This window comes from Hibiscus syriacus, unplaced genomic scaffold, assembly GCF_006381635.1.
Source record: "Hibiscus syriacus cultivar Baekdansim isolate YM2019G1 unplaced genomic scaffold, ASM638163v2 tig00110384_pilon, whole genome shotgun sequence".
Classification (NCBI taxonomy): Eukaryota; Viridiplantae; Streptophyta; class Magnoliopsida; order Malvales; family Malvaceae; genus Hibiscus; species Hibiscus syriacus.
This window is the reverse complement of record NW_024062715.1, coordinates 6,367,902-6,439,990: the sequence shown is the minus strand read 5'-3', so window position 1 is coordinate 6,439,990 and position 72,089 is coordinate 6,367,902. Positions and strand designations below refer to the sequence as shown.

General features: G+C 34.7%; 1 protein-coding gene, 1 long non-coding RNA gene and 3 pseudogenes across 2 annotated transcripts; 4 read left to right on the top strand and 1 right to left on the bottom strand.

Moving 5' to 3' along the window:
• Nucleotides 1-2,785: 2,785 nt before the first annotated feature.
• On the top strand, nucleotides 2,786-4,176 carry LOC120121993. Its single transcript, XM_039141255.1, has 4 exons — nucleotides 2,786-3,396; nucleotides 3,479-3,649; nucleotides 3,880-3,968; nucleotides 4,061-4,176. The coding sequence occupies exons 1-4, from the start codon at nucleotides 3,288-3,290 to the stop codon at nucleotides 4,166-4,168; spliced, it is 477 nt and encodes a 158-aa protein (XP_038997186.1). The 5' UTR covers nucleotides 2,786-3,287; the 3' UTR covers nucleotides 4,169-4,176.
• Nucleotides 4,177-15,898: 11,722 nt separating this feature from the next.
• Nucleotides 15,899-39,584, top strand: LOC120122245 (annotated as a pseudogene).
• Nucleotides 39,585-42,275: 2,691 nt separating this feature from the next.
• LOC120121994 lies at nucleotides 42,276-42,509 on the top strand. Its single transcript, XR_005516032.1, has 2 exons — nucleotides 42,276-42,307; nucleotides 42,448-42,509. It is a non-coding gene; the product is annotated as an uncharacterized LOC120121994 (long non-coding RNA).
• Nucleotides 42,510-42,803: 294 nt separating this feature from the next.
• LOC120122244 lies at nucleotides 42,804-43,802 on the top strand (annotated as a pseudogene).
• Nucleotides 43,803-60,437: 16,635 nt separating this feature from the next.
• Nucleotides 60,438-63,147, bottom strand: LOC120122243 (annotated as a pseudogene).
• Between the last annotated feature and the right edge of the window lie 8,942 nt (nucleotides 63,148-72,089).

Genomic DNA, 72,089 nt, shown 5'->3' with positions numbered 1-72,089 from the left:
AGGCATCGCCTATCAACTGTTACCTCACTGTCTTTATTTAGCCATGACAACTTGTATGGCTTAGGATGACGGTCCGTCTTCAACTGCAATTTCTGGACAACCTCCTCGGACACTACATTCTCACAACTGCCGCTGTCAATGATCATTTTGCAGACTTTATCTGCAACTGTGCAAGTCGTGTGGAAAATATTGGTTCTCAACCAATCGTCCCCTGAATCGCCCTTGGGGGTAAGTAGACTCTTGCGAACGACCAGAGTCTCATGACCATCTCCATACAGCACATCATCAGTCTCATCATCGTCATACACGGGTTCGCCAATCTCCTCAGTCTCGTCTTCCACGTTTTCCTCAATCAACAAATTTTTGCCCTTTTGACTAGCAGGCTTCCTGCAATCAGTCGCCCTATGCCCTTGTTCACCACAACGAAAACATCTAATAGTAGGGTTAGAATTACCCTACGGTGGCTGCTGAGCAGGACGAGACTCTTGAGGGCGAACTGGTCGACTGTTGTGATCGCTCCTGATCACTGGTCTCCTGTTTTACTGTTTTTCAATAGCAAGTGCACGCTGGTATGCTTCCGAAACACTCCACAATGAATGAAGGCTGAGGACATCTTGTAAGGGCTGGCGTAAACCCCCCAAATATCGCGCCACCATCTGCTCCTCCGTCTCAGATAAATCATTCCGGGCGACCAATTGGTAAAACTCCTCCGTGTAATCATCGACTGATCGCGCGCCCTGCCTCAACGCATGAAGTCGCTGAAATAAGGTTTGCGTGTAGCCGAAGGGAAGGAAGTGGCCCTTCATCTTCTTTTTCATCTTCTCCCAATCAGTGTTCTTGGCTTTGCCCTGTCTTTCTCGTGAACGTCGTAACTGTTCCCACCACGCAGATGCTCTGCCCTTGAGTTTGATGGCGATCAGTTTCACTTTCACACGATCGGGGACTTCCTTATATTCAAAAATACGCTCCACTTCATTAATCCAATCCACGAATCCCTCGGCCTGTAACGTACTAGAAAACTCAGGGAGATCGACCAGAAAACCGAGGTCTTCATGACGCTCCTCCCGACCACGGTGCTCCCGGAATCCTGCGCCCCGGAATCCTACGCGATTGTGATATGGGTTTTCGAAAGTGGAATTGGTATCGTGATCAGAGGCTTCACGATCCTCGAAATCCTACGCCGCCAGGCGCTGGGTTAATTCTGCGACTTGCCTCTACAAATCCGCAATCATCACATCCTGAACGCTGCGATCACGGCGTTGGGCTTCCTCATTCGGAACCTGCTCACGACGACCACGACCACGACCTCCAGCCATTGAAACTGGTGAAATTTCCCAAGAAGATGTTGAAGCTCTGACACCAACTGACGCCAGACAGAATAGTGATTATCCTGTAGGCTAGCTCCGACAGACGATTTACAAGAGAAAATTCGCCCAAAAAACCAGAGAAAAAAAAGTCTCTAGGGTTTAATAAAATATTATAAAATCAAAAACCATCCAAAAAGCAGTCCACAAGCCGGACTGTTATAGCAAAAAAATCGTCTTTATTCGAATTTTGCCAAAAATAGCAAAATCCCAAAAATCACTCTAAATTGAAATTCGAAATAAAATAAGCAATCTCCCAAAAATCCAGCCTAAATCGGATTTAAATTGACTTCCTAATTAACAATCGAAATATTACCATAAATAGTAAAAAATAACTAAATCTAGTGATTCGGAGGGGAAAACGGCAGAATTTGAGGTTGAAAAAAGGCTGAATGGAGCATGGCTCAATGTGGAGAGCGTGCGCGTCGAAAAAGAGCTTTCCGGATTGGGGTCTTATGCGCGATTCTGACACCTGTAGCCAAAGTTATGGCCAAAAGATTGAAACATACTCAAAACGACCCCAATGAGGAACATGTCACAATCAATTCCCGCCTTTGCGCTGATCTGCCAACTCATGGTATCTCAGCGCCATCAACGTGCAATCTGATAGCTCAGCATCATCTGTCTCGGATCCCCCTGCATCACCAATCTACAACGTCGAAGTACATGGTCTAAGTTCTCAACACCTCCACGACAAATCTTGCAGTCCTCCATGGTGGTTAAGCGTCGCATGCATCGCTCCGAGTTAATGAGCAAACGATCATGCAAAGCTAGCCAAATGAAAACCTGCACACGTTGAGGAACTTCCAGCTTCCAAGCTAAATTCCATCTCTTATGTTCACCATCTTCATCATTATGAGTTAAAAACCCATAGGCTGTCTTTGTAGTAAAACTGCGATTTGACTCCCATCTCCAAACTGGGACATCCGGTCCCAAATGAGGTTGAGGTGGTCTAACAGCAGCAATCGCTGCAAAATAAGTTCCGACAAGACCCCAGAAAGTAACGACCAATTCCACGATCCTGAAGAAAGAGTCATTTCACTAACTGGCAAAGGACTCGGGCTATCAGAACCAATATATAAAAACACTAGCCGATGTCCATCTCCCAACCAATGATCATATCAATGAAATATAATTTTAAATGATATATTAATATATTTATCATATTATTTCTTAAATTCATAATAAAATAATATTTTTTTAGGATTAAAATTTAGGGTTAAAGATTTAAAGGTTAATTTAACTCATATTAAAATTTATGATATATTTTAATATTTCAAGACACTCCAAGAAGCGATTTTTTTTTATAAAATATTAAATTGTATTGTCTAGTCTACAATCGCGAGCAGACATTATTGTTTAGGTTACTATTCCGATATATATTCTTTTAGGGTTTTTTATTTAATATCGCCGAGCCAGAAGTTATCGTTTGGTAGGAAAAATAAAGGAAAACCATGGCGCTTCCAAAGAGAAACAGAGGTGCTCAAGGGTTGAGACAAGTGAAGTGTGCAGGGCAGCAGCTGAGCCCGAGAGCAAGGCGTCGACCCCAAAGCTCACATCCGAAGCTTGCTGTTGATGTTGATACCGATGCTGCTTGCTTCATCGTCCTTTTTTTCTCTTCGGCCCCCTAATTTTGTTAACCGGAGGATGGGCCCAGCCACCGCATTTCCATCGTCCCTCTTCTTCTCCTCCGAGGCTCCATCCTTTCTTACTCTCCGTGGCAGCGGCCTCTCCTTCTTTACATCTCCGACTTCATTTGTCTGCTATCCCAAATCCTCCAACTCCCAAATTCTCCGTATCTCCGCTTCTCTTCTTCACACAGACGTTGACATTTCTTGGTTCCCTCCCGACTAAAACAAAGAAAAAAGGTTTCTTTCTTTCTTGAAGATTTGTTCTTTGTACCAGAATTGGGTCGAATCAGAAATGCGTTCTTGCTGTTCTGCAGGATTTTCTTCTATTTTTTTAGGGAGTGTTATTGGGTCTTCACTGGCTACTGCAATTGCAGTTGCGTACTTTTTATTCTACAGAAAAGGTGTGTATTTTTATTTCCAAGAATGAACACAATCGGCATTTTTAAACTCAAGTTTTAGTGCATTTTGCATTGTGATTTGCAGGGTTTATGTTTGACTTTAGGAGTCCATTGAATGCTTTTAACGTGGTCTTTAGCTCCAGGGAGGTGAAAATTGATCAAACTGAAGCTAGGGACTATCTTGAATCTGATGAACCGGCTGCTGAGGCAATACCCGACTATGTACCTCTAGCTGTTCCTGAAATTGTTCCTTCAGGTATGGCGATCAATCATACACCCCTTTTAATTCTGTGTTTTTCCTTTTGTTTGAACATTTAGATTGCATTTGTTGACAGGTGGAACAAGTTAAATTATCATAACGGAGGTTTCTAATTTTAATGTGTTCTTTTGAGGACACGGTTTCGAACAATTGTATAATGTTCAATCTATTTGATTTATTCACCGAATTATTTTGGAAATTTTATTGTTTTTCTTTGAAACTTTCAGCACCTAGTCATAAGCGTGAGCTCATTGTTGTACCTGTTGCTGTGGATTCTGCTCAGCAGGAAGCTTTGTTGGTTCTAAAGAAGCTTAGGGTTTGTTTCTTGAAGCTTCTTTTATATGAAATCATCTCAGATCCTTTTCAAATGAACTGCATATGATTGTATAAAAACATTAAGGCTTGCAGATCATTGAAGATGATGTACGACCTGATGAATTATGCACAAGAAGGGAATATGCTAGATGGCTTGTTCACTACTGTTCATCAAAACATTTTTGTTATATCGAAACATAATTCAACAATCTCCCCTTTTTTATATAACAAAACATTTAATAAATTTTAAGATTTTCTTTGAAAGTCATTTTTGAAATCAATTTTAAATAATTACTCCCCTTACTATATTCTTCTTATTTTGGTTAAATCAAAAAGACTATAAATGTTTTTAAACAAGATTTTTTTTAAAAAATAGCCAATTGATTTAAAATTTAAATATAGTTTAAGCTGTTAAGATCACAATTAAGAGAAAGGCTAGCCATTAGTTCCATAATTCAATATTCATAAACAATGTGTAATGGTAAATTGGTCATATTTATCTAAAATGTAAATGATGCAAAAATTAATAAACAAATATAAATTCAACCAAATCAAATATATAAATATTCAAGTTCAACGTCAAACATAAATATCAAATTATCCAAAATATGTCAATCCACAAACATCTAAAATATTTTAACAATAGGTTATAAGTTTAATCCAAGAAAACTAAGGAATGCAAGGTCTAATCATCTATAGGAGGATCGAGAGGAGGAAGATAATGTGCTCGCAACTCGAGTGTGAGTGCATCTAAACATTCGCGCATCTAAATGTTCGCGCATCTCCCGTTAAAATTCTAATTATTGAGCCCCCATAGCAGTTAGATGAGACTCTATGGATGCAAACCTTAGATCAAATGATTCTACAAACGATCGAAAGTATGGAGGCATTTGTTCCTCTTGCTGTACCGGCTCGTTTTTGGGTACATGATTTTCGATATCTTGAAATAACTCTTGAAGCTCTGGATCTCATCCGCTGCCGGTGGAGGTGGAGCTCGTGAAGAACTAGCTCCCGGTGTTTTCGTAGTGTTTCGAACCCATTGATAACATTCCTTTTTTTCATCTCGATTTCTTTAAAGATGTGAGATTTATTTGGTTATGTAGAGGGATGAGTATATCAAGCGAAACCTTAAGCCCGAGTTTGATAAACAAATTACTAAGGAGAAAACCGTAAACTAAAGTTTCTACATTTTTGGATGAAACAATGTTTACGGTATCTACTAGCTCACCAAAAATAATCTGTGGCAAATTTATTTTCTTTTTATGTTGGATGCAATGTATCTATCATAAATCTATGACTCTAAGAGAGAAGTACCTACATCCGGATGGTTTAAACTACCAGGAGATGATTAAGTGAAGGAATCGCTTGTGATGAGTTCTTAAGGTACTTACACTACCCTTAGATTGATAAGGAGTAGCCACAATATCTTTTTCATTATCTAGACTCACGTTATCTAAACCAAAGACATTAACGATAGTGTCCGAGTCGATATAAATGAATTCAGGTAAGAGATAGGATCGAATTCCTATGATTGCGGTTTGACGCTCATTTTGGACACAGATCGTATTGGAGTAGAAAATGTGGACTAATTGGTGATAAACTATGGGCTTAATTTGGAACAGTTTATCAAACTTCCAGGAACGAAGGATAGGAAGATATTTGAAGTTCATATCGATCATTGCTTGAATGGAAGGGATACGTTCTTCCCGGATTTTGTAGGATTGGAAAGAATTAACGAACCTATGATAGAGTTTTTCTCGACGACGACCAGGTTGGTTGAAGCAAGAATTAAGAATGGTCATTTCGGGTTCGTTTGGATTTTGAGATGGATGAGGAATGAGAGGTCGGTTTTGACTCGAACGACTAGAGGATGGCCTAGGGCGTTTAGGATTAGACATGGTTCAAGAAATCAAAATAAAATAGATACCTGCAATTTTAAAAATATATGTATGCAATATAATCAATTCCAAAACTCAATAAGAGTCTGCAATATTCAAGGTTCTCTAAACTGGATCTTAATGGGCAATTTTGAAAACAATTTTTGAAAATCAATATTTAATTTTTAAAACAACATAATTAAATTAAAAATATCAAATTTTAAAAATAATTTTTGAATTTTTTTATCTTTTTCGAAAATTCCAAATTTTTTTGAAAAATTGTGTGTTTTTGATAAAATTAATTGTAAAATCTAGTTTCTAAACATTATTTAATCAATGTTCGATATTTAGTTTAACCTAGAATGAATTAAAACTAGTCATATGTTCAAAAATCAATAAAACAGGAGTTTTTGAAATATTACCTTGAAAATTCGAATTTTGTGGGAATGTGATGATTTTTGCACGAGTTGGATGATTCCAACAAGTTTAGAAGTTGAAGAACTATTAGATTCCGACTATAGATCGAAGGTTTTGAACAAATGGAGATTTGGGTTTGAGAGAGAATGGTAGTGTAAGTACCTTAAAAACTCATTACAAGCGATTTTCTTCACTTGATAATCTGCTGGTGATTTAGACCATCCGGAGGTAGGTATTCCTCTCTTAGAGTCATAGATTTATGGTGGATGTATTGTATCCAACATAAAAAGAAAATAAATTTGCCACAGATTATTTTTTGTGAGCTAGTACATATCTTAAACGTTGTTTCATCAAAAAATGTAGAAACTTTAGTTTACGGTTGTCTCTTAAGTAATCTGTTTATCAAACTTGGGCTTAAGGTTTCGCTTGATATTTCATCCCTCTCCAGAACCAAATAAATCTCACATCTTTAAAGAAATCGGGATAAAAAAAGAAAGGTGATCAATGGGTTCGAACCACTGAGAAAACACCGGGAGCTAGTTCTTCACGAGCTCCACCGGCAGCGGATGATGATCCAGAGCTTCAAGAGCTATTTTAAGAGGAACAAATGCCTCCATACTTTCGATCGTTTGTGGAGTCATTTGATCTAAGGTTTCATCCATAGAGTCTCATCTAACTGCTATGAGGCTCAACAATTAGAATTTCAACGGGAGATGCGCGAACGTTTAGATGCACTCACACTCGAGATGCGAGCACATTATCCTCATCCTCCCGATCCTCCTATGGATGATTAGACCTTACCTTCCTTAGTTTTCTTGGATTAAACTTAGGATCTATTGTTAAAACATTTTAGATGTTTGTGGATTGACATATTTTGGATGATTTCGGTATTTGAAGTTGAACTTGAATGATTATATATTTGGTTTGGTTGAATTTATATTAGTTTATTAATTTTTGCATCATTTACATTTTAGATAAATATGACCAATTTATCATTACACATTGTTTATGAATTATGGAACTAATGGTTAATCTTTCTCTTGATTGTGATCTTAGTAACTCAAACTATATTTAAATTTTAAATCAATTGGCTATTTTTTTAAAAAAAAAATCTTGTTTAAAAATGTTTATAGAGTCTTTTTGATTTAACAAAAAAAGGGAGAATATAGTAAGGGAAGTAAATTTTTAAAATTGATTTCAAAGAAAATTTTAAAATTTCTTAAATGTTTTGTTATATCAAAAAGGGGAGATTGTTGAATTATGTTTTGATATAATAAAAATGTTTTGATGAACAGTATCGATACCGTGTGAACAGTATCGATGCTAAAAAACATCGAATGTAAAAGGTATATCAATACACTGCTACAGTGTCCCGATGCACTCACTGTTCACACAGTCTAATGGTCATAAAATTTGAATTTAATGAATGGTATCGATGCACCTTGATATTATACTGATGCACCTTAATATTATACCGATACACTGTTTTGGTCAGTCTATTTTTGTAGAAAAACAATCTCCAAACGGATCCAACCCCAACGGTTATATACGACTTCAAAATCATTCCAAACTATAAATCAAGCTAAGGACACTTGAAGAAGCAAGAGAACAACTATTCAAGTAATCAAATACAAGAGAAGAGTTTTTTTTTATTGGAAGAGTAGGCCTCATTAAAAAAAACTCTCATGATTAATGGAGCACCAATTAGTGTTTTTTAATCGGCAGAGGGAGGAAAAGAGTGCCTCAAAATTCATTAATACTAAAAGATTACATAACGTTTAAAAACTAACAAACCCCTTACAATAATAATCTGAAACATACCAAAAAAAACACCCAGTAAACATTTTTAATTCTGCCCAAGCTAATGCTTATGCCACCCACGTGAAGGTGGCAGATGCCCATACCATGTTACTGCTCCCCAATAGCCCAGCATCCTTGCATCCCACATGCAGTTTGATTCCCCATCACCCATGCCCTTCAAGAACAGAAAAAACTCCCCTCGATGCACCTTCCTCTGAGTCCTCTTGCTTCGACTTTAACGAGCCTTCCTTTGGTGAGTCGAAAATTTTTCTTGAAAAATTCGGAGAGAACTAAATATAGCATTCCTCTCCTCCAAAGCTTAAGTTTCTGACGCCCTTCCAAAATGGGGAAATCAATTAAAAATCCTTAGATCTATTGATTACACACTTATTTGTGAGGCCCACATTAAACTCATCCTCCACCACCTTTGAATCTACACGTCCATCCAACATGGGGAAATGAATAGAAAAATCCTTTTTTCCCCTTAAAAACACGTGCAGTCTCACAACTTTTCCTGCTGTCTTCTTTTGCCCCACTCTTTTTGTGAACCACCACGTCCATGCAAGGCACAATGCCCTTATTCGACAACCCTTCTTTAGGCACGTTTGGGACAGCATGTGCGTTGACAGCGCACACCCCCACCTCAGATCCCACGTTCTCCCTACACAAGACTTTTCCACTTGAATCAATGGAAATATTCCTCTCTTTATTTAAAGCCACAATACCCATACTCACGTCACTAGCCTTGGTCTTTGGGCCCTCAATACACAAAATAGACTTATTGTGTGCATTACTATCGAGAGCAGCACAACCCTCCAACACATTATGCACAAGAACTTCGATAGCAGCAGAACACTCCAACTCGGGAACCACGTGCTCCCTACAATCAACGAGGCTTCCTTTGGTGAGCCAACAATTTTTCTTGAAAAATTCGGAGAGAACTAAATATAGCATTCCTCTCCTCCAAAACTTAAGTTTTTGACCCTACAATCAACGAGGCTTCCTTTGGTGAGCCAACAATTTTTCTTGAAAAATTCGGAGAGAACTAAATATAGCATTCCTCTCCTCCAAAGCTTAAGTTTCTGACGCCCTTCCAAAATGGGGAAATCAATTAAAAAAAACCCTTAGATCTATTGATTACACACTTATTGTGAGGCCCACATTAAAAACTCATCCTCCACCACCTTTGAATCTACACGTCCATCCAACATGGGGAAATGAATAGAAAAATCCTTTTTTCTCTTAAAAACACGTGCAGGCTCACAGCTTTTCTTGCTGTCTTCTTCTACCCCACTCTTTTCGTGAACCACCACGTCCATGCAAGACATAATGCCCTTATTCGACAACCCTTCTTTAGGCACGTTTGGGACAGCATGTGTGTTGACAGCACACCCCCCACCTCAGATCCCACGTTCTCCCTACACAAGACTTTTCCACTTGAATCAATGGAAATATTCCTCTCTTTATTTAAAGCCACAATACCCATACTCACGTCACTAGCCTTGGTCTTTGGGCCCTCAATACACAAAATAGACTTATTGTGCTCATTACTATCGAGAGCAGCACAACCCTCCAACACATTATGCGCAAGAACTTCGATAGCAGCAGAACACTCCAACTTGGGAACCACGTGCTCCCTACAATCAACCTCCAAAACATTCAAAGTGCCATTCCTCGGACAAATTGTAGCATGCGCTGCTACTCCATTACAAGCTGTCTGGGGACCAATTCCAACATCTCGGACCTCTCGACCATCAACAAAGGAGTCGTCTAAGACCGCTCGAGCCTTTTCATGAACATCCTCCCTTTGAGTGGAGACAACAATTAACTCTCTCATCGTAGAAAACGGGGAAGCACCCACCATTTCCATCGAATACGGCTCTTCCCAAACAGATTCTGGGCTGAAGCATGGTTCAAACTCTGAAACATGAACTGTAAAAAACCAATTCCCAACTTTCAAATCGAAGGATTCATCCACTCGAGCTTTGCAGTTCGTGGTGATCTAAAATAAAGCCTTGTCAAAAGATCCGGGATTTAAAGTCCCTTCCTCAATGGAAATAAGCTCTCCCCATTTTCCTGCAATATTCCTGAAGGTGGAATTACTCCACGCAAACGGAGGGATCCCTTTGCACGATAACCAAGCCCGACGACTACTGCACTGAAGCTGTTCCGACCATACTTCCATTTTGTCGAAGCATTTTTTCAATGCCCCAATCTGATTGTTAAGAGTATAATCCCTACTCTCTTCATCTTCAAATATAATTAAAATTGCTAGCCCGTTTAACCTCATAATTTTCTGTCCTAAGATGCCTTCCTTGTGCATAAAATCAACCAATTCTTCCATTTTCATGAATTTTCTGCACCAACCGACCATGCTATCTCTAAGAGTTAGAAGCTTATCCTCATCAACAATAGGATCCTCTGCCTGACTATCATCCTCCATTCTACTCTTATTCTCAGCTTCTTCCTCTAGAAGGTTACACGAGGTAGAAATCTCGCCATGTAAACTCTAATTTTACTACCATGAATCTAGGATCTATCAGCACCGATGATAGCCTTCCTCGCGTCCTCCAATCTGGAAAAACGAACAAAGCCAAACCTACTACCTCCCTTGCTTCTTTTGTGGGGGATGAAGGAATCAACCACCTTGTCATATTTATCGAAAAATAACCAAAGACCTTGGTAATGAAAACTCTCTAGAATGTTGAAAATGATCACTGTGAAACAATTTTTCCCAACAGGAACTCTCACCTTACGGCATCAAAGAGAAATGAAAAGGAATAAAGACAGAAAAACTTATCAAAAACACCTAATTTTTAGAGAGGAGGAGCTTCTCTCACTAACACCTAAATTGTTTTTTTTTTCAAGATCAAGGAAACTAACAATTGCTCAAATCTTTTTCTGGCACATTGAGTTCCTGATTATTGATAGCTCAAGGAGTTAAATGATATATTATAAATAAATAAAAACCCTTGGCTTATAATATAAAAGAAAGGTCCCAATTCTTATTTTCATCTCTCTTGTAAATATTTGTTCTTGTGAGCTTAAATTTTGTAAACACCTACCTTAGAGAGGTTTTCTTTTTTACATTTCATTTCCTTTTGTAAAGGGGTTTTGGTTCTAGCTGAGCCTGTTAAAAGCTAAGGATCGGTTCTAGTTTAGCCATTGAAAAATTAGGGAGTTGTATAGGTTATCTCTTTGTCATTGAAATTGAAAGAAGAAATTAGTGAATTTGTTGGAAAATCCTTAATGAGGAGCTAAGGTAGTGGATGTAGACTTGGTTGAGAAGTTGAACCACTATAAATCGTTGTGCAAATTTTCTATCTTTCAATCTCCTTACTTCCTAAACACAAAAACCATGCCGACCCCTCTTGGCGAACATTTTCGGTTGTCGATTCGAGTGTTCGCAAAATCCCAACACTATTATCTTGTAGGAACCCTAAGCACAAGATTGTTCCATCTATTGCACTCTCTGGGTCCGAAACTGCAGCCTTTGATGATGTTGGTGCTGATGACCAAGATTTTGAGTCCATTCAAGGTAAAACTCAATTTGACATTTTCCATGTAATTTCAGGTTTGTAGGATCCCTCAATCACACACACAAAAAATAGGGGGATGACGATTAATAGTTTTTCTCCTTGGAACTTTGGATTTAGCTTTGGCAGAGGCAGGTATCATTCCTAGCAAGCTTTCAAACAGGAACACTGCTTCTGATGGTTCAAAAGGAGGAACCAACTTCTTTCCTGACCGGTAAAGCTGCACAGTCATTAAAAAATTTCATCAATTCTTGAAAAGTACTTTTTGACTCAGCAAAATATACCTGGTGTTCTAGATTCATTTCTCGAGAGGAACTTATAAACTGGAAAGCCTTGGCAGAGTATGACTTTGAGCCAGGAGTAATAGAACAGGTAAAATAAATCTACCCGACCATCTGCTAAATTTTCTTTTTCTTTTCTTCAGAACTATTAGACTGATGCTTCACCAGTCTTCTCATAGCTTTTAAAACCTAACTTGTGTACAGTCCAGATATCAAGGAAAAAGGTAGATTTTATGGATTTGAAGGATATCAGTCCAGATTCGTCACCTGGACTTTTTATAGACATGTTGGCTGGGGAAAAGAGCATACTCAGAAAAGTTTTTGGTACAATTCTTATCATGGTTTGTTTGTTACTCGCATTCGTGTCCCCTTCCACTTTTCTTTTTCCCACTGCTTTATTTTCCTTTCCTTTCAAGTAAATATTTAATATGTAAATGATAGGGATACTCGACATAAAATTTAGGAAATCATGAATGGTTTTGGCCAGGAAAGTGTGAAGAACTAGTGCTAAACTAACGCAAAAATAAGAATGAGTAGAATGCATAGAGTTATTCTTGTGATACTGTCATTAATGCAAATAAGGTGTTGTGCCAAATTAACTCAAAGATTTGAATGAGTAGAATGTGCAGAGTTATTCTTGTTATACTTCCAATAATGTAAATAAGATACTGTGCTAAGTTGCTTCTTTTTTATGGATTTAAAAAAGAAAATCTTTGTGCTCTTCTTTCTAAGGTGGCAAATCAAGCACTGCATTTTCACACTGTGCTTTGTACAAATCTATTCCTTAATTTTGTAGGACAAAGCAAGCGTTCTCAACCAAATAAACCTTCATCAAATGCACAAGCAGCAGTGGCTTTGACAAGTGGCAGGATGGTAGAAGCAATTTCCAATGAGTTGTAGCTGGAAATGGAGAGTTCTTCAAAAAGAGCTGAAATGAAAGAAATCAAGTCTGAGTTGCTTGGAGAAATACAGAGGTTTTTGAATGAAAAGCTAGATGAAGAAAGAGCCCGAGGTTCTGAGGTGGAGGAGCTTTACTTTTTGGCAGTTGAGGAACTGGAACAGGAGAAAATTGTCCAGGAGAAATGTGCTGCGAGTCTTTGAAGGAAAAGGCAGCAATGGACTGCCAGAGGCAACTGGTTTCTAGTCTGAAGAAGAGATGCTGAGATGTCCGAAAGGCTTGCATCTGAGAGGACCATGTATGTTACCGAGCGGAATAAAATGCAAGAATGCTCTGTGGTTTACATTCCAAACTAGAAGGAATACTTGATGCAAAATCCATTCTGGAAGCTGAGATTGAAGCAATCAAGATTCTCAAGTAAGTGCTGAATTTGCATACCCTCCACTTTTCCATACCATATGATAATTACTGCTCGCGTCGCAAAAGCTAGTCGACACAACTCACTAGGCTTTATCCTATATTGCTACCTTGCATTGTAGGATGAAGTGATACATTGTTGTAATTAAGAGAAACGATGAATTTGATTGCAGATCCTGGGTAGAGGACGAAGCAAGAAAAAACCAAGCCCGAGCTAAGGTCCTTGAGGAGGTGGGACGAAGATGGAAATGGAATGATGAAGCTTGATTGTCGAATGTAGATTCGAAACTGACAGCTTGAAAATGTTGAACATCGGGAGATTAAATAAGAACTTCCAAGGACATGAAGAAGTGCAGTATGAGAATGCTTGTTTTGTTGTGCATTGCTCAAGAATGTTGATTTTTTAATTTTTCATGGTCTGACCTTTTCATATTGGTTAACTGTTGACAACTAAAAGGGATGAAAGAATTCGGGAATCATCATCTTTCATGTGTCATTCATTGTATCCTGTTTTTTTTTCCCCATTTATCATTTGCTTTTGTACGAAATTAAAGAACTCTTAAATTGATCGAGCACAAGGTGTCATATACTAATTCTCAATGGTCTTGATATTTTGAAGGTTATGTGCTTAATATGTATAATATCAACTTACATAGGTTTAGAACTATTGGATGATTCAAAGCATATTATTGAAATTACTCTCTTTTTTTCTTCCGAGTGAATATCTAATCATTTTTATTGTTAATATTAATGTTATTTTTATTCGTTCAATGATCCTAAATCTATGTAAAACAAGAAAAATTATACTATATAAGTATATCTTATCATATATAATATAATATAAATATTAAATAACTAGTTTCGAACGAAAATAAATTATAATCAAATTTTGAAAAAAAAATTAACCATTCTTCAATCAAAACTAATTTCAATGGTTTGATTGAATAAATTCAATTTTATCAATTGATTCGATTAAAACAAAACGATAAACGTACCTAATTATTTGCAAGAACAAGTACTATTATAATCTATATTCGAGTAACTAGAATCAAAATTAATATATAATCAAACTATAAGATTGGCCATTTTAGTTTGAGTTTTGCAAACTTTTTCTCATTAATTTCATAAATCATAATATTTGATCACTTTCGTTTTTATTTAGCTAAGATATGATCACTGAAAGCTAATTGACGTTAAACCTTTAACGGATTGCAAATATGACATGTTAAAAGAATAATTTATTTTTTATTAACATATCATGTCAATAATCCGTTATAGGTCTAATAACAGTTAACTTTAGTTATCATATTTTAATTAAATAGCAATGAAAGTGATCACATATTAATATGTTTTTTGAAATCAACGAAGAAAAATTTACAAAACTAAAACAAAAGTAATCAATTAGGTAATCTACCTTGTAATAAAATATTTTTCTTTTATCTTTTTTAAATTCATACTATGCTAAGCGGGAGAGTGTTCAAAACGTTATACCGCCCAACCCAACCATTGGACGAACTTAAAAACTTTCCCTTCTTCATTGGGCAGTTTCTTTTTCTCTACTATGTTCTGTTCTGTACAGTTCATTGCTTGTTTGTTCAGTAACAGATTAGAGGCAGGTACGTTAATGTTAGTGATGCTCTTTATGCTTTCACTATTCAATATTATTGGAGTACGAGACTGCTGTAAAATCTTGAGTTTATTTGCATTCATATTACTGGAAAGCAAAATCACAATTATAGAGCCGTGAAGAGTCATGAGGGAGCTATGAGCCACCGGCTGTATTGGATAATATATTGTCTGCTACTCCCCACTTGATCCACTCAAATTTCACCATGAAAATGACTTGCTTCAGTGTTTGTTTCTAAAATTTCCTCTTTTATTCTTTCCTTTTCATCCTCCCCAAGAAATTTGGCATTGATAAGTTTGGCTGGAAAAAAAAAGGAATCTTCTGGGTTATATTTATCCATTCCCATATATCAAATTGTCTGCTCTTTTATTTCCCATTATCACCATTATCACATTATTAGCAAAATGCTACTTTAATTTTTAGCTCTACGAATTTCAGCAAAGCCCCACCATTGGTTGACAAAATTTTGGATATTTAGTCTGGTATAATTAAGACATACTTTGATGTATATTATCCCTACATTATTACTGCTGCAGATAATTTAATTTTTATGGCCCAGAAATAGAGACTGATGATGTCTTCCATTTCGTCGAATAAAACCCGCCAAAGCCTAAAGAAAAAGCCAAAAATTCCAATCATGTCAACCACCAAAAAGTTGGGTTTATACTGGTTTTTGCTTGGAATCACCTCTGCATTCGCTTCGTTCCATTAAGCAAACGGCTGGGAATCAAGTTTCAGCCTTTACCATGGCTCGGGTCCATAAAGATTTCTTTCCCTTTAATCTGTCAACAGCCTGATACTTGTGATTTAATTGGACAAACACCTATAAATTAGTTGGAAAAGCAACATTGGATTAAATGCTTTCCCTTGGTTCTTGCCCATATCTTATCTTGTTAATAAAACAGATACGTAGTCCTTAGACCAAAAGGCAAGATTTTTCTAGCAAGCTTGCCATTTTGTTCAATTTACAGTTTCTGTGTTTCTTTCACCTTTGGTTTGGTCCTGTTTTTCACTGTAAATCACTTTCCTCAGGAAACCGTAAGGTTTTAGTCCTACCCTTGAGTAATTTTCGTTCTTTTCGGAAACAAAAACTGGCCACTTGTTATTGATGTTGCTGTAGCTCTTAGCATGACAGGAGTTTTGGATTCTACTTAGCAAGGGAATTTGTGTGTGCTAGAAAAGTTTTTCATTGGAAGGTCGACAAATCTGATAACATGATACTGCTAATGGATTATTCTATCTGGATATGGCTATTAAGTTCAACCATATTTCAACTCTAAAACTAGGGTTCTTCTTGAATTTGCAACAGGATCTCATTTACAAAAGTTGCTGTATTTGCATTTAAAGGGTCTAATGGTTTAAGAGAATACTGATGGGAGAGAGAGGAAGTGGACTAGGGGTGTCTATGGGATATTTTTTTCCTGTAGATGAGTGGAGGAGGAGTGTTTTTATACACACAGAGCCTACATGCTAGTCAGAGTTCTTCTTGCTGCTTCAATTGCAGCTCTTGCAGTTAAGCGACTCAATGTCAAAAGCTCAAAGTCATCAAACCTTCAGGTACCCAACTTTTTAATTTTTTATCATTTTTAGAATCCCAGGACTAGGTATCAAATAGCTGTAGACCCTAATTTTTCCATTTTAAAAATTATTATTATTATAATTATTATTATAATAATAATTAAAAAAAATATATTATAGGCCCATTTACAAATTACAACTAGAGGGTCCATAAACAAATACAACAGGCCCAGATCCAAGTGGACCCAACCAGAACCGGCCCAACAATAACCCTAAATCCATTTAGGGTTTCTATTAGGGTTTCTACACCCTATCTACGTTGTCGTCGCCTTAGATCGAGGAAGCATTCCGCCGCTGATGCCAGGTGTTCCAACCAACCGCTGCCGACGCTCCAGTGCCACGCCAATGCCTCTCCGAAGGCCAGTTGCCCCTCCACGTCGCGTGCTCTAGAGTGAGTGACCACCATAGTTGGTTGACTCACCGAGGCTTTCACCCTTTAACCGGACCGAAGGGGACTTCGTGGTGGCCTATAATTATGGCCACCAAACCTGCAAAAGCAATAACACCAACGACAGCCACCAAGAACAACAAACAACAGGAGAAGAAAAAAAAACCTACAACAGCCAAATAAAGAAAGAGAGAGAAAAAGAGACTTACCATATCATCGGAGCCCCTACAAGTCACCGGAGAACCAAAACGTCGAAGGGAACAATCCTAGATCTACGACGTTTGGTAAGTTTTTAGGCTAAAACAACCTTAGATCGAACTTTAGAGTAAACAGAGCTTCGATTTGGGGGTAATTTGTAAATTCCGTCCACTGTTGATCGCCACCGAAGTACGATGGTCGGCGGCTGCCGAATTCCCTCCGGCGAGGGAAATATAGAGAGAGACGAGAGAGTGATATTTCTCTCGTTTTAGAGAGAAGAAGAACAAAGGAAGAAATGAGAAAAATGGCTCCAAAGGGTCGGTTAAAAGAGTATTTAAACCCCTCCCCAAACGACGTCGTTTTGGGGAGAGTACCTGTGTAATTTCCTGCATGGGAAAACCTCGTCCGCAGTCACTCCAAGTTTGTATTCTTTACAAATTAGTCACTGCAATCAACTTCTAATTATTTCAATTTAATTTACATTTTATTTATTTATAATTAGTCATTACATGTATTTTATATATATTTAGGGTAAAATAATATATTTAGTCCCTATGGTTTTTATAATTTTTATTTTACCCGAATTAATATTTATGGTAAAATTACATTGTTAATACTTATATTCTATAATATTTTGAATTATGTCCATTAATTTAGATATTTTACATTTTAATCCTATAGTTTAATTTTATTTTTTTAGTCCCTGTTTAATTGTATTTTAATATAATTTATTTTTTATTATCCTTTTAATTCAATATGTTCAAATTATTAATTATTATTTATTTGTATATATATTTGATTGAATAATAATGTTTATTTATTTTTAAATATTAAGAAAGGGCGGTCTTAAAATAACTAGACGTCCTATTCTGATATTTTAAAAAATAAATAATATCTTATTTATATATATATATATATATATTTACTTCATTTTTATTATTTTTAAGAAAAATTATATATTCTTCTTAATATTTATTTATTTTTAATATCAAAGAAATAGGTTGTCTTAAAGCAACTAGATGTCATTTCTAATATTTTTAATAAAATATTATATTTAATTTAGTTTATTTAAATTATTTTTCTTATCATATTTTTTAATATTTATTTATTTTAAGAAAGGGATTGTCTTAAAATAATTAGATGTCATTTTCTGATATTTTTAAATAAATAAATGTCCTATTTACAAAATCCTAAATATATGTATATGTATATATATTTAATATTTTTCCTTAAAAATATCAGATTGAATTTGAAATAGAGGATCAAATAAATTTATATTCGAATTCTTAAATTATATTATTAGAGATAATTTATAATCGACAGGGACCAATCTTGGGCGTTGTGGAGTTCTAATTCTTCCCCAAATGTAACCGACCACGAATCCTTTTTTATTAATAAAAAGAATGAATTTTTTGTTATAAATGCATACTGATTTATCTTTTAAAATAGTTTTTTCTTAAAAACTCTTTTAAAAGATGATTTTTAGGTATTCGACTTACCTTACCCAAAAGGTCGATGGTGACTCCAAAACATTTCATTAAAACTATTCATTTATTCAAAATTATTTTTCTGCCAAGGAAATTTCGTGCCCGGGCGAAAACCGGTTACGACAACAGCGTTCCGAAAACGTGATAGTGGCCGTGATATTGCGGTCGCGCCACCATCCGAAACTGATTTTCATGATTTTTGCGGTAGGTCACGGATTCACACCAATCTCGGTCGATTACGCCCGCAATTTATCGGGAAAAATGACGATTACGCCGATAACGGGACGCAACAACCGTGGGGCAGTTTTTTTTCCAGACAATGATGGGGGAGGAAGAGGGAGGCAAAACCAGAAAGATCAGGAAAGGGAGGAAGAAAGGTCGGGAAGGGGAGATTTATTTCTTTTTTTAATAATTTTTAAAATATAATTTTAAAGGATATTAATTTGAGATCCTTCACTTTTAGAATTTATAATTTAATCCCTAGTTTAAAATGTAAACTTTAATTTTATTTAATTTAGTCTTAATTTCAGTAATCTAAATTTATGCAATTTAAATTTTATAATTTTATTTTAATTATATTTATTTAGTCATTTTAGGGTAAGTTGTGCGACGTTTAAAAATATTCACAGCCGCGATACCCGTAATGACATCCGTTATGTCCGCAACCAGCCGCGATACCGTAATGACATCCGTTATGTCCGCAACCGTAATAAACGCGACGCGATCGAAAACATGACCGCAAACGCAATTTAAAACCCTTCCCAGGACATTATTTCAATTAGCAACACAAAGTGAAAGATTGAATGTTTTTCCGTTGATTGATTTTCCCATTATAGAAATATACTTTTTTCATGTTTTTTCTTCATAATGTTTTGTTAACTGATTCTCTCATGACATTGTAACTCAGAAAATGAGGACAACAAGAAGCAGTTTACATATTCTAACGATGGTCTCAAAGGAAAGGATGTAAGTTTATGTGTAACCTCTTCAATCATAATTACTACACAGAGTTCGCAATCGGGTCATTTCAGGTTAGGATTATATTCGGTTTAGGTTTGGGTCGGGTCGGGTCAGCTCGGGTTAGGGTTTAGCTTGGGTCTATTGAAATTTAATTTGGGTCGGGTATCGGGTCGTGTCAAAATCGGATCGATTGGTTTTCGGAATCAAAATCAGATCGGTTGGTTTTTGAGTCGGGTTAATATAGGATCGGTTGATTTCGAATCGGTTTGTTTCAGTTTGAGTCAATTCGAGTCGGTTTTGGTTCAGCTCAACCTTTAGATTTTCGGGTTAATTCGGGTTGATTTCCGTTTGTTTCAACCGTCATCACTCTTTGTTGTCACAATAATTGATGTTGCTCTTCATTACTTGTAATTCAAAAATTTTATGAAACTATATATTATCACATCCCAAATTCGAGGTTAGAAGTTTAATTTAAAATTTAAATTAATTGAATCAATAAATCTTTAAAATTCAAAATTGAAAATCAAATTATAATATTTGGAAGTATAAGAATAACTTTATAAATCCTAATAAATTTTAGGATTGATTGTAGTATTAACTCTCTATAATTTTTACTTTTATTATAACTATTATCATTTATCATATCTAAAAAAATACATTATATATATATATATATATATTAATTAATTTTTATATTATTATACTAAAACACATTATCTGTTTCCAATTCTCAATTCCAAATTAAAAAATTACGAACCCTAGAATTTTTTATATATTTTATATCTACATTCTAACACACCAAAAATTTCCCAAATTATTTTAATATAATTGAGTGTGACATGCAAAGATAATGAGTTTCACCAACATTGTATCAATATTTGATTTAGTTTGTCCCTTTATATCAGTTTTGAATGAGAAATTTTTATTTGACACTTATGTTCAAAATTTATTTCTTTTAAATTTAATTATAGTCAACTGTCTAAATAATGTGATTTAAAGTTATCACATATTAGAATTTTTGTTTGAATAGTTTTATTTATAATCTTTCATATCAAATAATGTTTTGAAAGATTTAGAAGTTATCGGATATAGAGATGATATTTTAACTGAGGAAAATTATATTGAACTACTAAACTATTACTAGAGGTGGTGATTAACTAGTTGTATAATATAAAATTAGTATAAAATATGTATCATTATACTATTTATTTAATTAATAAAAATAGATAATAATAATAATAATAATAATAATAATAAATAATTCATTCACTTAGACTCAATTATCGGGTTAAAATCGGGTCAAAGTTTGGATAGGATCGAATATGGGTAAATTAAATTCGGGTTGATTTCGGTTCATGTTATTTTTTGTTTAGGTTAATTTCGGTTCGGGTTGACTTCGGTTCGAGTTGACTTCGGTTCGGGTTGACTTCGGTTCAATTATAATTCGGATCGATTAAGATTAAATTCGGATTATTTCGAGTTTTTGATCAATTTTGGGTTATTATATTCGGGTCTATATTGGGTTTCGGGTCAGATAAATTGGTTCGGATAGTCAGGTGCTGGTCAAATTTGCCAGGTTTATTACTGCACAAGATTTGGTCTTTATTAATTATTTTCTACAAATGATTGAGATGTGATACATATTGCAGGGTGAGGTAGAAGAGGAGGTTAAATTGATTAGCAGCATATTTGATCGAGTTAATGCTAATCAATCAGATATTGGTGAAGAAGACTTTCTACTTGAATTTGAATACCTTCTCTCTAGGAAAATCGAATATCCGTTACCTATTAACTAGAATGAGAGGGCAGAGTAGGAAAAAATATATGAAACGGAGATAGCAAACGATACGAGTGAACTGGAAAGGTTGCGTAATTTAGTGAAGGAACTGGAGGAGAGGGAAGTAAATCTCAAGGGTGAATTGCTTGAGTATTATGGTTTAAAAGAGCAGGAATAAGATATTACTGAATTACAAAGGCAGCTCAAGATCAAGACGGTTGAAATCGACATGCTGAATATTACCATAAACTCTTTGCAGGCTGAGAGGAAGAAGCTTCAAGAAGAGACTGCTCATGGAGCTTCTATAAAGAAGGAGCTGGAGGTGGCAAGGAACAAAAAATCAAGGAGCTACAAAGGCAAATTCAGCTTGATGCTAACCAAACAATGTAAAGTCAAAAATTGAGGCTATAGGGGGCATCGTTTTGCATAGGTCAATTTTTTAATTAAAATATTTTTAGGTTAATTATATTTTAGCCACAAAATCATCCCAAAACATTTATTTCTTCCAATATTAAAGAGTTTAGAGAGCTTTCTTGTGAATAGTAAGTGTTTTGTAAACACCTGTAAATTTTCTCTCTTAGTAAAAGATCTGCAACAGTATGGAGACGTAGGCGTAATTGACTGGACTCCGTTATTAATTTCGGATATTATTTTTCCGCTTTTATTTCGCATTCTCACTAATCTGGTTATAGAGAAATTACTCGTTTATTTCCCAATAACTGGTATCAGAGCTTTTGGTTGTGAATTTTGTCAAATTTTTGCGAGGTTACTATTCATTATTATTCACGTCAATAGTAAATTTCGTGAATAGTAAAAATTTTGTCGACGATACGAATTTGTCGATGGAGGCGTTCTAATACACGATGGTTTGCAAGAATTGTCAGAAACGATCTAAACGAAGCCAGATTCGAGGGGGAGCGATGGCTGCAGACGAATGGAATATGAAAATTGAAAAGTTCGATGGTACTGACTTTGGCTTTTGGAAGATGCATATTGAAGATTTTCTATACCAGAAAAATCTATATCAACCTCTCTCATGAAAGCAACCAGAGAGCATGAAGAATGAAGACTGGGCTCTTCTCGACAGACAAGCCCTCGGAGTTATCCGACTGACGTTGTCCCGGAATATTGCTTTTAACATAGCAAAGGAAAAGACCACGGCAGGTCTTATGACGGCTCTCTCCAGTATGTATGAGAAGCCATCAGCCTCAAATAAAGTGCACTTGATGAGGCGATTATTCAATTTGCGGATGGCGGAAGGGGCATCAGTGGCTCAACACCTAAATGAACTCAACACAATCACAACCCAGTAGAGTTTCGTGGAAATTGAATTCGATGATGAAATTTGAGCTTTAATTCTCTTATCATCTCTACCAGACAGTTGGAATGCTACTGTTACAGCAGTCAGCAGCTCATCGGGAAATAGTAAATTGAAATTCGACGATGTTCGGGATCTGGTATTGAATGAAGAAATTCGACGGAGATAATCGGGTGAAGCATCAAGCTCCTCAACCTTGCACATGGAGTCTAGAGGGAGAACTTCAGAAAGAAATTTAAATCGTGACAGATCGAAATCTAGAACGGGAAAATCAAGAACGGGAAAGAAATATTTTACCTATTATAATTGTGGCAAGAAGGGTCACTTTAAAAGAGATTTTCGAGCACTGAAGAAAGATATCGGCGCACAAGAATCTGCCAACATGACAGAGGAGACATGTGATGCCATGATTTTAACCGTCAACAGTCCGATTGAATCGTGGATCTTGGATTCAGGGGCATCTTTCCACTCTACCCCATGCCAATAAATCATGGAGAACTATGTCAGTGGTGATTTTGGGAAGGTTCATCTAGCTGATGATGAAACCTTGAAGATCGTCGGAAAAGGATACATTCGATTAAAGTTGCCAAACCAGACCACCTGGATACTGAAAGGAGTGAGACATATTCCTGGCCTCAAAAGAAATTTGATTTCTATAGGACAACTTGATGGAGAAAGATATAGCACAACCTTTTCAGGCTGTGAATGGAAGATTACCAAAGGAGCACTCGTCATTGCTCGTGATAAGAAGACTGGTATTCTTTATGTAACCTCTAATTTAGAGAATATCATTACAGTAGCAGTAGCAGTAGCAGATGCTGATGGAAAATCAAACCTATGGCACCAAAGGCTTGGCCATATGAGCAAGAAAGGGATGAAGACACTTTTGTCAAAAGGGAAGTTGTCGGATCTAAAAATTGTAGATGTCGGACTATGTAAGGATTGCATCTTTGGAAAACAAAAGAAAGTAAGTTTTACAAAGCTTGACAAGACACCCAAGGCAGAAAAGTTAGAGTTGGTTCATACTGATGTATGGGGACTATCTCCAGTTCCATCCCTTGCAGGCTCACTATATTATGTCGCCTTCATTGATGATTCTACAAGGAAGGTGTGGGTTTATTTTCTGAAGAAGAAATCAGAAGTTTTTGATACCTTCAGAAAATGGAAGCCCATGGTAGAAAATGAGATTGGTTTGAAAGTCAAGCGGTTGAGGTCTGACAATAGAGGAGAGTACAAAAATAGTATATTCAGAGATTTTTGTGCAAACAATGGGATCAAGATGGAGACAACAGTTCCCATGACACCGCAGCAGAATGGCGTAGCAGAGCGTATGAACAAAACTCTGAATGAACTTGCTAGAAGCATGAGGATACATGTCGGATTGCCCAAATTACTATGGGCTGAAGCTATCAACACTGCAACTTACCTGATCAATCGTGGGCCCTCAGTTCCTTTGGATGGTGGAATACCAGAGGAAGTTTAGAGCAAGAAAGAAATAAACCTTTCACACTTAAGAGTGTTTGGTTGTATTTCTTATATACACATAAATTATTCTGAAAGAAGCAAACTTGATGCCAAGTCCAATAAATGCGTCTTTGTTGGTTATGGTGGTGATGAGTTCGGTTACCGGCTTTAGGACTACAAAAATCGAAAGATCATCAGAAGCAGAGATTTCATTTTCAATGAAAATATGATGTACAAAGACAGATCAACCATATAATCAAGTAGCTCCAATACCGAAGCTAAAACAAAGAAATTTACTGAGTTCGAGGAGATTTCTGGAAATGATGTTCAGATCAATCCTGAAGTAGTTCAAGAAGAACCACGCACACCATAACTGAGATGCTCCTCTAGAATTCCTAAACCAACCCAGCGGTATTCGTCTTCTTTGCACTATTTGTTGCTGACTGACAATGGTGAACCAGAGTGCTATGATGAAGCAATGCAGGTAGAGGATTCAGTCAAGTGGGAGTCTTCCATAAAAGATGAGATAGACTCGCTTATGTCAAATCAGACGTGGGAATTAGCTGAATTACCACCAGGTAAGAAAGCGCTCCATAACAAGTGGATTTACAGGATCAAAGAAGAGCACGATGGGAGCAAACGCTACAAAGCAAGATTAATTGTCAAAGGTTTTCAGCAAAAAGAAGGTATTGACTACAATGAAATTTTCTCTCCAGTCGTGAAACTGTCTACAATCCGATTGGTGTTGAAAATTGTAGCTGTAGAGAATCTACATCTTTAGCAGTTAGATGTGAAGACAGCTTTCCTTCATGGTGATTTGGAGGAAGAAATCTATATGAGGCAACCAGAAGGCTTCATAGAGGCAGGCAAGAAAAACCTGGTATGTAGGTTGAAGAAGAGCTTGTATGGTTTAAAACAAGCTCCTAGACAGTGGTACAAGAAGTTCGATAGCTTCATGAGTAACAGTGGTTTTACCATATACCAAGCATATCATTGTTGCTACATCAAAAAGTTCGACAACAACTTCATTATTTTATTGTTGTACGTTGATGACATGCTCGTTGCAGGTTCAGACATGCAAGAGATTATAAACTTGAAGCAAAAATTGTCGAAGCAGTTTGCAATGAAAGATCTGGGCGCTGCAAAGTAGATTCTTGGGATGAGAATTAAGAGAGGCACAAAGTCAGGGACTTTGATGTTATCACAGGTTGAGTACATCAACAAAGTACTCTCCAGGTTCAACATGCAAGATGCTAAACCAGTAAGTACACCTTTAGGTGTTCATTTTAGACTCTCCAAAGAACAATCACCAAAGACGGAAGAAAAAACGTCACATATGGTGAAGGTGTCGTATGCCTCAGCAATTGAAAGTCTGATGTATGCCATGGTTTGTACTAGACCAAATATTGCTCATGCAGTGGGAGCTGTTAGCAGGTACATGAATAATCCAGGTAAGGTACACTGGGAAGCTGTCAAATGGATCCTCAGATTTCTGCGGGGCACCACAAACAAAGTACTTTGTTTTAAAGGTGGAGATACAATACTAACAAGCTATGTAGATGCTGACTTAGCCGAAAATGTTGACATCAGAAGAAGCACTACATGGTATGTCTATACTCTAGGAGGAACCGCAGTGAGTTGGGTTTCTCAACTACAGAAGATAGTTGCTCTCTCCACAACTGAAGTAGAATTTGTCGCTGTTACAGAAGCCAGCAAGGAGATGATTTGGCTCCAAAGTTTCTTGGAAGAGTTAGGCAAGAAACAAGAAAACACTGTCTTGTATTGCGACAGTCAAAGTGTTATCCATCTAGCAAAGAATCCGTCTTTTCATTCCAAGACGAAGCACATACAATTATAATATCATTTTATCCAGTCTCTTCTAGAAGATGAGATTTTGAAACTTGAAAAGATTAGTGGAGCTCAAAATCTGGCAGACATGTTGTTGAGTTAATCGATTGACGAATATGGCCAAGAGGGGGGTGAATTGGCAAATAAAAATTTGGTGGATGCTTTTGCAGAAAATTGAAAGAAATTGCACAGCGATTTAGAGTGGTTTGACTTTATCAACCAAAGTCTACGTCCACTACCTTAGCTATCCACACTAAGGATTTTCCAACAAATTCACTAATTTGTTGTTTCTTTTGAGGCCAAAGAGATAACCTTACAACTCCCTCAAGAATATACCCCAATTCTTGAGAACACTCTTTTCTCAAAGAGAAATACAAATTTGCAAACTTACAAGAAAAACCTCACAAGGCAAATATGTTTGCACAATTCTAGAACAAAGAAAGAACACTCAAGAATAAATACAATTGAGCACAATAAGTGTTCCTGAAAGCAAAATGAATATTGAATGAAAAATAGGCTTGAAATGCTCAAACTTGAGGTTTGATGCTTTCTCTTTGATTCTCTCTTGATTCTAATTGCTTGATGTTTCTAGTTATTGATCAATGGCTTCTAAGCTTGCTTAAATACACCTTGAATCACTTCTGAACGTTGGGGATAATTAGAGAAAATAATATAGCCGTTTTAGTGTGAAAACAATTAATAAAACAGTTTGGAGCGTGTGGGGAATCGGTACCCCCTATGGGGAATCGGTTCCCTAAGTGTAAAATTCAAATATTTCGACCGTTATACAAGGGGGGAATCGGTACCCCCTGGGGGGAATCGGTTCCCTACGAGCATACTGGAATTCTCGGAGCCAAACCATTCAGGGGGGAATCGGTACCCCCTTGGGGGGGAATCGGTTCCCTCTGAGCAATCTGGAATTTTTGGCTTTGAAATGGTTCGAAATACTTTGTAAAATTATTTTGAAATTGTTTTAAGATTAAAACTTAATTTTACACTTTGAGTAAGGATTAAAAATGATCTTTGAAAGATTTGGAGTAATGTTTTGATATTCGAATAATTCTATCGAATATACTTAGAAAATCAATTGGAAAATCTTAAAATTCATTTAACTTAATTTGTTATATCAAAATATCAAAATGTTTTCAACAATCTCCCCCTTTTTGATATAACAAAAACATTTTAGTAATTTTAAGATTTTGAAATCAATCAATCAAGTTTTGAAATTACTCCCCCTTACTTTAACACTTCTCTCATTTATCATTTAGAAACACCTTTAACACTTCTCCCCCTTTTTGTTAAATCAAAAAGACATTTTAAAGAATTTAAACAAGGTTTTGAAATCATTTAGCCAATTGATTATATATAATATAAGCTGCTAAGATGACAAGCAAGAGAAACGTTAGCCATTAGTTTCATAATCAATATTCATAATTAATGTGAAATGGCAAAATTGGTCATATATCTAATCATGAAGTAAATGATGCAATAATGAATAAATTTAATCACACCAAATAGATAATTTCTAACCATTCATGAATCCAAACAAATTCAAAGTCAATCAATCCACAAATTCAAACATTCCAAAATATTCAAAATGCTAAAATAACAAGTTTGGAGTTCAAAGCAAAACATTGAATCACATATCCGGATCAGGAGGAGGAAAACGAGCTCGTATAGCGGCCATTTCGTTAGTGAGGTCATTAATACGTGCATTGGTTGCTTCATTATTTGCACGCATTTCCCGAAGAATTTCTAATTGTTGAGCTCCCATTGTGGATAAATGGGACTCTATAGAAGTAAAGCGCGAATCCATAGTAGCGTATCAAAAATCGAATGTCTCCGTAAAGGATTGGAAATATGGAGGCATTGGATGCGTTTGTTGTGCTTGCTCCTCGGGCTGCTCATGTTCATCTTCGGCTTCATCGATGTCTCGCATTAATTGCTCAAGCTCGAGATCTTCGTCAGCTTCGGGTGGAGCTTGTGAAGAACTAGCTCCCGGAGTATTTGCAGAAGATCGAACCCATTCACCGGTTTCCTTATCCTTAATCCATCCCGCTCTCGTTAAGGAAAGAAGGTTAATTTGTTTCTTAAGAGGAAAACGGCATCTAGACCGACTCTAAGCCCAGCTTTGGAAAACAGATTACTCAAAATACAACCGTAAACAAGAGATGAACAGAGTTTTTTGTTAGGAACAAGATTTACGGTTTCAACAATTTCAACAAAAATAATCTGAGGCAGGTTGATTTTAATATTGTTTTCGAAACAATGTAACCACCAAAGATCTAAGGCTCTAAGAGTAGAATAACGACCTCCGGATGGTCGAAACCACCAAGAAATCATTAGATGAAGAAAACGTTCATGAAGGTCTAGGACACTTGCACTATCCCTTCTTTTATAATGAGATCCTAAAACCTGTTTTTCATTTGAAATCCTATCATTATCTAATCCGAATATATTGGCTATGTAAGCCGAGTCAATATATAAGAATTGTCCTAGAAGGTAGGAACGAATTCCTATGGTTTCGATTTCAGTTTGGTTTTTAACACAAACGGCATTAGAATAGAAAATACGAACAAGTTGATGGTAAACGATGGGTTCAAGGTCAAAGAGTTTATCAAATTTCCACTCTTGTAAAAGAGGAAGATATTTAAAATTGATAGCTAACATAGTTTGACGAGAAGGAATACGTTCTTCCCGGATTTTGTAAGAGTCGAAATATTGATAATACAAAAAACGATGATTTCTAGGATCAGGATGATTGAAACACGAATTTTGGATAGTCAAATTAGGATCAATAGGATTAGGATTAGAAATTGGAATAGATGGAGAATTTGGAGGTGGATTTGGTTGACGGTGTGAACGACTAGATGAAGACCTAGCACGTTTAGGATTGGACATGGTTTAGGAAATCGGAATAGAATTGATAACCTGCAATTTAGAAAACACATGTATGCAATTCAATCAATCCCACAACTCAATTGAGTCCTCAATATTTCAAGGTTCTCTAAATCAATCCTAATGGGCAAAGTTTTTGAAAAACTTTTGAAAAATATGGTTTTGAGAAACAATATATGTATAGTTTTCATAACAACAACATAATTTAATCAAAACACAATAATTTGAAAATTAACATTTTTTTTAATTTCGAAAATTTAAAAAAAAATTGGAAAATTCTTGTGTTTTTGATGAAATTGGTTGTAATATCTAGTTTCTAATCACTAAACAATTAATGCTCGATCTAAAGTTCATCCTAGAACTAATTAAAACAAGTCCTATGTTCAAAATCAATAAAATAAGGAGTTTAGAAAATTTTACCTTGAAGGATGAGATTGAGTGGATTTTGATGTTGTTTACACGATTTTAATGATGATTGCAAGTTTAGGAGATGATATTTAAAGTGAATTTCGATTAAAATCGATGATTTGAGGCAAGAATGGAGATAGGGAGAGAGTTGAGAGGGAACGGCGGAAGAGAGAAAAAGGGTTTTGAACAAAAATAAGGGTTATGCCCGTGTATAACCAAAACCCCAGGGGGTATCGATTCCCCTGTGGGGGGGAATCGGTTCCCCTTCAAAGGGGGAATCGGTTCCCTCAAGGGGGATCGATTCCCTCTGCACCAAAATGCTAAAATCCGATTTTAAACACCCAAAATGCTAAATTAATTTCCTCTAGTGGTATTGACAACTCATATATTGAAAATTAATCATGTTCAAACAATTCAATTAATCTTTTAACGATATTTGAACATAAAATTAATTTTTTTTATCAAGAATCATAAACTCCCCCTAACTAATAGCAATGAATGCAATCAAAAATTACTATTATAAACATTTTTCATTTATTAAAAGTGCTAAAATTATTTTAAACACTCAGTGAAGATAGATTGGTCAAACCTAATTCTCTCCTAAGTGTCCAAAATCGTTCCTTGTCTAAAGGTTTTGTAAAGATATCCGCTAATTGGTGCAAAGTATCAACAAATTCTAGAACTACATCTTCCTTAGTGACATGGTCTCTAATGAAGTGATGTCTTATTTCAATGTGCTTAGTTCTAGAGTGTTGGATGGGATTTTTAGTGAGACAAATAACACTAGTATTGTCACACTTGATAGGAATGGTACCTACTTCAATTCCATAATCAAAAAGTTGTTGTTTCATCCATAAAACTTGTGTACAGCAACTACCAGCTGAAATGTATTCGGCTTCAGTGGTAGATAATGTAACATAATTTTGTTTCTTTGAAAACCAAGAAATTAACATATTTCCAAGGAATTGGCAAGTACCGGAGGTGTTTTTCCTATCTAATTTGCATCTTCCATAATCCGCATCAGAAAAAGCATGCAAGCTAAAGCTAGAGTCTCTAGGATACCAAAGTCCTAAAATAGGAGTGTCCTTAAGGTATCTAAAGATTCTCTTAACAGCTAGTAAATGTGATTCCTTAGGGCATGATTGAAATCTAGCACATAAGCAAACACTAAACATAATGTATGGTCTACTTGCAGTTAGATAAAGTAGAGATCCAATCATTGACCTATATAATTTAACATCTACACATTTACCTCCTTCATCTAAGTCAAGCTTTGTTGAAGAGCTCATTGGAGTGTCATGAGGTTTCCCATTTTCCAGTCCAAACTTCTTGAGCATATCTTTGACATACTTAGCTTGATTGATGAAGATGCCATCTTTTCTTTGCTTGATTTGGAGTCCCAAGAAAAATGAGAGCTCCCCCATCATGCTCATCTCAAACTCACTTTGCATTAGCTTAGAAAATTCTTGGCAAAGAACATCATTAGTAGAACCAAATATTATATCATCAACATAAATTTGAACTACTAATAAATCTTTACCTTTATGCTTCAAAAACAATGTAGTGTCAACCTTCCCTTTTAAAAAAACCTTTTTCAATTAAAAAATTTGACAATCTTTCATACCAAGCTCTAGGAGCTTGCTTTAAACCATAAAGTGCTTTTGTCAATTTTAAAACATGATCCAAAAAATTTGAATCTTCAAAACCTGGAGGTTGTTCCACATACACTTCTTCTTTTATAAAACCATTTAAAAATGCACTTTTAACATCCATTTGATATAATTTAAATTCATTGAAACATGCAAATGCTAATAACATTCTAATTGCTTCCATCCTAGCTACGGGAGCGTATGTTTCATCATAGTCTATGCCCTCTTCTTGAGTATACCCTTGAGCAACAAGTCTAGCCTTGTTTCTCACTATATTATCACTCTCATCAAGCTTATTCCTAAATACCCATCTAGTACCTACATTAGATTTATTACTAGGCCTTTCAACTAATGTCCATACTTTACTTCTCTCAAATTGATTTAACTCTTCTTGCATAGCCATAATCCAATGTTCATCATTTAATGCTTCTTTAATATTCTTAGGCTCTATGCATGAGATAAATGCAACATAATTACAAATATTTCTAAGAGAAGATCGAGTTGTTACCCCTTTTGATGGATCACCTATAATTTCACCATCCTTGACATAGTTGTACTCTCTTGGATAAGATACTTCCCTTTCTTCAATGGTTGGATTCTCAAGAGGATCATGAGTTTCCTCATTTTTTGTTTCTTCCTTTGATGATGGGTCTCCAACGTCATATCTAACATCATTTGTATTTATAACACCTACATCATTATTCACACAAGAATCCTTCCTCGGAAGGGGATTATCATCGAAAACAACATGTATAGACTCTTCTACAACTAAAGTTCTTTATTAAATACACGATAGGCTTAGAATTTAAGGAATAACCCAGAAAAATTCCTTCATCACTTTTAGCATTAAATTTGCCAAGGTTTTCTTTACCGTTGTTTAAAACAAAACATTTACATCCAAAAGGATGAAAATAACTAATGTTAGGCTTTTTATTTTTGAAAATTTCATATGGATTTTTCTTTAAAATTGGCCTAATCATTACTCGATTTACAACATAACAAGCGGTATTTGTGGCTTCCGCCCAAAAATATTTTGGCAAATTATTTTCACAAAGCATGGTTCTAGCCATTTCTTCTAAAGTTCGATTTTTCCTCTCAACAACTCCATTTTGTTGAGGGGTTCTAGGTGCTGAAAAATTATGGCTAATACCGTTAGAGTTAAAACATTCAGTAAATCTAAGATTTTCAAATTCAGTTCCATGATCACTCCTAACACTAGTTATAGAGTAACCTTTTTCATTTTGGATTACTTTTGAAAATGTGATGAATTGTTCTAATGCTTCATCTTTAGTATTTAAAAATAGAACCCAAGTATATCTAGAATAGTCATCTACCAAGACAAATGTATATTGTTTTCCACCCAAGCTAGTAGTTCTAGTTGGCCCAAAAAGATCTAAATGGATCAATTGTAAAACTCTACTAGTTGATACATCATTAATGGATTTAAAAGAAACTCGCTTTTGTTTTCCTTTAGCACAAGCATCACAGATTTTATCATTATCAAATTTAAGCTTAGGCAACCCTCTTACTAGGTCTCCTTGAATTAACTGTTGCAAAACACTCATACTAGCATGTCCTAGTCTTCTATGACATAACCAACTATCATGTTCATCCTTAGCAACTAGGCATAAATTAGTCATATCAAAAGAATCTAAATGCACCATGTATATGTTCCCTATTCTATGACCAACAAGCATAATCTGATTAGATGCAATGTCAATGACTTTACAACCATTAATTTCAAATAAGACATTGAATCCTTTATCGCATAATTGACTAATACTCAATAGATTATGCTTTAATCCATTCACATATAAAACATTTTTAATTTGTATGGAAGAGGTATTACCTATTGTACCAATACCTTCAATGTGACCTTTTGAATTGTCTCCAAAAGTCACTTCTCCTCCATTTTTGGCGTTAAGCTCAATGAACCGGCTTTTGTCTCCGGTCATGTGTCTTGAGCATCCACTATCAAGGTACCATGAATTTGAATTTGTTTGTAGCAATGCTCCTCTCCCTACAAACATAGATTAATTTTTGATTTTTGGTACCCAAATTCTTTTGGGTCCATATTCATTAGTTTCCAAAATCCTAGTCTCCTTAGGTATCCATTTGTGTAGAATATTTTTATCTTTAGTAGTAATGAGTTCTTTAGGAACCCACATACTTCTAACGATTTTTCCATTAGAGGTTCTTTGGGGACCTCTATGATTGTAGTTTCTAAAACTTTTTTAACAAAGTTGGATTTTGAATTTCCACCTTTTTAAAAATGTTTTGTTCCAACTTTATCAAAAGAAGTTTTAAGATCATCAATTTTCTTTTGATGATCATCATTGATCTTTGAAAGTAAATTTTGCAAATCTAAATTTTTCTTTTCAAACTCTTCTAGTTTGATTTGCAAATCTTTGATTTTACTTTCAAGATCGTTGTTGGTTTTGGATATGAGTTTGTTTTCATTTTCAATTTTGAAACATCATTTTTATATCTTAAAAATAATTTCTCATAATCCGAAGCCAACCCATTATATTTCTCTAATAACTCATCATAGGATAAATCATCAAAATCGGATGAGTTAGAGGTTACCTTAGAATCTTCCCCAAATGCCATCAAGCACAAGTTAACTACTTCTTGTTCCTCTTCATCGGAACTTTCTTCATCGCTCCATGTAGCCACATGAGCCTTGTGCTTATTCTTTGATTGACCCTTTTTCTTCAATTGTGGGAAATCATATTTAACATGCCCTGGATTTTTTCATTCGTAGCAAATGATTGGGTCCTTCTCTTTCGGTTCATTTTTGAGGCCTTCATTTCGTTTGAATTTTCTTCCTCGATAAGGTCTCATCATTTTTCTGAACCGTTTGGCAAACAATGCCATTTTCTCGTTATCGTCATCGTTATTCGAATCACTCTAATCTTTTGTGGATTTGAGAGCAACTCCAATGTTTTTCTTATTCTCCTTCTCCTTTGGTGTCTCGTCAATCTTGTCGAGGTCCACCTCATCTTCGAGCATCATTTCATGAGTGAGGAGTGACTCAATTAGCTCTTCAAGAGTTAAGGACGTTAAGTCCTTAGACTCGATGATTGCCGTCTTCTTTGATTGCCACGATTTTGGGAGGGAGTATACTAACTTCCTCACAAGCTTTTCATTTGAAATGATCTCTCCATATGATTTGAGACCATTGACAATTGTTGAAAATCTATCCGTCATAGCTTTGATATCTTCATTTGGTTTCATCCTGAAATTTTCATAGCTATGCGTTAGAATACTAATTTTAGATTTCTTTACCTCATCGGTACCTTCATGAGTGACTTTAAGTTTGTCCCATATTTCTTTGGCGGTTGTACACGATGAAACTCTTCCGTATTCATCTTGTCCAAGAGCAAAAAAAATGATATGGATGGCTTTGGAGTTGAGCTGGAACATTCTTGTCTCTCTTTCACTCCACAACCTTGGATGAGTGAGAGGTTTGATGTATCATTCTTCTACAGCATTCCATGCTCCCATGTCACTTGCTTGAATGAAGTACATCATTCTATTCTTCCAATAGGCATAGTTAGCTCCACTGAAGAAAGGAGGCTTGTTGACGGGCATCGAGTCGAGACCGGAGTCGAAGTTTGAAGCGGAGGCCATTGATGATTTTGATTATCGATATAACTCTTCCCGAATCGACTCAAGAGGCGATTAAACCTTCAAATGAGTTAGGCTCTGATGCCAATTGTTGAGTTAATCGATTGACGAATATGGCCAAGAGGGGGGTGAATTGGCAATTAAAAATTTGGTGGATGCTTTTGCAGAAAATTGAAAGAAATTGCACAGCGATTTAGAGTAGTTCGACTTTATCAACCAAAGTCTACGTCCACTACCTTAGCTATCCACACTAAGTATTTCCAACAAATTCACTAATTTGTTCTTTCTTTGAGGCCAAAGAGATAACCTTACAACTCCCTCAAGAATATACCCCAATTCTGAGAACACTCTTTTCTCAAAGAGAAATACAAATTTGCAAACTTACAAGAAAAACCTCACAAGGCAAATATGTTTGCACAATTCTAGAACAAAGAAAGAACACTCAAGAATAAATACAGTTGAGCACAATAAGTGTTCTTGAAAGCAAAATGAATATTGAATGAAAAATAGGCTTGAAATGCTCAAACTTGAGGTTTGATGCTTTCTCTTTGATTCTCTCTTGATTCTAATTGCTTGATGTTTCTAGTTATTGATCAATGGCTTCTAAGCTTGCTTAAATACACCTTGAATCACTTCTGAACGTTAGGGATAATTAGAGAAAATAATATAGCCGTTTTAGTGTGAAAACAATTAATAAAACAATTTGGAGCGTGTGGGGAATCGGTACCCCTATGGGGAATCGGTTCCCTAAGTGTAAAATTCAAATATTTCGACCGTTATACAAGGGGGGAATCGGTACCCCTGGGGGAATCGGTTCCCCCGAGCATACTGGAATTCTAGGAGCCAAACCATTCAGGGGGAATTGGTACCCCCTTGGGGGGGAATCGATTCCCTCTGAGCAATCTGGAATTTTTGGCTTTGAAATGGTTCGAAATACTTTGTAAAATTATTTTGAAATTATTTTAAGATTAAAACTTAATTTTACACTTTGAGTAAGGATTAAAAATGATCTTTGAAGATTTGGAGTAATGTTTTGATATTCGAATAATTCTATCGAATATACTTAGAAAATCAATTGGAAAATCTTAAAATTCATTTAACTTAATTTGTTATATCGAAATATCAAAATGTTTTCAACACATGTAACAAAGACTGTGACTACAGACAAACTAAAGTTGTGTTCAGCTTCAATTGGCATGCTAGAGTACAAGACCAGAAATGCTGCTGCATCGATTGAGGTGTGAAAACAGATTAAAATCAGTCTTCAAGTGAGAGATTGTAAAGTCAAAAATGGAGGCTATAGGGGGCACCGTTTTGCATGGGTTTTCAACAAACCCCAATTTTTAATTAAAATGTTTTTGGGTTAATTACATTTTAGCCATGCACACTTTAGGGTATTTATAAGATTAGTCTTAAGCTTCAACTATAAATACTCTAGCCCATTTAGCTTCAAAATCATCCCAAAACATTATTTCTTCCAATATTAAAGAGTTAGAGAGCTTTCTTGTGAGTAGTGAGTGTTTTGTAAACACCTGTAAATTTTCTCTCTTAGTAAAAGATTTGCAGCAGTCCGGAGACGTAGGCGTAATTGGTTGAACTCCGTTATCAATTTCGGGTATTATTTTTCCGCTTTTATTCGTATTCTCACTAATCTGGTTATAGGGAAATTACTTGTTTATTTCCTAACAAAACAAAAGCTCAGTTATTGTTCTCAAGCAACAAGTTTCTACTCTTCAAGCCAAAGAGCAAGAAGCCATCAACAATGATGCTAAGATTGATAAGAAATTGAAAGCTTTGAAGGAGTTGGAAATTGAAGTTGTGGAGATTAGGAGAAAGAATAAAGAGCTCCAACATGAAAAGAGGGAGTTAACCGTTAAACCGGATGCCGCTTAAACGAAATAGCCTCCCTTTCCAACTGACGGAGGTAAGTCCCATTAATCCCATGTATTGTATTCTGAACTCGTGTAAATGGTTCAGAGCCTTTAGTCTAACTGTGTAAGAATTTGCTGAGTGAGAGCAACATAAGAAATTGGAGATTGCCTGAAACTTACATTGTTGCATCTTAATTTTATTCATATAATTATTAGTGGAGTATTGTTGATGACATGTCCCTTTACAATTCTGAAGCATGAACCTTACAGAAAAAAAATTAAAAGAAAAGGTCAACAAGCTAGCAACATGGTTTAGAAGATTTTCAGAGAACGCTATGATACAGATCAGTCCTAGGCGGTGTGATCAGTAATAACATAAATGTTCTAGTGGTAGTTTGTGCTTATAGGTGATTCTTTTTTCTATTCTTATGCTATTGCAGACTGAAATTGCGGCCAGGGCAAGAGAAGAGGTCAGTGCTTTAAAACATGCAAATGAAGCAAGTGGAAGGACTTCAAATGAACAGATTTGGTGAAGCTGAAGAGCTAGTGTACCTTCGTTGGGTCAATGCAGCTTGAGATGTGAACTCCGTAATTACCAGACACCTGGAGGAAAAATATCGGCTCGTGATCTCAATAAAAGTTTGAGCCCCAAGTCCAAGAGAAGGCTAAAGGTTACTTTAGAATATGCTGGTTCAGAACGTGGGCAAGGCGACACAGATCTTGAAAGCAACTACTCTCATCCATCTTATCCGGAAGTGAGGATTTTGATAATGCTTCCATTGACAGTTCCAACAGTAGATATAACAGTCTCAGTAAGAGACCTGGCTTAATCCAAAAACTGAAGAAATGGGGCAAGACCAAAGATGATTTGACTGCCTTTTCATCACCTGCCAGATCCTTCTCTGGTGGCTCTCCAAGCAGGACTAGCTTGAGCCTCCGCAATCGGGGTCCATTGGAATCACTTATCCTAAGGAATGCAGGTGATGGTGTTGCAATCACAACTTTTGGTAAAATGGAGCAGGAACTCGCTGATTCTGTCGCAGCATCATTCCACTTGATGTCTAAATCAGTAGATGGAATTCTAGAGGAAAAATATCCTGCTTATAAGGACCGCCATATGTTGTTCATGGAGAGGGAGAAACAAATTAAGAATAAAGCAGAATAAGCAAGGGCAGAGAAGTTCGGCGAGAAATCAAACTTCGAGTATAGGGCAAAAGCATCTGTAACTATACCACCAAAACTTGCTCAAATAAAGGAGAAGACTATTGTTTCTACCGACTCAAGTGAGCAATCCAATGATGATAAGACTGTAGACTCACAAATATAAGCAAGACAAAACTTGCTCGCATTGAAAAGAGAGCACCTAGGGTGTCCAGACCACCACCAAAGCCATCCAGTGGAGCTTTTGATGGCACAAATACAACTACAACAGGACAACCTCCTGCTCCACCTCCACTGCCCGGTGCACCACCACCACCACCGCTACCTCCTGGTGGATGATCACCTCCTCCTTCAGGAAGTCTACCTAGAGGGGCAGTCAGTGGTGATAAAGTTCACCGAGCTCCTGAACTTGTTGAATTTTATCAGACATTGATGAAACGGGGGCAAAGAAGGACACTTCAAGTTTGATTTCTACAACGTCTAATACATCAGATGCTAGGAGAAACATGATTGGAGAGATAGAGAATAGATCGTCATTCCTGTTAGCTGTATGTTGAAGTTTTTCTTTGCTTTCATTTATCTGCTTATCTTCAGATCAAGTGTAGGTTTTCTTTAACCGAAATTAACATTTAAAATACGAGATCGAATGAATTCATCAGGTAAAAGCTGATGTGGAAACTCAAGGTGACTTTGTTGAGTCCTTGGCAACTGAAGTTCGAGCAACTTCATTCAACAACATAGAAGACCTGGTGGCTTTTGTAAATTGGCTAGATGAGGAACTTTCCTTGGTATGGAATAAAATATTAATGATTATAATAATATATTTCTTTCAGAGGTGTTCATAGTTGAATTTGAAAGAGATCTTATTGCACGAAAGAAGCATTGATTTTGAGGTAATATGGCAGAAGATGCATCTTGGGAAGTAAACCATGGGTCTAAGACACACTAGATTTTGCTCTATCTTCAGATCTATTTTACCGGTCACCATGAAAGGCTAATGTCATTGCTTTAACTCATATTGTGTGCAAGATGTACTTAGTCTACGAACCTGTTGTCATTTTCAACAGATAGAAATTGTCTCCCTAGTGTGTACGTTATTTGCTGAATAATCTTTCTGCACCCATCTAGGTTGATGAACGAGCAGTCTCAAGCACTTCGATTGACCTGAAGGAAAGGCCGATGCATAAGAGAGGCAGCTTTCGAATACCAGGACCTAGTGAAGTTGGAGAAGCAGGCCTCTTCCTTTGTTGATGATCCAAACCTTCCATGTGAAGCTGCTCTAAAGAAGATGTACAGGTTGCTTGAAAGTAAGTATAAAAACCTAACTAGGATAGCATTTCAGTATTAACTAAGAAACTCTAAGGATGATAGAGATGCACTTTGTCATATTCTAATTTCCTATTTCCTATTTTGTTTCTTCAGATTGAACAAAGTGTATATGCGCTCTTGCGTACAAGAGACATGGCTGTTTCACGATACAGGGAGTTCGGATCCTGTCAATTGGTTATTAGATTCTGGGATTGGTTAGCAAGTTATGGACCATAACAATAAACTAAAAGTATGCTTTGGTAATTCATGCAATTGTGGTTTTATACATGGAACTTTCCCTCTGGTAAATAATATGATACATGGAACAACTCCATTAGTGGCTCGCTGTACAATGAATTGATGATGTAATCGCAAGCACGAATGAATACCACGACAAATAGAAATTAGTATGCATATTTTTCCTGATATACTTTATGTTTTCTTATGCATATTGCAGATCAAGCTTCATCTGTACAATTGGCAAGGAAATACATGAAACGTGTAGCATCAGAACTGATGCATTGAGTGGACCTGAGAAAGAACCAACAGAGAGCTTACACTTCTGCAAGGGGTCCGTTCCGCGTACCGTGTTCATCAGGTATTTTAACTTTGCACTTGGTTCCCCTCATTTAAGATGTCTGGTTTAACGTCTTTAACAGAAATTCTGATCAAAGGAATTACTCGTACCACTTCAAGTAATGGTGTTTGAATATTTTCTGCCAGTTTGCGGTGGTTTTGACGCGGAAAGCATGAAGGCTTTCGAAGAACTTAAGAGCCGAGTACATAATACAAATGGAGAAGAGAATAAGGGGCAGGCATGATAAATATACTCTTTTTGGCCTTGTCTATCCACTACTCCCCTGTATATTGCTTTTATACTACTAGTCGACGGTGTGCATTAGAAATGATTCCATATCAGGTAGGATATTGCAAATGAAGGCATGCAGAGACAGAGATAAATGAAGATCATATTACTAGTAGAGTGTTACTTTTAAGGTTGTGGTTAGGGGTGTAAATTAATAGGCTGAAAGCGTTTTCGTTGTTTAAATTTTATATGTGTTTGCATTTGTTTGTTTTAAAAGGTTTCCGTCTTCAGTGCGTTTTAGCGTTCACAAACATGTTCGTGTAGCGTTCGTTAACATGTTGATTAGCGTTGTGATATGTTTAGACAAAATAATAAAATTACAGTCCTTAAGCTCTTTAGATTTATAGTTGAACTCCAAAATTTAACTTGTGTTCAATTTTGTCTCTACTTTCACCTATATTTAAAATGTAAAAAAAAATAAAGGAGAATCGGGTAAATTAGCTTATAAATGAGTTTGTTCGTGAACATAAACGAACTGAACACATTTGTGTTTATTCGATTATTAAATGAGATAAAAAATTTATTTATATTTGTTTATTAACTTAATAAATGAACAATACATTGAATACTATTCATTTGCCTCTAATTGTGGTTCAAAGTTATCAACATACTTCTATAAGAGATTAAAATATTATATTTATATATTTGAAATAAACATCTAATTTATGATATAAAAACCAAAAGAATATAAAACATAAACTCCATTCTCTTGAATACATTTTTTTTCCTTCTAATCTTCATGTAAATATCAAATCAATAAAAAAATTTATCCCAAAATCACTAATTTAGTCCTCAAGATACCAATCCAAAATGGACCCAACAATTCACCACATCAAATTTCTTTTGTCGGTGTAGGCCATGATACGGCGCCTTAAATTTCCGTCGCCTGATTCCACAAGTTAAAAAAAAAAGGCTTTATAAATTATTGGGTAAATTTGCTATTTAGTATCCCACCTAATCTTATGTTCTGTTTGATCACTCCTTTATTTTAAAAATATCGCAAAATTCTTTAAAATATATATATATTATCAAATATAAAAAATATCTATTAAAATTATAAAATATTTTTTATTAAGTAGAGAGGTATTACGTTTTTAAGATAAATACTAAAATTCAAACTCACACAAGATAAAAAAACATAAAAATCTTGATCACTCAACCAATTAATAAATTTCTATAAAATATCTTAAAAATTGTGAGAAATAATATATATGTTTCTAAAATTATTTTAAATTTTTTATACATAATAACTCCTTATTAAATCGTGCACATTTTTTATATGATAACTATAAAAAAATTAAAGAGACAAACATAAGGAAAAATCAAAATCAAATTAATCAAAAAAAGTTAAAACGTAAAAATAAATCTTTTTATTATAATACAATCATAAAAATATATTAAGCCTAAAAAGAATCATCTCAACCAATAAAATTTAATTTATTTATAATAATCCTCTCAAAAAATTATTTATAAAGAGAAATAATATTAACGGAAGAATAAAAAATATAAAATTTATGTAAAGTAATATATTTAATAAATTAACTATTATTTAATATTTAATTAGTATAAAAAATTATTTTAAGGACTAATTTTAAAATCTTATCCATAGTTTGAATGTGTGTCACGGAATTAGTCCAAATTAAGATTGAGAAAACAAAACAATATATCGATGAAGCGCAGATAATAAAGTTGGGAAAAATCACGATTTCCGGTATCCAAATCAGAAGAGAAAAAGAAGAACGAGAAGCCAAATCGAGAAGAAATCATGGTAAGCAAATCATTACTCGCTAACTTTCGATTAGATTAAACAAAAAGTTGCTGCTTCGGTTCCCCTCGAACAATTAGGGTTTTCAATTTTTGAACGTTTCGTTGTAGATCTTACAATCCTAGACAGTGATAGAGGTATAGTTATATGAATATGATTAGTTTTATATCTAATTTACCTGATTTCATTCATTACCCCTTCCAATTCCCCATTTTATATTTGTTGAATTGATGCGGTTCTGTTGATTTCATGATTTGAATGTGGTTTAATATCGTATAGCTGAATAGAATTTTTACAATTCTTAAAAGAAAAATCTTTTAGAGGTATGCTTCTTGGGAATGTATTTAGGCTGATTGCTAAATATGTTGCTGTATTAACAATTTATTTGATGATGGCTTTGGATTAATGCTGTTACATTTTTTTTTTCGTTCAAGATTTTTCTAAAGCTTGTGTTCCCCCTCCTTCCATTGGAAAGTAATTGGAAAAGGATTAACCTGCTTTCTTTGTGCTTTTGCAGTCTTCCCTTGCAGCTGCTAGAGCAGATAACTTTTACTATCCCCCAGAATGGGATCCAAGTCAGGTATGCATAGTTTAGATTATTTGCCGCCTTCAATTTTTTGGTGGGTTTTAGGAAAATTTTGCTGGAGTTAGTTATGATTTATAGCATTTCTATCTTTAAATTTTGGTCTATATATGAATTAATTTCTTAAGTTGTTTGGTTTAAAATATCCTTGCCAAGCTTACTTTTTCTGTGAAAGTTCTTTCTAAGTGGTAAATGTGGGTCTGATTTTCATTCTCTTTTGCTTTAAGGTTCGAAATGCCTTTCAACATATGGTGTGGCGGGTGCAACTCTATGATTGCAAAAGGTGTACGGTCAATGCTGAAAAAGCAAGGGGAATTATTATTCTACAAAGGTATCTTGTTTTACTAATTGCATAAGACTCATTATAGTTCATTTTAATCTATTCTCGTGTAAATTTTCTTGTTTTCATTAAATTCTGTTAATTAATTTTGCTCTCACTGATTGGTATTCCTAACAATTACTTGTTTTTAGATATGGAGCTTTACCATGAAGTCTGCGTGCTGCAAACATGAGATAGTCATTCAGACAGACCCAAAAAATTGCGAATATGTGATCATTAGTGGGCTCAGCGGAAAAACTGAAGTGTATGATGTTGAGGATGCGGAGACATTAGAACTCCCTGCTGAAGAAGTTTGTAGTAAGTTATATGGATTTATTGATTATTATTAGATAATTACTTTAACTATAGGGTGTCTTAACTTTGCTTGAAAACTATTATTATGGAACAATTGGACCAATGGCAGTGAACAAACTTCTTTGGATAGTGGAATAAATTTAACAAAAAAAAAAAAAAAAAACCTTGAATCTCTGTAACTTCCAATCAAAGCATGGGTTGATTCACAGGTCTCAATGAGGGTTAAACCTATAGACCTGTGCTTCTTGCTTACTGGGAATCAACTTTTTTTTGTGTTTGTATTGTTGGTTTTTACAATTATATTTGTTCTACAGAAAGAGGCAAGCTTGCAGATCCATTTTATCGTCTTGAACATCAGAGGATTTGAAGAAGAAAGAAGCTGAACCATACTAGTTCGGCTTCAGCGTGTATCTGATGCCAGGCATTCAGATGATTATTCCCTCAATAAAGCTCTACGTGCTAAACTTAGAGTATGTTACTACGCTTAGATTGGGTTTGTAGGTTACATATGTGATGAACTTGCTTGCTAATTTTTGCTCTGTTCAGGGTCAAAAGAAGAGGGTTCTTGAAGAAGAATCTGCTTCAAGGAAAATGGGCCTAAGCATTCGATTCCTGCCTGCAAGTGAGGAAGACGGTGCCTCTGCTGCAGGAGTCAAATTTCCTTCCAAGTTTGAGAGAAACAGGAAAGATAAGAGAGATTTGATTAAAGCTGCTTCAATCTTCCCTGGATCATCTGGATCATCCTCGTCCAATAAGAAAAGGTTGGAGCTAGAGTCCAGAGAAGTAAAATCTTGTGCAGCTGCAGCTTCCAACTTGTTGACAGGGGGATTCAAGCCATCATCATGGTCAACAATGCCGTGAAGAAGAGTGTTTCCTCCAATGCACGGAAATTTTAGCTCGAGTTTTGGTACTGCTGCTTCATTCACATATGTTTAAGAATTAGCTCGAGTTTTGGTACTGCTGCTTCAATTCACATATGTTTAAGAAGAGCTGGGATGGATGGATTCCAACCTCTAGTGTTTTCTTGTGCAAGATTGTGGTGGATCATGTATATTAGTATGTATCTATTGCTAGTTAATATTCTCTTTGGTCAGTAACAAATCAGTTAGATGTCATATAGGTATTGTGTGCGACTTGATCATGTTGAGAAATTGGAACGAATTGGATGTTTTTGCTCTCATTTTTACATGTATCGTTCGAGTTTATATAACATCATGCCACTTAATCCTTTGGGCATTTCTTTGAACAATCATACAACTTTAGTGGTAAAAGTGTTTTTTTAGAGGGTTTGATTTAAGCGGTTATTTTACAAGGTGTGTGTTGTCTATATAGACTTGGTAAATTTGATCCGATCCTGATTACCTGAATTGATACCTGAAATAGACCCAAACATGATGACTAAAATTCCCAAAAACCGAACCGAATCTTAATTGACTTGAGTTTTGTCAAACCAAAAGTAATCCGAATCGAAAGCAACTTGAACCAAAAGCAAGTGAATCGAAAATAACATGAACCGAAAGTAACTCAAATTTAATTTACCATAATACGATCTAAACTGAAAATTGACCTGATTTTAACCCGATAATTGAGTTAAAGTGTATAAAAAAATACTAAAATAACTTATTAAATTGGTTTTCAATTTACTTAAATCAAATTGTGAATTATAATGAGTTAATTGCATCATATGTCCCTATCTATGACTCTCATTTCAAATTAGTCCCTAAACTTTTAAACATTTCAACTTCATCCTTAAACTATGACTATTGTTCTAAATTAGTCCTCAACTTTAACATTTCATTTCATCCCCAAGTTATAATTTCATCTTAAATCGGTCCCCAAACTTTTTGAATATTTCAATTTTATACTAATTATTCGTATATACTAATCACATCTATTGTTAATAAAATCATTAGGCAAGTTATATTATTATATTTTTAAAAAAAATAAAATTTAGGCTAAACTATATTATTATATGTTTAAAAAAAAAAGGTTAAACTATGGTTGAAATGGAATACATATTTGGATGAATTTGGGATAAAAGTTTAGGGACTAATTTAGAATGAGATTCATAGTTTGGGGATGAAATTCGAATGTTAAAAATTTTAAGGCTAATTTAGAATGAGAGTCATTATTTATATATGAAATTGGAATATTTAAAAGTTTAAGGACTAATTTAAAATGATAGTCAGTTTAGGACATATGATGCAATTAACTCATTATTAATTTAATATTTTACTTTGGAACTACTAAATGAACTTTTCAAAACTATTAAATTAATTTACAAATTATAATTTTAATTCCTTTATATAAGAAAAAAATACAATTATTTAAATTTAATACAAAAATAACTTATTTTCAAATAGTTATTTTTATAATATAAAGATATTTTTTTTATTTATAATTTAAAATTAAAATATTTGTTTAAACATAATATAATATTATTGTTTTTTAAATTTAATAAAAATATTATTTATAATTAAACATTAACTATCTAATTTAAAATTTTAATATATAATAAAATTTATATTAAAAGTTTATTTTTTTTAATCAAATTGTACCATAAACTTTTCAGTCCGGATCAATAAAAAAATATCAGAAACTCTAACATATCTTATAGGTCGAGCTTGAGTTAAATTATAATCCACAAATGATATTGAATTTGAATGAAATTGAACACAAATGATAAAATTAAAAAAAAAAGACGTTTTTTTAAATATAAATAATTCTCCATATACTTGATTTGACTTATACCCAATTCAACCTGAGTGACCCAAAGATCTAAAGTTGACCCAAATCGAAAATAATTGATTGGACATTGGCCCTACTTGAAAATCATCTGATTCGATTGGATCCGACTTGAAATCAACCAATCCGATATTAACTCGACCCCCCATACCCAAACCATCCCGACTTACTATATACCCGAATAAAATCGAAACCCGAAATGACTGACCTGACCTGAACTTGACCTACTCAACCTGAATTGACCCAAGATCTAAAGTTGACCTAAACCGAAAATAATTGATTGGATATTAACCTTACTCGAAAATCACACGATCTCATTTGATCCAACCCAAAATTAATCGATCCGATATTGACCTGACCCGGCTCGACTTACTATAGAAACGAATAAAATCTAAACCTAAATTAACTCGAACTTGACCCGACTTACTATAGACTCGAATAAAACCAAAACCTGAAATGATCCGACCCGAACTTGACCTGAATAAGTTTGAACCCAAAATGACTCGAACCGAAACCAATCTGAATGACCCGTTTGACACCTCATGTATATAATTAAAAAAGATTCCGAATAAATATGATTTATAATCTACTTTATAATCATTTTAGGTTATTAAAAAAAATCCCGGGGTATTTGCTTTCCGGTTCCCTTTTAATCTTTCTTGGTGGATTTTGGACCTGGCTATGTTGATAATAAGGCTAAGACTCGTTAGCACCAGCCTGCATTCTCTTCTTCTTCTTCTTATATATATATTTTTGTAAAGAAGCTTGCATTCTCAATTGAAGCAAAACGTTCGACAAAGATGGCTCTGCATTTATCGGAGTGTCCTAGCATATTAGGTTTCGTCCAATACATAAATCAATTAAGGTCTACTTATCACGTAAAGTTTCCCATTTGATATGAAAAATAAATTTTTTATTGCAACAAGAATAGGGGCAGATGCAACAGGGGAATCATCTGATTCTCTGAAAATAGCAATAATTTGGGGTGGCTATAATAAATCTTCCCGACAGCGCATGGCCCTGTATGTATAAAATACAGAAATAGAATTATTATGCACACTAGTTAAAGTGAATGGATTCTATGGTAATCCCAAAGAGGGCAAAAGTACATATAATGGAGATGGGTAGTGAAAAGGATGATATGGTAATCCTGAAGAGGAAAACAGATGAATATTGCAGTAGCATTAGTGCTGATGCTGCCGCCTGCCTGTGACGATCATCAGTAGTACAGCAGCATAGACTGATCGTCGAGAGCCTTAAATTCCGGTTCAGAACACACCTTAATTACATATGCCACTCTAACTGTACTTAAAAAAAGCACATGCAACACTGTAAGTTGTGAGGTCTTCATATCTCAGCAGTCTCACTTAGTTCTGCTTCATTGTTTTTATAGCCTTCCACTTTCAGAATTCACTTTTTCTTTCAAGGGTGTTCATTTGATGATGAGCACTTACCTTTGAGAAACTATATATATATATATATATATATATATATATATATATATATATATATATTCCGTACTTGGCCATGCCTATTTTCATCGTTTTTTGCAGTCTATAACACCTAACACTGCCATAAGATCACGCAAAACTGACTCAAAAACACCACCAAATCCAAGGTAACTAACCCCTTATAAAATAGTACATGCATTAAACACGTCTTCCACTGCCTGCCATGTGTTTCAACTTTATATACATATATTGCTTTAAGATATCACTGTCAGTACAAAAGCCATCCATCGTATCATACCTCTTACATAACATATCCTCTTAATTTATTTGCTTGCTTTCCCCCTCCTATATATACACAGACACATATATATGTATTGTCTATATTAAACTGTTGAAGAAAAGAAAAGAAAGAAAAGAAGCACTAGTGTTTCTGTTGCAGGAGCCTCTTTTCCGGGTTTGTCGGTAAAATAGTTGAGCCTCTACATTATTGGCATTTATTTCCTCTGTAAGGTCTCTTTCATTGGCTTTTCTTTATTTAAGTTCTCATCGTTTTTGGCATTTTAAGGGTAACTTCTTTGGCTAGTTTCAGGGTGTCGGTTAGTGAGCTTAGTCTTAAAACCTGAAATCATTGTCTTTGACAGTATAATTGATCTGTATTCATTTGCTGGTATTCGAGTAGGGCTGAGAGGCTGTAATTTGCACCTGCTTTTCATGTTTCGTCTACTTTGATATTGAAGCAATCGAGAAACCAGTGGGTCAAGAGATACATCATTGCAGAAACCAAGTTTTTCAGGTCAGTTATCTTCTCTGAAAATTTGTTTATCGAGCACTCATTCACATGTCGTAATTGGAGTTTTAGGTCCAACACTGAGAAAATTGGTGTAAGAAAGTGAGTGCTGCTGTTTTATTCAACTGGCAGCTCATATGTTTGCTTTTGCCATTCATTTCTTTTCCATACAAATTTGCATGAAAATAGTAGGTAGCTTTCAGATTCAGACAATTGTGTTGCTGCATGTTGAGCATGCATCATGCATGGATAGATGACACTTCGATTGTCGTACCCACAACACATCCGCACTTCATTAGGGTCCACAGTGGATTGATCATCCATCATATTTTTAATTTTATTTTTATATTTTTTAATAATTTATTTTTATCTTCTAGATTTGAAATTTATACCCTAACATAAAATCTTGCTTCCATCACACAATGGATGCATGTAATTCAATCTCATATTTATCTGTTCTTCTTCCTTTGGTCAGTGTAGATAGCTAAGACACTCCATCTTGTTTAAAGATGGAGATGAGTAAAATTCTAAAAGTAGGGAAAAGAAGAGAAGAATAATAATGGTCCACATTTCGTACAAGAGAGAGAGAGAGAGTCCATTAAAACAAGCAAACAAACTAAAGCTGTTAACTTTTACTACTGTTCTACTTTTAACGAATAACTGCTGATCACAATCTGTGGACTACAGTTGCTTTCTGCCCCTCTGTGCGACTATAATATTTCTTTAAATCTTTGTTTTGATCATAAATGTAATGACAAATTATTCATAGTCTTACACAGATTAACAATGATTAGCGTTATTATATACTTTTTTTAAATAGGTTTAATACACTTTAAATCATAGTCTTACACAGATTACAATTAGCATCATTATATACCTTTTCTTTAAATAGGTTTAATACACTTTTTGGTTCTTAAGAATGTTTTTCTTAGTTTGGTATCTATTTTTTTAATAGAAGTGGCCTTAACTTTTAATTTTATTTAAATTACTTTAGAGGGTAAACTACTTAAGTTACCTCTTAATTATAAGATTAGTGTCGATGTGACAATCATACTTCAATTTTGATAATATCACAACATGACTAGTTAAGTAGTTTTAATAATCACACATCGTTATAAAATAAATGGTGTAATTAATATGGTTTTTAATTAACAGTTAGTCAGAGATCCACATCAATTACACTATTTATTTTGTTACGGGAAGTGACTACGTTGATACCATTTAAATAATTATAGGTTCTTAGTTTTATATTCAATAAATTGTTTGATTTTAATGAAAGGAGTAAACAATATTTCAGGTCTTTTAAGTTCTTTTATTCAATTTACTTACTAAAAAACTTTTATTTAATTTTAAATTAATTCTTATTATTTTTAAATCTTAAATTTTATTTAATTTTTATTATTGATAATATTATTTTATTTAATATAAAATAAATAAAAATATCATATTATTTAATAAAATTATCTATTTTCTCACGATAAAAACCTCAACTAGTAAAATTGTGATATGTGACATCTTTATTGAATAGAAAAGATTTAAGGGTAGATTTTGCCACTGTAATAAATCAAATTTCATTTCGTCCATATCGTATTTCGCATCAATTTAGTCATTGAAGTTGTTTAACTGCATAAAATTATAACGTTGATCGTTTTGACTATGGAACCGTTAATATCTAATTACTTGGACGATAGTTGTTTGTACGTAAGTTAATATTACTGACGTGGCTTGATAATGCCATTTATTAAAAATAAAAAGAAAAAAATATTTAAATAACATGTAACGATGATGTGTCACGGAAGAAGATGTTGACGTAGTTGTAGAAGCAGAGAACGTTGAGTATTGCGAGATGACGCCGGTGCAGAGCATTACTTTGCCATTAAGAGCATAATTAACGTGATTCACTTGTAAATTAAAGAAAACATGGAGAGAAAAATTAAAAAAAAATATTAGAACCAAAATTTCTGAACCATTACAAGTCATAACCTGACCCATTAACATTTTTGGCTTCGAACCCAATCAGTTCGTCAATACCACTCAATCGATGGTTTAACGACCTACAACCGATACCCATCTACCTAAACAAATTGAAGGCAATGACATCGACAACTATAACCACCCTTATCTTTTACGTGGCGACCTGCAAAAGTTACAATCCCAAAATCAACACCAGTCGAAGCAAGAAGAATAGAAATAGAAAGGTTGACTGGGTGAGTTTGTTATTTTCTGACGATATAGACGTCAGTTGGAAGATTCATGCAGTAGAAAGGTTGAAATGCAGCAACGAGCAACATAATGTGAAGATGGCTTCATTGGACGGTTGCTTGCGACGAAAGGAAGTATTTTATTTCAAGGAAATCGATTGGTTTTTGCTAGATCTATGATGATCGACGATGTATTCGAGTGATCGAAGGTCAGATTCAAGACGAGAGCACAAAACGGTTTTGCTTATGCATTTGGGTCCCGAATGGTGGTTGACGACGGTGACCGATGCAGTGGTCACCGGCAATCAAAGGTGTCTGGTCACTGATAGATGGAGACCATACTGAGAGTGGAGAGCAGGGGTAAATGACTTAGAGAAGGAAATAAATAAAGTGAACAAAATGGAGGGGAACTTAAAATGGTGATATTTGCTTCCAAATTGCGTAATTTTGGGGTAGTAAAAGAAATAAAAAGAGAAATCCAACTTCAGTCCTCTGACGTGGAAACAAATGGCATCCACGTAAGCAGAAATTTACGGTCGCGTTAGTCAAAACGGTCAAAGATACAATTGATGCAATTAAACAATTTTGAGGGCTAAATTGATGCGAAAATACGATATGACGAAATTAATAAATTAGGTTTACTACATGGGCAAAAGCTACCCTTAAGCCAATAGAAAATTGAGAGCATGTAGTCATTTAATGTTGCTAATTTCATTTTGATCATCTTTTTTTAATTTTGTCAATCAGATCATTTAAATATTTAAGTGTTGTTAATCAAACCACTTGTTGCTAACATTTAATGGAAGAGGTAACGTGGTTGTTAAAAAATAGTATAATTATATATTTGATCCTCACTATTTACACATTTTATTAATTTAATCTTAATTTTAATTCAATTAAATGAATTTAATCTCTAATTAGATGATGACAATTGCCACTACCTGATTGGAGGATTTTTTTAATTTTAATTTTTTAATTCAATAATTTTTTCTCCAATAAGACGATAACACATGTCTTTTTCAAAACTTAATTTTATTTCTTATCATTTTTCAACTTTACTCAACAATCTTTTCATATATCTTCAATGTATCTTAATTTATTTAATTTTTTTACTCGAATCGATTCTATCAAACGTTCTCTCGTGGATCATAGTTATTGAAATTGAGATCGTTTTGACTGTTTGATTTCAGCCATTGTCTAAGTTGTCACTGTAATATTTGATTAGAGGCAACTCGTACTTTCAATTAATGGTATATTTTTAGTCGTTTCAGTGCATTCTCTAAGCCTATAAAAAGATATTTTACGTACAAAATTTTGAAGGGTTGTGTTAATCTCAAGGGATAACGTCCATTTCGAGGATTACACCAGTTATGATAATTTTACTTCTAAGTGCCTGTAGTACACATAATACTGATATATCTATGCAATATATATTTTAACAACATATCACTATAACCCTTACTGTACAAAATAAATGCACTCACCTTATTATCCTTGTTATGTATCCAAAAGGTAAGGCTAATTACTCTGGTACTTTGTTTTTGCCCTTAGTTTTGCTTGTTTTGGAAGCTTGGTTCCGATGTACTCAAGAATCCATAAAAACATATACCATACACAATGTTAGAATATTTTCTAACCATTATACTTAAACAATACTCAAAAGAACATATCATTAACTTTCTATACCACCATCAGCCTATTTTTAACATTTATGTCTATATAGTATCGATACTACTACCCTGGTACCGATACTTCTATACTATGGTACCGATACCCCCTTTGGGTATCGATACCAAAAATAGGTTCGATGTTGCCTGGTATCGATACCCTTACCATGGTATCGATACTACCCTATTATGGTATCGATACCCCTACCGGTATCGATACAAAATTATATTCGAAGTTGCTTAGTAACGATACTCCTTATCATGGTAACAATACTACCTCATCGGTATCAATAAATTGAATCAGTATCGGTACTACTCACTAATTTATCTCATTTTAGCTTATAGTATCGGTACTGTTCTAGCAGTACTGATACCCTTGCCCAGAATTTCCAGTTTTCAACTCGTTTTTCATCCCAATGTGATCAATTCTCGTTATATTTACCCTATACAATACTATTAAACTCTTCCTTAACTATCCATACTAACATTCCTTCATTTAGCCTTTTAAAACATCTAAAATCATTCAAGAACATTCGATTCTAATAATCAAACCACTTTTTCTAATATGTTCTTAATCCAATCCAAGGCTTCTAATCTCTTTTATATCTCTTTGGCAAGTCAAATCTACCAGTAAATATCCATAAACACTCATATTTTAACATATCACTCAAAACCCCATTTTCTTCAATCTCTAATATCTCATCCATAACTTAGTTTTAACCCCATTAAATATTTCCTTAATCTTATAACATACTCAATGCTTCAAAACCCAACCAAAAACAAAGGAATAAACTACTAAATTGAAAACTCATCTTTGAGCTATGGAGGAGAATATGCACGAGAAAGAAGAAGTATAAAACGAGTTGACCAAATTTTACTCCCATTTTTCCTTACTCTATACTTTAATACCTTAAAAGAAATGAATATTAAATTCATCTAATTCCAATTGACTAAAATATCCTTTTAATCCTCCATTACTACAATTTAGTTTTAAACTATTCTTCCAAATTTATTATCATCTTTTATAAATTAATCAAATAAATTCTCAAATCTTAAATCCTTTCAATAAAGTCCTTAATTCAATAAGTGGGGTATTACAATAAATGTCTTCGTTGCAAGCAAAAGTTCTCGTTGATGAGCCCGACCTTGAAGCACATTACATGTAGGCCTTATCAAATACAAGAGACCTTCAGAAGATGTTTAGGGCTTAAACACATGTAGGTGGTATAAGCATCGAGTTGATTGTAAAATTTGAAGAATAAACATCTTCATCAACTAACATAGAAACATAAGACATTTCTACATACTACAAAGACACGGAAACAGACTCATATTCTATTCTTTTCAACTAACCATAACTTCGTGTAGTTCTTTTTTTATTGTGTTTATAAATTAGTATTTAAATTAATTAGTTAATTAATGTGGTAAAGTCAAATTTCATAAAATATATGATGGTTCCCAAAGTATTTATGCATCAAACCAATAAGTAATTATCATATTATTGAAGGTTAATTTGATTGGGTATTTTGAATATTGATATCAAAACATATTAATAATTTAAAAAATTTGAACATTATATTCAATTCGACTCGATCATATATTTAAAACATAAAAAGCAACATTTTTTTATTTATGATTTTACTTTTTTACTACAATCGCAAACTACACAGTTGTACTTTTTTCATTATTCTCTTGAATAAGTTCGCTACGTCGGATTGATAAGTCTTCATACTTTTCTTCTTCCTCATTTCCATCTTCTATTCTCTTCTTCAAGTTTATTTTTATGATCCTCAATTATCAAATTTATTGTCTCCTTTACCCACTCTTCCTCATCTGAAAATGAGGTTGAATCCTAATTCTCAGAGCCGGAGTCGGAATCGAAAAACCCAAAAATAAAGTTCAGAACCGTAAGTTTCCCCAAAATACATGATTTGAAATAACTAAAACAGAATATTAGTAAAAAGAGTTATGGAAGGCCCTAATTTATAAAAGTCTTCGTACCCCATCAGATGCGATATTTAATGGACCTCACGTTACACAAAATGCAAGGTCTACTAGACAGAGATTCCTGACGTGGATTTCTAACTTGAAGTGAAGTAAAGTGAAATATTGTATATTTTGTATTTTATTCGTCCAATTAACTAAATATATTTTTGCAAGTTCGATTAACAAATATAGAGCTAGAGAGTTTGATTAACTTCAAAAAATATTATAATAAAGTTTTTAAAACATTACATAATTTTTCGGATTCAAGAAAAAATAACTAATGATGACTATGGTCCGCCTGTACTGCACCTTGGTGGACGATAAGCACCATTATCATCAACATCACCTCATCATCGTCATTATCATCACCATCGCTATGCATGTGCAGTACCACCACTGGCATTGAGAGAGAGAATAGTGTAGAATATGCTCTACGATAACGTCGCTCAACATTATCGAATGTGAAGTCTATTTGTTTTCGATGATGGAAATTAAAATACAGATGGTGGAACAGATGTTGATAATAATAACAAATAATGTGGTTGAATTAGTACAAGAAGGCAATACGAAGGGAAAATCGTCGGGTAGGGACGTCGCATAGCAGTGAAAAAACAGTCTGCGAAGGTGACATATGTTGAATGCTGATTGAGTTGAGTGGGTGAATGTAGGTGGTGGCACTGCTGTTTGATGCTCTACGGTTGACTGTACAGGTTCTTGTGTCGTTCATGATGACGATGCTAGAGCGTGTTTTCTCTTCTTCTTTAGCTTTATTCTTCTCTGTCTATACCACCACGTTGCGTCGACCAACGTGTTTGCAAACAACTTGGGGGAGGCACATAAATTTCTTGTGCTTGCTTCTATTCAGTCAGTATATGTGGCTTCCCATTTGTTCATAGCAAATATGTAATCATAAAACACTATGGTTGAGATGAGGTGAAAAATGAGTCGCCTATTTGATCCCGTCGCCCACTAGACACCCATATCAAGTGATGATTCTGCCAATTAACACTCGTTTCCCCTATCGCCTTAAGTGATACAATTCGTCCAAGTCCAGTAGTGGTAATAGAATCGTTGGACACAGTTAAATTGTCGCAACACTCAATCGTAGGGTACTACTCGACTATCTTATAGAGTATCAATGAGACCATCAACATCCAAATACCTAAATTAAGACTATTTCATCTGGAGTACACGATGTATAACATCATATTGTACGACGTCAACAAGAACTACATTTTTTAATCTAAGTTAGATAATTTCAAATAAGGAATGATTTTTAAATTAAAAATAAAATCGATTACGATTATTACATCATCTGCCATCTTATTGATCAACAATCTAAAATCACGCAGAGTTTTTGGTAGGTGTGTGTGAATTAATGTACCAATCCATATCATTTATATTAAATATAATTATTTGTCATGTTATAAAAACATATAATAATTTAAATATATAAACTAGTTTATTTTAATTACCTCGGAAAGTAGTGGAAAATTGAAATGGGGTGGGTTCTTTAAGAATTAGGCATAAAAAGGGCATTCGGAACCAAACCTACGATTGCAAACAACAGATACCCTCCAATAACTTGTTTGCCTAGATCGATGGCTTTAGAAGCTCGAAATAGAAAGGCCAACATTATCGATCTCAACTCATATTTTTCAAATCCCACAAAAATATGTAGATAATACAACCACATGAGATGCACTAATAAAATATGAGCATGTGCAAATCACTGAAGTACAATGAGACCTAAATTAAGACCTATTTCATCTGGGAGTACACGATGTAATAACATCATTATTGTACGACGTCAACAAGAACTACATTTTTTAATCTAAGTTAGATAATTTCAAATAAGGAATGATTTTTAAATTAAAAATAAAATCGATTACGATATTATACATCATCTGTCATCTTATTGATCAACAATCTAAAATCACGCAGAGTTTTGGTAGGTGTGTGTGAATTAATGTACCAATCCACCTATCATTTATAATTAAATATAATTATTTGTCATGTATAAAACATATAATAATTTAAATATATAAACTATTTATTTTTAATTACCTCGGAAGTAGTGGAAATTGAAATGGGGTGGTTCTTTAAGAATTAGGCATAAAAAGGGCATTCGGAACCAAACCTACGATTGCAACAACAGATACCCTCCAATAACTTGTTTGCCTAGATCGATGGCTTTAGAAAGCTCCCGAAATAGAAAGGCCAACATTATCGATCTCAACTCATATTTTCAATCCCACAAAAATATGTAGATAATACAACCACATGAGATGCACTAATAATATGAGCATGTGCAAATCACTGAAAAATAAAAAATAATCATAAATTCAAAATTATCGAAAAATTCAAAATTCAAAATTATAAATAAAAATAAAAATAAAAAATCATAAATTTTAAAACTTACCTCCTTAATTACTGGAGTAGCATTGGGGGTAACTGCAAAAAATTATCATCCAAAAATTTAATCTTGATCTTCCCACTATGCAAATCCCGATCGAGAGGAAGAATTTCGAGCAGTTGCTCACACAAGTCATACCAGTAGCCATAAAAATACCGAGTAGTCATTCCATCAACATGCAACCCAAGATTGAATGTAATATCTTGAAGGGTATAGTTGCCTCCCCACAGAAAATGGAACGTGTCTCTGCCTCCACCTTCTAGCAATGTGTTTATCAGTGGAGGATGCAACTTGGTACTACCAATTATACTGCTAACGTAACTAAAATTGGCTTCATGCAAATACGAAATAATATCATCATAAGGTTCCGTGAAACGGCGATATAACACGTCAACGAACATTCATACTCCTTCAAATAATTTAAAAATAAATAAATAAATAATAACCTAAGGATTTATCCGCCAGTAATTGAATACCCCTTTGATCAAGCCTTAGTAATCCCACCCTAATTCCAAATAATCAAAATTTTAAAGTAACAAACAAACTGCTTAGAGGAAGAAACAGAGAAATAGTTTGGTGTGAGGATTTTGGGTGGACGGGTACCCTCGCACCCCTTACGAAGCGAGATTAATGGGATCTCACGTGATGCAAGGCGCGAGGTCCGTTAAAAACACACATATTTTAACTTCTCAGAATGACATCGCGTTTTATATGAAGCGAGGTATTGGAGAATTTAATGTCAAATTTTATTTTAAAGAACACAATAAATTGCTGAGATGTTTCATTTTCTCATGGACCTCGTGTTCTACCGAACACAATGTCGTTTAACCTAATATTAAATTGTATTATCTCAAAAGTGTTTACACGTTGGACGGGTCTCACGCCCCATAAAACGTAGGATCTTTATACGCGTTTTGTAGAACGCGATGTACTCCTCCTTGTGCAATTTGGGAGTATTTTTCTAATTAAACATGTTTGATGGCTATTTTCCAATAAATGAATTTTTGGATTTTTTTTAATTTAAACGCCAATAGTTATTCCATGAAACGATCAAATTCTTTCTTATTTTCCCGTTAGATCTTAGCAGAGTTAAAAAGAGACAGAATAAAACTATGCTTTGAAAAATACATAATTTTAAGTTAATTTACATTTCACTCATTACTTTATATTTCTCTGAATTTTTCCCCTCTTTTCTTTTCAAATTAAAACAAATATCTTACACATGAGGATAGAAAATGATCATCACTCTCATTATACTTTATCTATTTTTCTACTACCAAACACATTTAATATTTATTTTTTTATTTTTCATTTCAGTTTTATACTTCTACTCAATTAAACAAAATTTAGGAATCAATGTTTGGCTTGAGGATGATTGTCACATATGTGAGCTCAGGATAGTGTCCCGAGTTATTTGGTGACAGTAGAATAAAGAAAAGGTTATTCTTTTTAAGAGAACTTAATAATTATACTTGTACAACAGATATGCTAAGACGTAACCGAGGGAGACAAAAGGAAAATGCCTAAAGGCATCGAATCCAAAACAGCGCCACAACAGTGCTCCAAACAAGCCCAAATTGTTCTGGGCCCACAATGGAAGAGAAAAATGATTGGACTCGCTCCCTTACTATTCGAAATCACTGTGACATATTCTTTCATGCATCACTCTGTGCATGTTTTGATAGACGACAAGTTATTCATTTAGCATTTAAGTTTGAATCCTTCCGGTCGGGGCACAACTGGGGTTTATTTATGAATGTTAAATTGTGGCATCTTCCATTCATGGGTTTGGAGATAACACAATTACAAAACCAGGTCCCAGAGTGGGTTCCTACTGTTCCCCTCTCACCCCAACAAACCTAATCTTGTTTGCCAAGCTGCGCTGATGCTATCCTTTTCTCCATCCAACTTTTCCGCTATTCCTTTTTTTTTTTTGTATTCCATGGATCAACTCCAGCGACCACAAGTTTCGACTTGCCTCTATCTGTCACCTTCAACACATTATACCTATGTCTTTCACTTGTTGGGATGAATGCATTTGAGAACACATTGAAAGATATAATATGATAGCTAAGAAAAGTTCATGAGAAACAAGCTAGAAAGCAATCTAACTTGACATATAGGGACAGAGCATGCTGCCAAGCTTCATTACAGAAATCATCAATCACGAAAGGTTGCTATTGTTCCTTGTGGCTTGTACATTACATATAGTGCATATAGAAATTGAGGATATAGTTGTTTTGTTTCTCTTCCGAGTTCAGACCTCCATATAGAGATCGAGTAGGTCGAAATCAAATGAAAAGTACCGGTCTTCTATAACCTATTGTTTGATTAAGGCATGTTGTGCTTTATTTCCTATCATACATGGTTAGTGAAAACGATCATTAATATTCTTGATGGCAAAAATTTGGTTTTGTCGGTTGATGATTCACCCCTTCTAATTTGGGTGAGAGTTATAATGGATGAGAAAACAGTCGTTCATCAATGTTTCTTTGTAAGACATGAAGCATAAGGGAAAAGATGGGAGTAAGAAGAAGAAGAAAGTGGAGAGGAGTCATTTCCTCTCGGTCGTGGCTAAGAGGTATTTATAATGAACTTAGTTGAACGAATAGTCATAATTACCCTATATTTGATGGACACTATAAATACATGTCAGCCACAACTGAGAGGGGGCTCCTCTTCACTTTCTTCTCCATCTTGACTCTCGTTATTTTTCTTATGATTTTATCTTTCTTACGGAAAAGCACCAATCAACGGTCTTTGTCTCACCAACTTCGATTTTTCGTCCACTTAAAAAAGAATGAACCATCAACTGCTGACAAGCCCAAATAAATCCCATAATCAAATATAATTGTTTTATATAGGCAAAATAGTTAGGATATACTATGACTTGAATGCTTAAGTTTATGAATAGTTTCTCGTTATTTTTCTTATGATTTATCTTTCTTACGGAAAAGCACCAATCACGGTCTTTGTCTCACCAACTTCGATTTTTCGTCCACTTAAAAAAGAATGAACCATCAACTGCTGACAAGCCCAAATAAATCCCATAATCAAATATAATTGTTTTATATAGGCAAAATAGTTAGGATATACTATGACTTGAATGCTTAAGTTTATGAATAGTTAATAAATATGTAGCATGATCGACTGATATAAGTTTGGTCTATGTTTCATAGGCCTTCTATGATCTTATAGTTAAAAGTGCAATACGTTTACACCCTAAAGATCAACATAATAAGGCTACAAGCAGTTGCTCAGTGTGCCAAAGAAATAAGTTGGCAGAAGGACCATTAAGCTTGTCAACATTAAGGTAAGGAAAAAAACTCTACTGATTAACTGTATTCATAAATTTGAAAAACACACAAAGAATCTGCAATTGCTATTTCATTCAATGGTAAGTACATGTTTACCAATGTATAGACCAGCACTATAAGTCACCTCGGGGTTTTCTAACTTATCAAGAAGTTCACAATAAATGCAAGGAAATCTGGAGTTTCACAGAAACAAATTTACTGCACGTAGTGTTCGTTTCCTGGTTTGTTCATGCATTCTGGCTACTGCAACATTTCATTTACTAATACAGGTTTCCCTTTATTTACCTCAGTTGTTTTACAGTCAAAATTTCAGCATTAATTTGTTGCATCCTGCTGTGCATTGTGTTATCAAGAAATAGAGAATTCATCAAAAAGAAGATATTTTGAGAAATTTAAATCTTTCTATCTGTGATAACTAACAGAATGTACTCCCTTCCCTTTACGAATTCTTGTTGCAACCTGTAATTGAGGTGGTGAAACTAAATATATGCTTGTACCCCTTAGCTCCTCCGCAGAGTTGATATCCGCACCTTAGAGTCTTCGGAGAACCTCCCCATAGTTAAAACCTCGAAAGAGAGAAAGACCCTCAAATTACTTCTGACACACCCATGTGATCTACCAGAGCTAAATCTATTGTTAGATCATATTCATTGAGTCTGTCAACTTATGAGTAGCTTACACGCTAAGGTCACTACAAAATCTTTTGATCAAGATCGTGACGAGGGATTGAATCATACATCTCTCTTTTACTTTGGAGACAAAAGATATAAATAATCAACGATTGTCTTTCACCTACTCTTCCGTCTCATTTGTTGCCATCAACCACAATAAAATAACCAAGTCTTTGTGCCTTGCAGTGCACTGAATCTCCAAAAACTGTTGGTGATACCAATGTTTGCTCATAGCTATCATAAGGTGCTTTAGAATAAATTAGCTCTATAGGGGAAGAAAGTAAGAATCCCACGGCTCTAATTAAGCGTATAGCTAGATACGGAACAGATTAAGTCCTTCCTAGGCTCCTAGCTAGCTAATGCAAAACATGCAGAAGGCACCAAAAACATGAGCACTCTTTGTCATCAATGATTGATTATAGTACTTATTTTCCTTCTTATTTCAACCTAATCATATACATATACAAATAATATGAACATTTATCTTCCACACTAGTGGAAGATAAACAGGATATATGATTGTCTTTGATTTAGTGGGCAACTTTATAATAGTAACGAAGAAACACTGAAATACTAGAATGATGACAAACCACAAAGTCAATTCAGATAAATTTGATAGAAGAAACAACAATATTCAATCCATTCCACCATTTACTTAGCAGAGAGGATTCATCACACAGAAAATCAAATTGATGATAGAGGAACAATTTTTGCTTAAACACAATTAGGATAGGAAAGGGTTTTTATCAAACAATCTCATTAGGAAAAATTGTGGAATTTGCTGGCAACAACAGGGTTTCTTGGTAATCTGAACGGAAGCCGATGTCTGAGGTAGTGGACATGAGAAATGAAGTAGGGTTTCTTCCTGCATAGCCATTTGAGGGGTTCGTCAAGTCTGAATTATGGTTGATTACTTTGCATATGAGTTGGCAATGACTTAGAGCTAGATTTTGCTCTTGCTCGTTGGATCCGTCATGAAAATTATACTAGGGTTTTGTTCTTGGGTATTACCTTGAGTCCTTGATGCTTGTCATTGTACAGTAACTGTATTGGATCTTCTCATTGCTCATGCCCAATTCCTGAAAAACTGGACAATTTTCCGCTGAATATTCTCCGCTTGAGTCTGTCATGTTATTCGAGTAATTAACATGGATGACGATCTTGTGATTCCCAGAAATTTCTCAATGCTGCTTACATAATCCATTTGATGTTCTAAGGAGTGCCAGTGTACAGTATCATGATGTGGTATTTCCTCGGCACCATTAGACTATTGTTTGTTTTCAGTAGAGGGACCAGAATTTTCTCCGATTTCGAGAGGACTCGAAGACTGCAATTGTATCAACTCATTAGGGTTCGACTCATCTGAAGTTACTCGTTTTCGCAAGCCCTTTCATCTTCATCTTCTCTTCTCTCTAGTCTTTCCCTTGTCTTGCTCTCGCCTTGTCCCTGGATCTCTAGCAAACATTATTGAATGAAACTTTAAGTGATTTCTTTCCTTGGCCACTCTAGTTTTAGCGGTACTTCTCATGGATTCACCTCTTGCAACGGTACCTTGTGCTCTCCCGTATTGTCTCGACACTTGGCGGCTGACACCACTTCGCTTTCAGAGGTGATGACACGCTCTTTCCACCGCCGGTACTGCATCCGTGCTTCAGTGCTGCTGGGAGATTCTCGGCGAGTTCCTTGATGGCAGCTTTGGATTTAGAGAAGAGCCATTCGTAGTTTTGCTCGCCTTGTCGAACCCAACATATCCTGGAGATCAAAAAACTTGCGGGCAATTTGAAGTGACAGCCTCATCCGCCGATCTCTCGGACCATGAGCAGTATAGATCTTGCTGTGCCTGTCTTTCTTCCCGTCCTCTTCCGAGGAGTCCCCTGCTTGCACCGTTACCGGTACTTCTCTTCCGGTTATTCGACAACACCTTTTTGGTTTCCGTAATCGGAGAAGCGCATTGATCTCGGAATCCGGCGGTGCATTGATGCTAGTAGACCCCAGATCTGTTGCTGCGCTTGGGATAGAAGATGACTCATAAGCAATCCATCGTCATGATCAAGAAAGGGTCCAGGAAAGTTGAAGAAATGAAAGGGATGATGATCCTCCATGAAGAGTCTGCCGGCTGTTTAGCGCCTGAAAAATAGCTTCCAGGAATCAGGAAGAAGGTTAACTATTGCTTGAAGAAAACATGGACGCGAATTAAGACACACTGGGGGACTAGCAGAAGCTGTAAATCACTCAGTAGGAAGCATCTATCGGAGACAAAAGTGGTTGTTCATCTTTTTTAAAAGGAAAGGGAAGAAGAGGAACACCACAGTGAAAATGAGTGGAGGCAGAGAAGCTAATGAAAGGGAGGGGGTAAATTGATAATTGAATGAAGTTAGTAGTAATAACAGCAGCAGCAAGCCCCCGAATTCCGGTATTGTGACACTTCACGTGGGTGTGGGTTTGTTGCTTGATAGCAACATTTCATATTTCTTCCTTATTCTCTTTCTTCTTTTGAGATAGAAAGATGCCATAAGAAAGAAGAGTATCTGAACTAACAAATGAGAGAGAGAGAGAGAACAGACATGGTCTCCTCTGGTAAAACCTAGGTTACCTAGCTAGCTAGCCAGGGCTATACGAGAGCAAGACTAAGAGAAAGCAAAGCAAAGCAAAGCAAGCAAGCAAGAAAGAAAGCACAAGGACAATACTAAATTATGGAGAGGGAAATATGATATACAATGTTGAGGGGGGGCGAAAACCCAAGTTATTCTTTTTTTTTTTATTTGATAAAAAATTGGTTAATATTCGATTTCAATGAGCTCAATTTGAGTTTTTAATAAGCTAAAATGAGTTACTTGGACTCGAATAAATAATGTATTAAATTTTTAAATTAAATTATTAATAATATTAATATTTAAATTTTATTTAAAAAAATATATTATAAGATTTTTATACTTAAGTTCAAGTTTAAACTCGAGTTTAAGTTTGAACCAAACTCAAGTTCGAGCTTAAATTGAACTAAGTTTTAGAATATTTTGAATTCAAGTGTTTTTAAATTGGAGTTTAACTTCAATTTTTTATTTTGATTTCGAATCTAATTTAACGATTTTAAACTTGTGAGCTTTCAATCTATTCAAACTCGATATTAAAATTTTCTAATTGAATTGAGTTATCTCGAACTTGTCTCGGATCATTTAGGTTCGTGGAGGGGTGGAGTCTGCATTTACAGCCCATGAATGTCCATTTGCAAAGGGGGATTTCTTTGACTGGAAGACCAAATGTCGCTTTCGAGGTCTCATTTTCCCTCTGACGCCCATCTTTGTTCATTGGGGGATCCTTTGCAGGAAACTTATAACTTATTTGTTTGAGCTAATTTTGATCATTAATAGATGCATTAATCATGAGAAACACGTCTAGTCAGAATGGTAATTGTTCCCGTGCTCATTTTTTCTTTCAAAATGTTTGCAGTTGCAGCTTTGGCCAGCAGGTTTCAGTGAGAAAAAGAAAAGTTTGACTATTTAATTCCCACCAAGTGCATACATTTATAATATATATAATATATGTCTGCATGGCTAGCTAGTTATAGTAGTACAACCCTGTATCCATATCAAAAAGAGAGTTTCTAAAAAACCCTAATGCACGTGGGATGATACGTTTCCATCTGAATAGCATCCTCATCTGCACTGCACTTTCTCATGTTTACTTCACCACTTAATTCATTTATTTCAGTTTTCTACATGAAGTTGGTTCACTCAAAATAAAATAGCTTGCTCCATCTCTCTCGTACTGCATAATTTATTTGTTTTTCATAAGTATTGGAGCATTTTCTTTCCCTTCTTCTTGGAGTCATATTCATTTTAAGCAGAAGATTACTGTTAAAATAAATAATCGAGGTCTATTCAATTGTGTCCTACAAAGTAATCATTTCGGTAGATGATATTTTCTTGCAAAACTATCCAGTGAAAACGATGCCACTTGTTGGATTGAGGGTGATCTCAAATAATGGGACAGTGGCTTGGTTACTCATAACAAGAGATAAGGGGTAATTAAGTAGTGTCAGGAATAAACTACTTTGCCACAAAAGTAAAAAAAAAACCCTACAGTTTTGAAATTCGGATACTCCACTAATCTTTATGGACACTCAATAATGTTTCCATGTATCTCATCACTCTATCATATTTGGTAATTAATTTAGAAGATAATGTGATAGGATAATAAAGATTTTCATTTATGTGAAAATTTATTTTAAGAAAAATCATGGGCAAAGAGAAGAAAATTCTCAAAAAGAAGAACAATACAAGAGGAATCCCAATCAATAACTTGATCTCTAACTATCCATGGATAGTGATTGCAAAGTAAACTTATAAGTAGGAGTTCACTCAAAGTAGATTTCCTATATAAAGAATAAAAGCTTCACTTTTTAATCAAATTAAGTTTTTTATTCTTCCCAATTATCTCTTAATTAATTTTGTCCCATGGAATTTGATTCAACTCTAACATGAAAACACACAGGCTGGAAAGATGTTTACTTGGAAGCCATTTACAGCAATTTTGTTAGCTTTGATGAGAAAATATATGTAAGGAAATGGATATGGATACAGTACAGGAACTGTCTGCATGAATCTTAATGCAAATAAATACAAATTACCAATATTCATATCGTTTTACAATATAACCTTGGTGGTGGGTGTTGTCCCTTTTTGATTGATCTTTCTGTTTCCATGTACTGAAATTTGAAGCAATGCATAAATGTACAGTAGTTGTTTTGTTTGCTTAGATTGAATTGAAAGACTAGTAATAGTAATAGAGCAGCTGCTTTTTGAGGGGTTCTTTTCCATATTGCCTACTCTCACACAGAATTGTTTCCCAAAAGCAAAACAAAAGTGATATGATACCCCATAAAATGCAAATGATGTTTCTCCTTTTATCACGGTTAAGTAATACTCGTCTTGATGAATTAACAAGAAAAGAAGAACAAAGGGCAAGTTGATGGGTAACTATATATATGTGTGTGGTGAATCTGCTCATGTGGTTTGTTTTAGTTCTATTTAGCCTGGTTTTCTGTCCTTTCAAAACCCACCATACCGAGGAAGTGTGGCCCGAACATAGAATGTAACGGTAATTGAATAAGACTAAACAGCAGATGAATATATCAGCTGATCAAAATATCACTGGCCGGTCTGTTTCAATGATGGCAATAACTCGTCATTCGGGCTTGTGTCATTTCCCCATCATTAGATGCCATTAAACAGCAACACTTCTTGTAGGTTTGTACCCTCACTTCTACCAATGGTGAGCCAAGCAAACCATTTTGTATGGCTTATTGGATGACCAGAGAAATACACAAATATTTGTACATAATATGCATAAATATGGGTGAGATTTTGCCTTCCATATGCTAAGAGTTTGACATTCCACCAATTTTGTTGATACGTACGTATAGAGATTCTCTATCAAACAAGAAGACGGGACACTTTGCTATATATGCTATTGAATCTAGAGCTAGCTTTTTATTAACTTAATGGGAATGGAAATCTTGTACAATTCCCAGGGCAGGGGTAGAAAATATTCTAAATGGACTTCACTGCTGTATGAAGGCTTTAATTAATGGGATACCCTTAACTGGGATGGATATATTCCAAATATTCTAAACGGCATTCATTTGAGAATTCGGGAGAGCAAGGGTTACAGAATTCTTTGCCGTTAGTTAGCCTGCAGGCACTGCTATTACATCAATAATCAATAACAATTTACATCCATCAGCCATTAACAAAATATCAGCATCTCTAGCTGCTAGCTACTACTTTTAAATGTCAGTGTGCTTTGCTTGACCATTTTAGAGAAACCATTGATCGGTAAAGACTAAGAGGGACCCTTTTGACAAGTTCTGCTTCTGATTGATTGGGGTATCTTTGAGATAATTTAAACCATTCACCTTTCCCAAATCAGAAGATAATTGTAAGTATAGAAATTAAAAATCACTCATCCAAAAATAATTCACGTTTAAGATGATTTATATATAATTTATATCTTTCAATCTCAGATTATTACAATTAAATAATATATTAAAAAAAAATATTTTGGAATATTTTCTTTCACAATTCATGTGAAAAAATGCTTTAGACAAATAAACAAAGATTAAAGATTACTTGAGACAGAAATAATAAATAGCAAGAATTTGGTAAGTCTTTCGTTTACAAGATTTCCGAGAAGCACAATATATATTGGTGAACAAATAAACAGAAAATTGCAGTTACTTGAAACAAAAGTAATAAAATAAATAAGCAGAAAATTGCAGTTACTTGAAACAAAAGTAATAAATAAATAAACAAAATTAAAGTTTTCCCACTATTTGGACATGAATCTTGAAGAATGATAAACGACTTAATCGTCAATAAATATTCTTTATTCTCAAATAATAAAAATAAAAGTGGTAGGAAAGAGAAAAAGGGTCGATTAGCAGGGACTAAGGAGCTTCCAATGTTAAATTGTTTTGATCTTGTTTGAAGCTAAAAATAAAGAAAAAGAAAGGGATTATGAAATTGAAAGAAAAGAATCCAAGATTTAAAAGAAAAATAAAAAAAGGTAAATCTTTGAAACGAATTCATGAAAATAGCCTTAACTTTTGTTTTGTCTCAATTCTAATTGTTCATCGAAAGAGATTTTACTTCAAGAAATATGTCGGTTATAGTCCATAAGGCTCAACCCATGTAATTTACTTTTCTCCCTAGTAAACTGATATTCTCAAGTCTATCTCAGAAATTCAGTCATTGCTGATTTAACCACGACTATTGACGTTAGCACCAATACAACTTTAAGCGTTGGAGAAGCTCGACTCGGGTTATGGTGTCTCAATGAGAATCAAACTCGATCTCAATTCACTTTAGCGGACTGCCGCTAAGTTTGTTCATAGGAAGTCGAATTAAGACCAACCGATTCTTCCTCCCAATAGTAAATTAGAACAAAGTTCAAACTAATATCGACTTTTTGAAATGAAAGTGTAAAGATTTTAAAGAAGATACCGATTGCCAAATCAAGATTTTAGAAAATCAAGAACGTTATCTAAAGATGTTAAATGCTTTTCAATTCTCACAATAGAAATTGAGTTACCGTTAAATCTTTGACTAAATGAAAGTTTAACCAAGCATGATTAAAATCATACTTAGCATTTTTTTTAAAACTAAAGTAAAAAGGAAATTTAAAGAAAAAGAATTTTTTTTACAAAAATAAAGAACAAAATCAAATTTAGTACATCCTCAAGTTTCACCCTAAGAAGATATTTATATTCTAGAGGATTACAAGAGATAAACTTCCTAAAGATAAAAAATATTCAAAATAAAATAAAATATCCTAATAACAAATTAAAAGTATTTATCTTAAAAACTCAAACTTAAAATCCTAAAGTAATTTCGCCCGTCCTTTTTCCAGAAAATGCTAATTGAACTTTCTAAAAACTACTATTACTGCTGATTGGATCGTCGGATTCTGTTACGTTGGACTGTGTCGTGCCCCAGATTGTGCCCATACCTCCAACCACGATTCCAAAAATAAAAAAAATACAAAATCCACACTCTTTACCGTTGGTTCTTAAAAAAATAAGTTCTACACAAAATAAACGAAATAGAACTAAATCAGTAACATCAATAAAAAAAAAGAATAATTATCAACAAATATATGCGAATCTCACTCATCAAAGAATAAGAAACACAAGATTCTAGGTTACATATATGGGAGCGACAAATAGGAAAATAATGACTATTTTGCAACCAGGTTTAGATGCAACGAGTGTGAAAAGTATGAGAACAATGCGTCCAAGTCCTTGGACCAACCTTTATCCTCCAAGCATATAACGCAATTTTCAACTTCTTCACTTTCCTTGTGTGTGTGTGTTTTTTAATTCCGGTGTGTCTTAAGTTCTTTAAATGTTTAAATCATATAACTCAGTCTAAATATCATCAACTTGAATTAGAACATCATCTAAATGGGAATGGACGCTTTCAATGACTTCATTGAGAGCTGTAGTCTGTTTGATTTGCCACTTTCAGAGAGAAGTTTACATGTTTAGTCAGGGAAATAAGAAGAGTAGACTTGATAGATTATTGGTGGAAGAAGATTGGCTTCATGAAAACGCTAATGCAACCCTATGGCACCTACCAAGATCGATATCGGATCATTCACCAATCCTACTCTCCATTGAAAATGAGGTTGGGGACCAAGGCCTTTCAAGTTCATAAACATGTGGCTAACTCAAGAAGGGTGCGAGGAGGTCATAAAGGAAGCTCTAGAGGATGTAAACTTGATTAATGGATCCCCACAAAATTGAGGCAAGTGAAGAAGGCATTGAAATGGAATAGAGCAGCATGTAAAAATGGTTGGAAACAAAAAAATTGGAAGATAGGATAAACGAAATTGAAGAAAATGGGGATGTAGGATGTTGAAGCTCAGGAAGAATTACATTGATTCAACAAGATATTGGGATATTTTAAGATCAAATGAGGATCTATGCCGATAAAAGTCGAGAATGAATTGGCTTAGAAATGGTGATGAAATTCAGCCTTCTTTCATAGAGCAGTCAAATTAAGGTGCAAGCAAAGAGTGATTTGTGGTCCAAGCTTGGGGAAGGAAGAGATACAAAACCGGTGAGGCTAAAAGAAAAAGTCTATAATGATTTTCGGAATCACTTCAACTGTTCGAAGAGAGACTGACAAGCTGATTTCCTTATTGATTTTAAGTGATTGTCATCAACTGAGTCTGCTGCACTAGAAACCTAATTCTCATTTGATGAGATCAAGAGGTAGTGTGGAGTTGTGATGAATCAAAAGCATCTGGCCAAATGGCTTTAGCACGTTTTTTAAAAGGTGTTGGAATCATTAAAAAATGACATTTCAGTTTGAGAGATTCTATATACAAGGGTGACTAGACAAGAGTTTGAACTCTTCTTCTCTGGCACTTATTCATAAAGTAGATACCCTGCGGAAGTCTCGAATTAATGGCCGATAAGCTTAGTGAGTGCAATGTACATGATAATAGCAAGGTGTTGTCGCGACACCTTAGAGGGTATCGGAAAGTTAATCAGTGACACCCAATGCAACTTCCTAAGGGGACATTTTTTGGCCTTCTTAGCGAACAAAGTTTTACATTCCATGAAAGTGAAAGACATGAGAGAGAATGTGTGATATTAAAGCTAGATTTTTTAAAAGCATATGACTCATTTGTTGGGAATTTTTTAAAAGCAGAGAATGGGCTTGGGTATCAATGGAGAGGTTGGATTTGGGAGTGCATTTCAACAGTAAACGTTTTCATACTGTTGAACGGATCCCCAACTATGAGTTCAAATGTAGAGAGGATCGAGGCAGGAGGATCCCCTATCACCTTTTTCTTCGTAATGGTAGAAGCATTGCTGTTAGAGAAAGCCTCAGAGACAGGATTGGTCGAAGGGATTGACAATGTCGCTCTTAGGTCGACTATTACGCATCTTCAGTTTACAGATGACACAATTTATTCCTTCGACCTGAAGTTTTCTATTTAGAGAATGTTAAAAGAATTGATGCTTCAACGTAAGCTCTAGCCTAAGCATAATTTCAAGAAATCTGTTCAGCAGTCTGCTAGAGGATCTTGCATCGGTTTGTGATTCCCAACAATGACGTGACAAACTTTTTGAATTTGGCTTTAAAGAACAAAGCTCGTGTTGGGACCGTCGGCGCACCTCATGGCGCAGGAAATCAAAACTCGACGGTCTCACCAGCGATCCAAGTACGAAAAATTGAAATTAGAAGGAAGAGATGCGAATACTTATAGTGGGTTCCTTGAAAACAACAAGAACAACAGTGAATATACGGTGTGTAGATCGATTCGAATCGAAAGCCTCCACGAAATCACGTCTCGGCCTCTACTCAGTCACCCGATTGAGAGCAATATTTTTTTCCACAAACGTTTTGAGAGAAAATGGCTGAAGGGTTTGTGTGTTTGTTGCAAAAAACGACTGCTAGACCTAACACATCCTTTTATAGCCAAATTACCCTAATCATATTAGAGTTTTATTATTTCAAATTAATTAAATCTGTATTTAATTAATTGGAATTTAATAATCCTCTTATATCCAAGTTACCCTAATCATATTGAAAATTTTATTATTTCAAATTAATTAAATCTATATTTAATTAATTAATTGAAATTAAATATTCGAGTTATTAAAACATATTTAGTAACGTACAACAAATTGTACATCTTTGCTCGTTTCAATCCTAGGGTGTGACCTTGTAGGTTCTTGTAACGTTAGCAGTAATTATTATAACAATTCTAATATTACATACAATGATTGACATCTAGCAATATATCATTGTCACCTAAGTTACAAGAAAATATGATTCGACATATCATCTTGGTGATTACTCTTTTATGTATTACATCCTTATGTCCTTTATATCTAGAATAGGCACAAGTCTTGGAATAGTCACACTTGTATAGCCCATCTATTGTTTCTTGATATCTAGAGTAGACTTTAATTAACGAATAGTTTATGATATCTCATTTCAACTTATTCGAGCATGGCCATGCATTTATAGTCTTACTCAATCAAGTGGCCTGTGATATATTTCCTATTATGTAGGAAGGACAAATCCTATCTTAATCATACACACCCACTACATATATTGAGATATATTCAATAATAGTTTTTATAGAGAAAGCAGTTACAGAGCTTGTTTAGCTGCATCAAAACATACAACAATATATGTTGGGATAGTATTGATCTCAAGTCTGAGGATCATACATATAGTCATCACCATGAGCAATATTATGACTGTCACATAATAATCCAAGACATATGCTCATGGTCGGTCAATCCAATACATTGTTCTCTAACAATATAATCATGTATCAATTCTGACATCTCTATGTCAATGACAACTCATTGTCATCAATCAATAACATGTTAGTCTTAAGTGTATTATTATTGTCCATGCCCATAATAATACTTGACTAGGGATCTTTAAATAATAACAATTATGTCATTATATGGACTTTATTATCTTCCAGATTATGTTAAACACATATATATAAATGAAAATAATAGCGGCAATGCCTTTATTCAATAAAATCGGTAAATAAAAGTATTATTACAATCATCATATGATTGGTCTTTGAGCATACTCTAACAGCTCGGATGATAGAAAATTGATATGGCGTCTTAGCTGCTGCATTATGGAATCTATGGCTAGTTAGAAATGAAAAGGCGTTTTGTGAAAAGAATATCAACTTCAAGAACCTGGTTTTCCTAGGTAAAACGAGAATGCTAATCTGGAGCAAGGCAATATTCGGTTCCTTAAATAAGAAACTTTGATGGGATAATATGAGGGAGTGTATCGATTCTTCTGCAAGCTTGATAGTGATAGCGGTGGCGGATTAATGAACGTTGCTCTTGTTGAAGAGTTAAACCTAGAAAGCTCTAGATTCGATGACGAACAATGGGGAATGAATAGGAGAAGGTGGCGGCAACAAGTAGCGTTCTTTAGGGTTTTTTTAGGTGCTGGAAACAAGGTAAAAAAATAATATTAGAATAATATAAACAAAAGATAAAGAACTTAAAAATAAAGTATGATAATCAAGAAATCAAAAGATATCCCTTGTGAAGGCAGATGGCAAAAGTGATGATGTTGAGGATGGATTTGTGGAAAATAGATGGATAATATCCTATCGAGCCCTCATAGTCGCAATGAAAAGGCAAACACGATAATATGACTCTAACCAACCCTCCTAGTCGTGGTGAAAAGGCAAATTGGAGTGTGAAGATTAATCTTCCTCACAAGAACTTGAAAGAACTCCAGAAGAAGAAGAAGCTTCGAAGGCACAATGCAATCAACACTTGCAAAAACGAACTCTCATTGTATTATTAATCAAAGAAATATGTTTTACAAAGTTGAATGAAGCCTCCTTTATATAGGGGCTGAGTTCTAAAGGTCCTAAACAATTAATGAATAAAATAATAACAAACTAAACATGTCTTAACTCTAATTCCTAATAAAATAATAATAACTAAAATTAATGTTTAACTCACCTTAATTCCTAATAAAATAATAAATAATCCTAAAAGATAATGCATCATCCTATATTAAATTATATTACAAATAATCAATATAAATATTGAAAATTCGTAATATTTACAAAATCATGTATTAATCTCGTATAGGAATTTCTGCATGTGTTGTCTTCACTAAAATGAACGTATCTTGAGTTCCCGATATCGGATTGCTACGATTCA

Excerpts from the sequence above, each read along its gene's own strand:
- LOC120121993 (XM_039141255.1), top strand. The coding sequence starts at position 3,288 with ATGCGTTCTTGCTGTTCTGCAGGATTTTCTTCTATTTTTTTAGGGAGT. Across the intron at positions 3,397-3,478 it reads CTTTTTATTCTACAGAAAAG|GGTTTATGTTTGACTTTAGG; the intron begins GTGTGTATTTTT and ends TGTGATTTGCAG. Across the intron at positions 3,969-4,060 it reads TGGTTCTAAAGAAGCTTAGG|ATCATTGAAGATGATGTACG; the intron begins GTTTGTTTCTTG and ends TAAGGCTTGCAG.